This window comes from Abramis brama (genome assembly GCF_963993115.1).
Source record: "Abramis brama genome assembly, chromosome: 11".
Classification (NCBI taxonomy): Eukaryota; Metazoa; Chordata; class Actinopteri; order Cypriniformes; family Leuciscidae; genus Abramis; species Abramis brama.
The window spans coordinates 7,195,492-7,267,580 of record NC_139973.1 but is presented as its reverse complement, the minus strand read 5'-3'; the positions used below and the strand labels follow the sequence as shown (position 1 = coordinate 7,267,580).

Sequence of the window (72,089 nt, the reverse complement as noted above, 5' to 3'; positions counted from 1 at the left end):
TATATTATATTATATTATATTATATTATATTATATTATATAGAGGAGATCAGTTACAGCAAACATTCTCTTTATATTATATTATATTATATAGAGGAGAGCAGTTACTGCAAACATTCTCTTTATATTATATTATATTATATTATATTATATTATATTATATTATATTATATTATATTATATTATATTATATTTATTGTATTATATAGAGGAGAGCAGTTACAGCAAACATTCTCTTTACATTATATTATATTATATTATATTATATTATATTATATTATATTATATTATATTATATTATATTATATTATATTATATAGAGGAGAGCAGTTACTGCAAACATTCTCTTTATATTATATTATATTATATTATATTGTATTATATAGAGGAGATCAGTTACTGCAAACATTCTCTTTATATTATATTATATTATATTATATTATATAGAGGAGAGCAGTTACTGCAAACATTCTCATATTATATTATATTATATTATATAGAGGAGAGCAGTTACTGCAAACATTCTCATATTATATTATATTATATTATATTATATTATATTATATTATATTATATTATATTATATTATATTATATTATATTATATTATATTATATTATATTATATAGAGGAGAGCAGTTACTGCAAACATTCTCATATTATATTATATTATATTATATTATATTATATTATATTATATTATATTATATTATATTATATTATATTATATAGAGGAGAGCAGTTACTGCAAACATTCTCATATTATATTATATTATATTATATTATATTATATTATATTATATTATATTATATTATATTATATTATATTATATTATATAGAGGAGAGCAATTACTGCAAACATTCTCTTTATATTAACGTATATTATATTATATTATATAGAGGAGATCAGCTACAGCAAACATTCTCTTTATATTGTATTATATTATATTATATTATTATATTATATAGAGGAGATCAGTTACTGCAAACATTCTCTTTATATTATATTATATAAAGGAGAGCAGTTACAGCAACAATTCTAATGATACTATATTATTATATTAATTATATTACAGTTTTTCTCAGTTGCTTTGGTGCATTTCTCAGATCACAACTAAAATTCTTACTTGTTCAATCTCCACATTATCTACTTGTGCACCTCATAAAAGCAATTTCTCATTCTTTTGAACAAATTGCAGTACATTCATGCAGTTGATTATGTGCAAATGTATGCTGTTTCTTACATTATTAATTGCTTATGTCATGTTTATAAAAATGTATTATACTGGTTCTCTGTTGAATAGTCTTACCCCACAAAACATATAGGCATTAGTTCCATAAGTCATTAAATGCAGAATTGGTTGAACTAGTTGTCATAAACTGTCAAACATATTTTCTATACAATTCTATTAGACTTTTTTTGTCCTGAATTGTTGAATTGCAGAGGTGAGTTCTGAATTTCACTAATGAAGGGGAATGTAAAGCATTAGATCAATCAATGATCAACCAGTTCTCTATAATAGCTCAGAGTGCATCTCATGAAGCTTCATCTGGGATGCATACAGAGCACAACACGTTACACACTCTGAGAGAGGAAGAACAACAGGGTGAACAGCCGAGAAGAAGAAGAGGAGCAAGGATGTGTGGTGGAAGGGTAAGGAGGTAAAACAGAGGAACAGGCTAAGATTGTGTGTTTCAGAAGAAATAAGTGCCATTATTGTAGATCATGTTCTCATTCATGACCTTATGGCCGAGGCTGGATGAAGGGTGCAGCCGAATGTTGGGAGAACAACCGTGTGTCTTCAATCATTCAAGCGTTTGTAGACAGAACAGGTGTGTAATCAGACAGTGTTCACTCTACTGCACTGTACTGTTCACCATAAACTGTAGACTTACTGTAATGCTATAGGCTATTACAGAAGTCTACTTGCATTATACATTATACAGTAAATATACTTGATAGAGACACGTACATACAGTATATGTGTGATAGTCTTGTTTTTTATATCACAGTGCCACTGTACTGTAATCTTTTGTCAGACCAACAGTAAAAGTGCATATGTGAATCCTGTCCAGTCTCCTCTAGAGTAATGCGTATATGTGTGCTGTTTAAATTTATATGTCATTCAGATACAGTGCAGTATTTTGTATTTTCAATCATTGTCATCAAAATCGTAGCCATAGTTTACATCTGAAACTAAGCATTTTGACATTCTTGTTTGTGAACAATGACACAAGGATATGTTCTTTGATATTGTACTAAGGATTTTGAGCAAGTTACAGGAGTTTGATGGTAGGCTAATCTATTGTGTTCTGCTGTTTGTACGAAATGCACTTAGGTACTGGTGTGCAAATCTTAAGGATGATTCAATAAATGTACTAAAGTGACTGATAATAACTGTTAATAGAGCAGTTACAGCAAACATTATGTAACTGCTGTCTCTCTCTCTCTCTCTCTCTCTATATATATATAGAGAGTCTCTCTCTCTCTCTCTCTCTATATATATATATATAGAGAGAGAGAGAGAGAGAGAGAGAGAGAGAAAGAGAGAGAGAGAGAGAGAGAGAGAGATAGAGACAGCAGTTACATATAGTCATAATACAAAAGAAAAAAAGTGTTTAAAAGAATCATGAATCAAGCTGACACGTTTAAATGTTTGTTTACAGATGTATTTTGTTCTTACTTTGATTTTAAAAGCCATTGGATCTACACTAACCCTAACCCTAACCCTAACCCTAACCCTAGCTCTGTCTCTGCCTGTCAGACTGACTGAGATCTGCTCATACTGTGATCAGCCGCCCTTCCCCCACAGCACTGACTCTGATCGCGCGCGCGCCCTTCCCCCACAGCACTGAGACTGATCGCGTGCGCGCCCTTCACCCACAGCACTGAGACTGATCGCGTGCGCGCCCTTCCCCCACAGCACTGAGACTGACTGCAGAGTGAAAGAGATGAGATGAATGAACTAACAGACTGACCAGTGACAGAGAGATAGGTAATCAGCAGTGCTGCTCAAAAGATGACAATCTGTTGTGGCTATGCGTTTTTAAAGCACTTTTACATTGTCTAACAGCTTCTCCGCCCTTTAATGTAAATACCATTCATTTATTAAATACATAAAAAGATAATGCTGTTAAATTACACGTTAAAGTTTAATTTTGAGCCTCGAAATAATCCACACTCCTTCCCCCTTCTTAACTCAAATAAATTCTGAAGTAGTTGTGGGACACTGATGAAATGACAACAACACAGACAAGTGCAGAACTGGAGATATACCAGCTCATATCAGCCCTGCTGTATATTTGCAGACATCAATTTACTATTTTGATTAATGATATTAGTAGAAAATAATATGCCTGTTCAAGAGATCTAGGTTGCTCATTTAGGCATTTTTTGCTCTTTTAAACCTGTGTTTGTACGCACATGCGCAGTGGTTCCTAGTTCGAGGCGGGTGGATTCGTTTAAAAGTGATCATGTGCTCTGTCCACTAGAAAAGACCGGAAAAGACACTCTGGAAAGACTCACTTCACCACAGGTTTTTTTGTTTTGTTTTTTTTTAGTTTGAAGAAAGAGTACTGTGATTAAAACTGTGGAAAAAAAGATTCTTGCCATCAGATAATGTTCTATTAGGTTAAATAAATGTAGTCACAATTTCAACGTGAAATCCAAATACGTAATTACGTCATTTACGCAAGTCTGCGACCGTGGATGTGTTTTCCCGGGAAATGCAGACACGTGACAATGGGACGCGAAACAGACGACGACAACCCCCACCACGCACGCATTAAAGGCTAAAGGTGAGATCTAGACTTGTCCTCAAAATGCATGATAACTAAATACATTGTGAAATATGAAAGTTAGTAAGATGTGTTTATTTTAGTTGTTTAATTATTTTTTCCTTAGGGTTTTATTTACTTCTCGACTGTATTTGAGTTTGCTTCTAATATGATGATTTGCTGCAATAAAGAAAAAGTTTATTGCCAACTTGTAGGCAATGGCCAGTAAATAGAATTTTGTTATTTTTTATATAATAGTACTTTAGATTCTGCAAATTAATCTAAACAACTGAGTCAGTGATAGTCTACTAGCCTATATCATTGTTTTTTTTTTTAATCAAAAGTGTTGTCAACTATCAACAGTAATTTGTATAAATAATGAAATAATGAATTCCATTTTTTTATATCATTATTATTTGATAATTTTTATTTTATATAATATTTTTTATTACATTATATGCCTGTTCTTATTATTATTTATCTTTATAGAGCTTTTTTGCCCAATGCCAGTACATAGACACTTTATAGTATTTTTATTGTGTGTGTCAAATCCAAAGCAGACCAAAAGCACATTAAAAATAGCCCCTATGAATCTAGCTGGTTACTGACTGAAAATCTCCCATACGCTCTTAAATCAAATATGAATATACAGTAGATTGATGTCAATTGTGGTCACAAGGCACACAAGAACTAATGGTTTTTGGCATCATTGACATTGCCTTTTTTATCTAAATGCCTGTTGTTGACTGGTCACATGTGCTGTCATTGAATAGAGCTCTGTTGATATAATATAAAGATATACTTTAGTGTTTAACAGAAAAAAACACAACACAGGTTTGGAACAACATGAGGTTCAATTGAAACAACAATTAATATAATTGTATGTTAATTATGTATGTTTTTGGGTGAACAATTCCAGTAAGATCAACAAGATTTTTTTAAATATGCTTATTTATTTCATTCACCTTATATTTATTTTATTTATTTTTTTCAGTCATTTCAAGAAAGAAATTCAGCATGCTGGGAAATAAAAGGCGTAAAAAACCTCTGCAGGATGCTGAGCATCACATTACCTGTGAAACCGACAAGCCTGGGCTTCGAGAGCAGTTCATCAGCAAATATAAAGGCAAGTATAAATTACTAAGCAGTTTAGTAATAACGTTAATCTACAAAACTGAGAATTTAATGTGAGGTGAGTCATATGGTTGTTAGGCCAACTAATATCCATGTTTCACAAGTTAAACAAAACCAGTTACATTTTTGCATTTCTGGTTCCATCAACCCAAAGTCAATGTTTATTTGCACATTCTGAACCCAGTTATGCATAATAAGCCGACAGTGCATGTGGTCATGTAAACGCAGACTAAGGTCACCATAAACAGCATAAGCATAAACCAATCGACACAGATAGATTTTTGCCCCTTATTTGCAGATTTGCCCGGCATGTAAACACATTAACCTCTGTGTTCTGTGGCTTATTGAAGGGAGCATGTGTGATGTGTGACAGGAAAGTGTCCTTATTTTGGATTAAAGCACATCCAGACAGAGCGAGTGTTTTCTTGACCCAAGAACCTCTTAAAAGTATTCTCATCTCGTTCAGAAGTGGTACAGTCAAAATCCTGCACCCGATACTGCATGAGAGGAGAATATGAGTCTGGAAGTTTTCCTCTGAAATTCTGGAATACTCTTGGGCTTTATTTAACATCACAACTGACATGACATATGAAATACACAGTCAGATAAACGAATGGTTAGGTTTTGACGTCATTAACCTGATTTACTTATAAAGTAGTGGTTTACGTGGTTATTGGTTTGCATGTAAACCTGGATAATGGATTATTTCAAGAAGGTGATTTTATTTTGTTATCAGCGTATCGGTGTGCATGTAAACATGATCAATGGGTTTTGGTTAAATTCCTGAAATAAGATCCATGGTTAGCACAAGATCAAGATATTTTCACGCTTTACTCCACAACATAAAATAGTAATACTCTCTTGTGTGTTTTTTTTAAAAGCCTTTACTTGTCTGGTAAAAGGCAGTTGTTAACAAGTGTCTAAATGGGAGACGGGTTGTCTGGGACATTAAACGTCATCAGCTGAACAGATTAACTCATCTAGTCACTTTCACAGCCTCGTTGTGTTTATAATCGCACTCTTGCAAACTATTCTAGGTAGATGTAGGGATGGGGATGTATACATCACACAATCAGTCAAACATGCATTATAATAATGCAGAAACATTATAAATATTACACAGGGAGATGGATTTTAAAGCTTTAGAGTTCCTGGAGGCACATTTATCAACAAAAAAAAAAAAAAACTCTATACTTTTATCTAAACTATAGAAGCCACATAAAACATCCATATACCACAAAGAAAAACTACCTGAAAGAGATGCAAATAATAAACAAACAGAATTGTCTTTTAAAATAATGCAACACAGTTGTTGAAGCTTCATCGTAAGGAAGTTGAAGTTGGTCAACCGTGGTGTAGTTTATAGATTAACTTTAGCTTATTTTCTGCAAATCCCAGTGGGTTTTTGTGGAGGAAACCAGGGGATGTTCAACTACTACCGGGTTGGCCTGCAAAAATAGGTTTGTGTAAGAAAATGTATGTAATTTTAACTGTATAATTTTAAGACTTAAAAGTATAATGTAAAGTATAAAAAGCAAATCATGCTTTGAGATTAGCCTGACTTTTGACTATTTTCCTTAAGTAATTTCCCTTTCACATCGTATAATGTACGTCATATGGTAGAGAACTTTTAGTAATAAAATAATAGTTGACATTAAAGAAACTGCAGCTAATGTATTTCTCCTCTTTAGAGCTTTCTTCCGACCGAACTGAACACTACACTGAAGCTGAGAACACGTTCCTGTTTGATTTTCAGTGGCATGGCAAAAATTGGTGGTGAGTACAGAACTGTTGGATTGATGTAGTAAGGATGCTAAAATATCTGGAACTGTAAAATACTTAGGATGTGTTCATACCTGGAGTTCTGTTCGCTTGGTTCGTTTGGTCCGGGTCCGCTTAGTGTTCAGATTGGCATTTCTATTGTCAAACCTGTTATGCTTGACCAGTCTGTCCTTTTTAGGGTCACATCTTCCTGTTTTTGGTTCGTTTACATGTCTCTGGGTCCATGTTACATTCTTTTTTCATTCGAACCGCACCAGAGTTCGTTTGGAAGCCAACTGAGACCTATTTATTCAGCATCTGGATCCTCTTGTTTGGTGGCACCAGGTTTCAGATGGCAGTGTTCACACTTATTCAAATTAACCACACTAACAGTCTAAACAAACATGCCAGGTGTGAACACACCCTAATAATTAAAATTCAACATGAACTGACATTAAGAGTACTGAGTGCAGTTTCCTTGAGTCATCTAAATTGGCTTTCCCTGTATTCCCTAAAGAGAACAAAATGATTAATTTTAGATGCCTTTATCTGAGAGCTGAGAGGATGTTGCAGTGCGCCATTTAATCTCATATATCATATAGATCAGTGGTTCTCAGACCCTCCTCTCTGCAGATTCTGTATGTCTCCTTCACCTGACACACTCAGATGAGTTCATAGAGCTGTGTTCTGATGATGAACTCCTCATCTGAATCAGGTGGATTAAAACACCAGACATACAGCATATGCAGAGTGGTGGGTTCCCAGGACTGGGGTTCAGAACCACTTATAATAACTGTACATGTCTAGCTAGTACTGAGTGGTCATTTTATGTCTTTATAGCATGGATGCATCTAAAGAAGACTCGTCCTTGGGAAGACTTATGTAAATGATGAGACCAGAAATACTTGCAAAATGAGAACCGTTGAAGTGAGCAGAAAACCTCACCTGTGTCTCTTTGCTGTACGAGACATTCTACCAGGGGAGGAAATCACTTACAATTATGGCGACTCAGATTGGCCATGGCGAGTCAAGGTACTATCAAGAAAATGCTAAAGAGATTAATCAGTAATTCTCACAAATCTCATAATCTTAACTCTCATTCTGATTAGTTACCATGTGATTGTGGTCTCATATTTCTCAAGCCTTTGAATAAAGCATCAGCAGAATCCACTGATAAAAAGCCAGCCAGCAGTTTGGGTCTGCAGAAATCGGTAAGTCCACTTTAAAACATCTGTATCATTATATTATTGACTCTTTCAGCGTAGAGTTGTGTGTGAAAGAAATGATAGATAACGTGTAGGACAGCTAGAGGAATGAACATGAACAAGTTTTTCTGTCCTTTACAAATATTCTGATTTTGATATTCACTGGTTTCTTTTCTGACATCCAGCCCCATTGTTCAGCTTCTGTTTCTTCTCCTGAATTGGACAAGGTGAACAGCAATGGTCCATATAAGCAGTCAGGCAAAGCAATAACATCAATGAATAAAACGGTAACCATCTCATACATGCAGCAACTATCTACTGATGTTTACTGCCAGCTAGTTGAAAGTGCAGTGAGTGATTTCTGAGAAACACTATTGATATTTGAAATCGACACCCAAACAGACACACCCCTCCCTTCATTGCTCGGCCCCCAAAATAATGAACACGCAACACAGGCAACCACTAACAGCTGGCGCTCAGGTGTTCAACTCGAAAAGATCTTTATCGCTGGCAAACCATAGGATGCTTTTTAAAGGTTTGGTTTTAGTTGATTGTAGGTGCATATCCACTTCATCCAGCACACGTGTGTAATAGTAGTGGGAAGTTCGGATCATTTTACTGACTCAGATCTTTAAATCTCGTTCATCAAAATGAACAAATCTTTTTTCAAGTTATTTCGTTCATTTCAGCAGAATGTATTTAAAATGTTACATGTTAGCCAAATTCCCCAAACACATCAAATGTTGATCGCATTTAGAATAAGAAAAAAATTGCAATGCAAGAAAAAGGCCATATTATGAGAAACAGTTAATTTATTTATTTGGGTCTTCAGGCTATGCATTCTGTTAGTTTACCTCACCTCCCGATCTAAGCCGTTCGATCATCCCGTGATCCTCATAAACTGAGCTTTGCAGTCTGTAGTACCAGATACAGTATTGATTAGTTCACGTTTCGAGTCTATCGACTTTGGGTTCAAGTCATTCGTGCATCACGTGACAGCCCCATATAGGCTGAGCTATGCAGTCGCTACCGGATACAGAATTGATTAGTTCATCTTTTGAGTTTTCGTGGACTTGATAGGTGAACTAATCATTTATCTTTCCGGTACTGACAGCATAGCCTCTGTGGGACTGACCGGAAGAACGAAAGACTTGGACCCGAAGTCTCGAGAGATGAACTAATCATTTCTGTTTCCAGTACAGAACCCATGGGATGTTGGGCATGTGCGGTCAGCGCAAAATGAACGAATCACTCTCTGAGACAACTCGGTAGTCCCGAGTCATATTAAAGATTCGTTCATGACGACCCGTCACTAGTGTATAAACGCTTCAAATGATACAAAATTGTATTGCCATTAGAAATGTACTTATGTACCCACACTTATGTAAAATGTACCCACAATTAAAACAAACAAACTAAAAATGACTTGGATGGTATGGAGTAAATGTAGCGCCTTACTACCAACCTCTGCTAGTTAAGTATAGTTATTGGTTCAGAGTTTAAATGTCTGACTCTGAACCAATGTAACTATTAATGTGACTATTGTCACAATTTGTATGTAAAGTTTGTATAAATGTTTGTTTAGAGTTTTTATTTTATTAATGATCTTTGCTTTGAAATGTGCAAAACATTTTTTGTTCACTCCTACAGTGTGTTTGTTCTTGTCTGAAATGGGTGCCACAGTTTTCAATATTGCTAATGTACATTTTATTCTTGTTTAAGCTAAATACCTCTTTATATATCTGCAGAAGCGGTTTCAATCAAGATTGGCAAAATTAAGACAACATCATGAAGATTGCTATGAACGTTTTAACAGAGCAGAAATTGAAAAGGAACACAAGATTGCTAAACAGCAATCACAAAAAGTTTGTTTGGTGAGTAATATGTGAACATAATCACACTATTCTGTGATCAACGCCTCAGTCAATTAACGGTTAATTATTTTATTATTCATTTATTTTATTAATTAACAGTTTGCTTAGTCCTTTTGCTTTTAGACCTTATATTTTTATTCAAATTATATTTCAAGCTGTCACAGTCATCCTCAGTCGCATCCACATCTGATGCACCCTCTTCATCGGCACCCTGTGCTTTGTCCACCTCTATAATGGCCTCATCAACCTCATGCTCTCCTGCCCTGTCCTCATCACCGTCACCAGCTCCTGCGCCACCCATGCCACCTTCATCCTCGCCTGGGCAGCCTTCATCATCATCATCTTCGCCTGGGCAGCCTTCATCATCCTCGCCTGGGCAGCCTTCATCATCCTCATCCTCGCCTGGGCAGCCTTCATCATCCTCATCCTCGCCTGGGCAGCCTTCATCATCCTCATCCTCGCCTGGGCAGCCTTCATCATCCTCATCCTCGCCTGGGCAGCCTTCATCAGCTTCGCCTGGGCAGCCTTCATCATCCTCGCCTGGGCAGCCTTCATCATCTTCGCCTGGGCAGCCTTCATCATCCTCGCCTGGGCAGCCTTCATCATCTTTGCCTGGGCAGCCTTCATCATCCTCGCCTAGTAGGCAGCCTTCATCATCCTCATCCTCGCCTGGGCAGCCTTCATCATCCTCATCCTCGCCTAGGCAGCCTTCATCATCCTCGCCTGGGCAGCCTTCATCATCCTCATCCTCGCCTAGGCAGCCTTCATCTTCATCATCCTCATCCTCGCCTGGGCAGCCTTCATCATCCTCATCCTCGCCTGGGCAGCCTTCATCATCATCATCCTCGCCTGGGCAGCCTTCATCATCCTCATCCTCGCCTGGGCAGCCTTCATCATCATCATCCTCGTCTGGGCAGCCTTCATCATCATCATCATCCTCGCCTGGGCAGCCTTCATCATCCTCGCCTGGGCAGCCTTCGTCATCCTCGCCTGGGCAGCCTTCATCATCCTCGCCTGGGCAGCCTTCATCATCCTCATCCTCGCCTAGGCAGCCTTCATCATCCTCGCCTGGGCAGCCTTCATCATCCTCATCCTCGCCTAGGCAGCCTTCATCTTCATCATCCTCATCCTCGCCTAGGCAGCCTTCATCATCCTCATCCTCGCCTGGGCAGCCTTCATCATCCTCGCCTGGGCAGCCTTCATCATCCTCATCCTCGCCTAGGCAGCCTTCATCATCCTCGCCTGGGCAGCCTTCATCTTCATCATCCTCGCCTAGGCAGCCTTCCTCTTCATCATCCTCATCCTCGCCTGGGCAGCCTTCATCATCCTCGCCTGGGCAGGCTTCATCTTCATCATCCTCGCGTGGGCAGCCTTCATCTTCATCATCCTCATCTTTGCCTAGGCAGCCTTCATCATCCTCATCCTCGCCTAGGCAGCCTTCATCATCCTCGCCTAGGCAGCCTTTATCATCCTCGCCTGGGCAGCCTTCATCTTCATCATCCTCGCCTAGGCAGCCTTCATCATCCTCATCCTCGCCTGGGCAGCCTTCATCATCCTCGCCTGGGCAGCCTTCATCATCCTCATCCTCGCCTAGGCAGCCTTCATCATCCTCGCCTGGGCAGCCTTCATCTTCATCATCCTCGCCTAGGCAGCCTTCCTCTTCATCATCCTCATCCTCGCCTGGGCAGCCTTCATCATCCTCGCCTGGGCAGGCTTCATCTTCATCATCCTCGCGTGGGCAGCCTTCATCTTCATCATCCTCATCTTTGCCTAGGCAGCCTTCATCATCCTCATCCTCGCCTAGGCAGCCTTCATCATCCTCGCCTGGGCAGCCTTCATCTTCATCATCCTCATCCTCGCCTGGGCAGCCTTCATCTTCATCATCCTCGCCTGGGCAGCCTTCCTCTTCATCATCCTCATCCTCGCCTGGGCAGCCTTCATCATCCTCGCCTGGGCAGGCTTCATCTTCATCATTCTTGCCTGAGCAGCCTTCATCTTCATCATCCTCATCCTCGCCTGGGCAGCCTTCCTCTTCATCATCCTCATCCTCGCCTGGGCAGCCTTCATCTTCATCATCCTCGCCTGGGCAGCCTTCATCTTCATCATCCTCGCCTGGGCAGCCTTCATCTTCATCATCCTCGCCTGGGCAGCCTTCATTGCCTTCCTATGCGCAGCCTTCATCATCATCATCATCATCTTCTCTTGCTCCACCCTTATCTTCACTCTTATCAGTGATTCAAAATCGCAGATGTCTGAGACACTCTCATTAAGGGAGGTGGGTAGATTAATTTGCTTAATTATTGGGATGGTCTGGCTGTATTGCACTTGTAGAACTAACAATAGATTATATGAAATTATATATTATTTATATTTGTTTGTATTTCTCCTCTTCCAGATATCCTCTTTAAGGCCATCAAGAAAAAGACAGGTATGTGACTTGCCATGTGATACTTTATATGCTCAATTTTTTTGGCATAATTATGACTTTGCTTGCCAGTATCCACAATGCGATGAAACATAATGTTACAGGAACCACTGCCTTGAGTAAGTGTTATATTCTCTCATTCAGTATTCAGGAAGTACCGTCTGTGACACAGACTACAGCGATGTCACAGACTACAGCGATGTTGACCAAACATACCAAAAATCAGCTCAGATGAATCGGATGGTAGTTCTTCTGGACATGACATGGTCAAAAATGGCCAGACACCTTGAGTTTGTCCATCGCAGAGGGAACACTGCAGCTGGCAAAAATGAGTAAAGTCCTAATGGCCATGGAGAAAGGAACACTGTCTGACTACAAAGGAAAGATGCATCTGTCAGTATGAACTACACGCGAAACTTCATCATAGTTCATAAAGGACACTATTTTCTTGAAACCTTTGCTCACTTCTAAGCCGACTGGTGTGTTTAGAGCACACAGAGGTCGAACTCTTTTCCTGCCCTGGGCATCATCATCTTTAGGTTTCAGAGGACAGTTTTTGATATGTTTCCAAAGGCTACGCTTGTTATAAGGCCCTTGGCAGTAAATGCAGTGAATAAATTCTTTGGCTCTTTGTCTATTTTTTGAACGGTAGTAGGCAATCATCTCCCCATGTCCTTGTCTCACCACATCTGTGTTGTGGGCAAAGTTGCCCCTTTTTCAAAGGAGGTTCAACTGTACTCGTCTTTCTTTGGAATGTTTTGGAAATGCTATTGCCTTTACAACCCCCACTTCGTTGCGATGGACAAATTCAAGGTGTCTTGCCATTTTTGAATATGGCTTAGAGCAATTAAGGCAATACTGCTTCTTGTACGCCTTGCGGAGTTCCGTCTTTGGTGATGGCATTGACTGAATAAAAGTCTTATCACCAGACAAGGTGTTTGTCTCTTTAGATTGGCATTTCATCTTTTTTGGTGATGGTACAGTCATAAATTGATCAGATGAACTACCTGCCTCGTTGGGAGATGTTGGATGTATCAAAGCACTTTTGACAATGTCATGTCCAGAAGAACTACCATCCGATTCATCTGAGCTGATTTTTGGTATGTTTGGTCACATCAGACCCCATCCTGTTGAACAAGTGCTCTCCCAGCTGCTAATGGCCATGGAGAAAGGAACACTGTCTGACTACAAAGGAAAGAAACTTGATGACATTGAAATTGACCCAAATGGTACGAGTATACTTGGACTGTCTGTGTGTATCTGTTCTTTACATATTTGCAAAACAATGTATATGTTACCGGCAAAGTGTGTAATCCGGAATTCTATAGAATGCCCTAGGTAATGTAGGTAGGTAACTTAGGTAACCATCAGGCATTCTATACAATAACGGGATTTCACACTTTGCCGGTAACATATATAATCATGTCACAGATGGTAAGTATAAGCAATAAAGTGTAAATTTTTTTGTCAGTGAATTATTTAGAGCAACTTGAGGCCCAAGGTGATTCCATGTCAAGTGATGAGGAGGATTACAGTGACCTATCTCAGAAAACAGCACCAGCAGAGACTGATCAACTTGTTCAATCTGATCAATCTGTTTCATGGGAGGATCAAGGTAAGAAAAATCTCTAAACTACACAAACAACAATAATCAAATAAACATGAATCAGCTCCATGCAGCAATATCCAGCCAAATGAAAAAAATATACACATTAGGACACATTAGTCTTGATTTGGTCTTTACTCACCAATTTAGTTGTAATGAGAATGTGTAATGAGTATTTACTTGTTTTTAACTATTTCATAGGTTCTTCAAACGCTCCAAAAAAGAAATGGGAGGACAGTGAGGTAAAAGCAGTAGAGAGACACATGATGAAGTTCATCAAGACATACAAAGTTCCTGGTAAGCAAGACTGTGAAAGATGCATTCACGCAGAGCCAGAAGCTTTGAAGCAGCGAACATGGACTGGTGTGAAAAATTATGTGCGGAACAGGATCACGACTCTTAAAGAAAAGGTGGTTTGTAGGGTGGCACAAACACTTTAACACTTTGCACATTATGCTCTTTTTGTAAGAAATGGAGCTAAATTAAAAGAAATGAGGATATAGGTGTAGAAATATTTTGAGGATGGAATGAAACAGAATATAAAGTGCAAAGTTAGAGTATAAGAAGGCTAATGAAGAAGTAGAGGATATTAAGATAGTCAATTTTCATTATTCAGTTTTCTTTGTTCAGTTGCAATGAAGTTGGATGGAATGTCATGTTAAACTTTTTGATATTTCTGTCATAGAGGGAGGAGAGAATGTTAAGAGGATAAAAAGGGAAGAGTGAATAGGTGTGTTGGACATGGGCCGTGGCTGGATGTAACCGATCGGTGAGAGTTGCAGTGTGCAGGCGGGAGGAGCTGAAAACAGACACGTGAGTCGGACACTTTCTGCTTCCCGTAGTGACGCAGAGCCAGAAGCTTTGAAGCAGCGAACATGGACTGGTGTGAGAAATTATGTGCGGAACAGGATCACGACTCTTAAAGAAAGGGTGGTTTGTAGGGAGGCACAAACACTTTAACACTTTGCACATTATACTCTTTTTGTAAGAAATGGAGCTAAATTAAAAGAAATAAGGATAAAGGTATAGAAATTAAAATTGAGAGACGCTCACGCTGTGTTTGCATACTTTACCACAGCTGAAGTGAAATAAATGCATTATTTGCCAAATACACAGATATTTCAGAGACATTTTCATGCAATACATGTACTGCTTAATACAGCATCTGTTTGTACAAGAATAAAGTTCAACATAAGCCTAAATACCGATGAAGTGGGGTCTACATTGTATCAGTTTTATTTGGATAAACATGACAATATAACAGCGTGACTACATGAAAGGGGATTTCACTGTTATAAAAACAGATTTGTGAGCATTAGTGGAACTAAAGGTGTGAGAATTAACTCTTAATCATTGTGTTGCAGTGGATTCGGCCAATCGTGGATCAGTTGTGTCGTCATCAGAGCTCATGAGTCGCTCTGGAGAAGCTGCGCTGGCTGAGTCCTCCTGCTCTCCAATCGCTCTCGCCGTACTCTGATACCATACGTCACAGTCACGGGGCTTCGCTGTCTGAAGTCGGACACAAGTTCTAACCGGCATGCACTGCTCAAGTCAGCTGCTGATCGGTCTGCGCAGCGCTGCATGAAGTCCAACAAGCCTAATGCTCTCCTCCCTCTTTACATCCCTTTACATTCTCCTCCCTCTTTACATCCCTTTACATTCTCTCCTCCCTCTTTTCATCCCCTTTACATTTTCTCCTCCCTCTTTACGTCCCCTTTACATTCTCCTCCCTCTTTACATCCCTTTACATTCTCTCCTCCCTCTTTACGTCCCCTTTACATTTTCTCCTCCCTCTTTACGTCCCCTTTACATTCTCTCCTCCCTCTTAACATCCCCTTTACATTCTCTCCTCCCTCTTTACGTCCCCTTTACATTCTCTCCTCCCTCTTTACGTCCCCTTTACATTCTCTCCTCCCTCTTTACATCCCCTTTAAATTCTCTCCTCTCTCTTAACATCCCCTTTACATTCTCTCCTCCCTCTTTACATCCCCTTTACATTCTCTCCTCCCCTTTTACATTATCTCCTCCCCTTTACATCCTCTTTACATTCTCCCCTCCCTCTTTACATTCTCTCCTCCCTCTTTACATTCCCCTTTACATTTTCTCCTCCCTCTTTACGTCCCCTTTACATTCTCTCCTCCCTCTTTACGTCCCCTTTACATTCTCTCCTCCCTCTTTACATCCCCTTTATATTCTCTCCTCCCTCTTTATGTCCCCTTTATATTCTCTCCTCCCTCTTTACGTCCCCTTAACATTCTCTCCTCCCTCTTTACGTCCCCTTTACATTCTCTCCTCCATCTTTACGTCCCCTTTACATTAGGCTTGTTGGACTTCATGCAGCGCTGCACAGAACGATCAGCGGCTAACTTGAGCAGTGCTTGATGGTTAGAACTTGTGTCCGACTTCAGACAGCGACGCCCGTGACTGTGCCATAAGGCATCAGAGTACAATGAGAGTGATTGGAGAGCAGGAGGACTCAGCCAGAGCAGATTCTCTAGAGCGACTCACGAGCTCTGATGATGACACAGCTAATCCACGATTGGCAGAGTACACCGCTTGACAACGATCACGTGCGTTTCATGTTTCTTCTCACACCTTCAGTTCCACTAAGGATCACAAATCTGTTCTTTATAACAGTAAAAGCTCTTTTCATGTAGTTGCGATAAATGTTTATCAAAATAAAACAATGTAGACCCCACTTCACTGGTATTTAGGCTTATTTTGAACTTTATTCTTGTACAAACAGTAGTGCATGTATTGAATGAAAATGTCTCTGAAATATCTGTATCTGGAAAATAATGCGTTTATTCCACTTCAGCTGTGGTAAAGTATGCAAACTTAGCCTGAGCGTCACTACGGGAAGCAGAAAGTGTCTGACATCACATTCTCTCGTCTGCACACGGCAACTCTCACCAATCGGTTACATCCAGCCACAGCCCATGTCCAGCACACCTAATATAAGGGATGAATAGAGGGAGTAAATGTAAAGAGGATGAAAAGAGGGAGGAGTAAAGCGGGTAAAAAGAGTGAGGAGTAGAGTTAGAGGATGAAGAGGAGGAGTAAAGAGGATGAAAAGAGGGAGTAGTAAAGAGGGTAAAAAGATGGAGGAGTAGAGTTAAAGAGGATAAAGAGAGGGAGGAGTAAAGCGGGTAAAAAGAGTGAGGAGTAGTTAGAGGATGAAGAGGAGGAGTAAAGAGGGTAAAAAGAGGGAGGAGTAGAGTTAAAGAGGATGAAAAGAGGGAGGAGTAAAGGGTAAAAAGAGGGAGGAGTAGAGTTAAAGAGGTGAAGAGGAGGAGTAGAATTAAAGAGGATAAAGAGGGAGGAGTAAAGCGGGTAAAAAGAGTGAGGAGTAGAGTTAAAGAGGATGAAGAGAAGTAGAGTTAAAGAGGATGAAAAGGAGTAAAGTGGGTAAAAAGAGGGAGGAGTAGAGTTAAAGAGGGAGGAGTAGAGTTAAAGAGGGAGGAGTAGAGTTAAAGAGGGAGGAGTAGAGTTAAAGAGGATGAAAAGGAGTAAAGCGGGTAAAAAGAGGGATGAGTAGAGTTAAAGAGGGATGAGTAGAGTTAAAGAGGGAGGAGTAGAGTTAAAGAGGGAGGAGAGAATGTAAAGGAGGAAGTAGAGAGATTTTGAAGAAGGGTGGATGGAGGAAGTACAGAGGATAGTTGGGCACTGAGAATCATTCCCACCTCCAAGTTAATTGATTTTTCATTGTTGTTCTTTTAAAAAAAAGAATAATTTGAAGTTCTGTCATTAACTGCAATGTGCACTTTCAACACAATGTGTCCAAGACTGTTAATATTAAAGAGTCATTTAATCGGAGTGTGTGTCACTAGAGTCCCCAAAGAGTCGTTCAATTGGAGTGTGTGTGTGTGTCACTTGAGTCCCCAAAGAGTCATTTAATCGGAGTTTGTGTGTGTCTCGAGTCCCCAAAGAGTCATTTAATCGGAGTGTGTGTGTGTGTCACTAGAGTCCCCAAAGAGTCATTTAATCAGAGTGTGTGTCACTAGAGTCCCCAAAGAGTCATTTAATCGGAGTGTGTGTGTCTCTCTAGTCCCCAAAGAGTCGTTTAATATGAGTGTGTGTGTGTCACTAGAGTCCCCAAAGGGTCATTTAATCGGAGTGTGTGTGTGTCACTAGAGTCCCCAAAGGGTCGTTTAATCGGAGTGTGTGTGTCACTTAAGTCCCCAAAGAGTCATTTAATCGGAGTGTGTGTGTCACTTAAGTCCCCAAAGAGTCATTTAATCGGAGTGTGTGTGTCACTCGAGTCCCCAAAGGGTCATTTAATCGGAGTGTGTGTGTGTCACTAGAGTCCCCAAAGAGTCATTTAATCGGAGTGTGCGTGTCACTCGAGTCCCCAAAGGGTCATTTAATCGGAGTGTGTGTGTCACTAGAGTCCCCAAAGGGTAATTTAATCGGAGTGTGTGTGTCACTCGAGTCCCCAAAGGGTCATTTAATCGGAGTGTGTGTGTGTCACTAGAGTCCCCAAAGAGTCATTTAATCGGAGTGTGTGTGTCACTTCGAGTCCCCAAAGGGTCATTTAATCGGAGTGTGTGTGTGTCACTAGAGTCCCCAAAGGGTCATTTAATCGGAGTGTGTGTGTCACTAGAGTCCCCAAAGAGTCATTTAATCGGAGTGTGTGTGTCACTCGAGTCCCCAAAGAGTCATTTAATCGGAGAGTGTGTATCACTATTTTTATTTGTATAGAGTTTTTTTTGACAATTACTACACTTTACAGAAGAACATGCCTAATGTCTTAACCCCAGTGTGTAGCCAAAGATGACTCTGATGAGGAAAACTCCTTAAGATGTTTTTGTGATAATGATTAGTTTACAGTCGATGCTAAATTAACTAGAGGGATGCAGCCGGTGGTCAGTGAAAGGTTCTCTGCCATGAAGTGAAGTCCGTTTTATTTCTATAGCGCATGATACAATACAGATGGTTTCAAAGGAGCTTCACAGACATAAAATAACTTGCAAATGTCAACAATTATGAAATGAATAATGTAGAGCTGTTTTACAGTTGAAATTAAAGACAATAGTGTTATTATTCAGCTCAATTCTGTTCATCTTTTGCTTCTGATAGTCATTCAGTCAAATCAATAATATTTCTGAATGTTAATTGTCATTCCCCAACTGAGCAGCCAAAGGCACTTGATCTCAAGCTACAAATCAGACAAAAAATGTAGGCTACCCATTTACAGTGATCTTGCAGAAAAGAAGAAACCCAGTTTACTCTCTCACACCTGTATCTCTGCACTAGCTTGATTTCACTGTCCAGTATTGGAACTTTGAATTGTAATATTCTACTTCTGTCTTCTTAGGATAAATAATATATAACATCTCAACAATGTCCTGAAAGTATACCTTAACCAGAGTATGTGTATCACCATGGTCCTCAAAGTATGACTTCATCAGAGTTTGTGTTTAATGTCCCCAAAATGGACATAAAAAATACTGTCCCTAAAGTGAAGGCAAAATGTCAGGTCTTTAAGGAAGGCTTTTATTGATAAAATCAAGTGATAATTGTGATGACAGCTTCTCCAGAAGTGCAGTCATATCTTTCTTTTGTCTCTAGACCCTTCAGAAAGGGGTGTCCCTAAAGGTAGGGTTCCCAGTCATACGTCCTCACATTGTGGTTAAGTAGGTATGTGTGTGTGTGTGTGTGTGTGTGTGTGCGCGTGTGTGTGTGTGTGTGTGTGTGTGTGTGTGTTGAGAGAGTGAGAAAGAGAGAGTAAGAGAGAGAGATGTACACACACACACAATCTGACAACATTGGGGATCACCTTACTATAGTTATTACAATGTCTCACAGGAGAGTATAGTTCTGACTATATTCTGTGAAGGAGAACATCTGTCTTTCATAGTGCGTCAGTGGAATGACAGACCGGGCGTGTCGACCCGTCCCTGCCTGATCATTACAGCTTCACCAATTAGGTCCTTAGAACATTCAATATTGATGAATTCATTCTTCAGTTTTTCACATTTCACCACAGAGCAGTTATATCATAATCATAGCCTACCTTTGCAGATCTGTTCTGCACAAGTTCAGCAAAGTCATATTCACAAGAATCTAAAGCACGAGTACATAATACACTTTTGCTTACACCACACTAGCACTATAATTGCTGCAGTGTCCCTGAGTTATAACTGCAAAGTGCAGATAAGCAACTGAATCGAGCTGCCGGTTCTATAACAATCACTCTCAAAGCAAGCAATATGTTCCTCTGACATTTTCTCCATTTGGGCTAATACAAGACTCTTAGACAACTCTTAACAGCAATTTCCTTGTTGTTACGTTTCCTATGGAAGTGCCATTAAGGCAGTCGAAGTACATGGTGCCTTGGATGTGAACTAGAGAGTAGTGAATTGCTACAGAATGTTCATGAATATCCCAAGATTTCCTCTCATTCGGAAGGACTAATTTATGTAAGGTAAAGCTGATATGTATCTTTAATTTTGTATTAACAAATTATTTCCCTCAGCCCTCACTGAAGGTACATGCGAGTAATCAGCAAGCATAATGAGTAAGTAGTTGCTACATTTACTTAATTTACTAGGGCTGGCCGATATACAGGTGCTGGTCATAAAATTAGAATATCATCAAAAAGTTTATTTATTTCAAGAATTCAACTAAACAGGTGAAACTAATATATTATATAGACTCATTACATGCAAAGTGAGATATTTCAAGCCTTTATTTGTTATAATTTTGATGATTATGGCTTACAGCTTATGAAACCCACGAAATCAAAATCCCAGAAAATTAGAATATTACATTAAATCACATGAAATCACACAGTAATTACACAGTGATACCATGGTCATTGAACCAGGTGTTGGTTCTTTTGGCAGTGTGGGCAGGTGCAAATCCTGCTGGAAAATGAAGGAAGCATGAAGTGCTTTGAACATGTCCTGGTAGACGGCTGCGTTGAGTGGACAGCACAGTGGACCAACACCAGCCGATGACATGGCTCCCCAAACCAACACAGACTGTGGAAACTTCACGCTGGACTTCAAGCATCTTGGATTGTGTGCCTCTCCATTCTTCCTCCAGACTCTGGGACCTTGGTTTCCAAATGAGATGCAAAATTTGCTCTCATCAGAAAAGAGGACTTTGGTCCACTGTGCTTTATTAAATCCAGAGTCAACACAGCCGTCTACCAGGACATTTTCAGAGCACTTCATGCTTCCTTCATTTTCCAGCAGGATTTGCACCTGCCCACACTGCCAAAATAACTAACACCTGGTTCAATGACCATGGTATCACTGTGTAATTACTGTGTGATTTCATGTAGTATTCTAATTTTCTGGGATTTTGATTTTGTGGGTTTCATAAGCTGTAAGACATAATCATCAAAATTATAACAAATAAAGGCTTGAGATATCTCACTTTGCATGTAATGAGTCTATATAATATATTAGTTTCACCTGTTAAGTTGAATTCTTGAAATAAATCAACTTTTTGATGATATTCTAATTTTATGACCAGCACCTGTATATATTTTATCTAACCAGAATTTATTGGATTGTCAAAAATGGGCGTTAAAAAGCTAGGTTGGTGGAGGAGAGAGGTTGAAAAATAAGAGTGATTGGTGACAAAAAGAAAAATCGTTTTTTACAAAAAGGTGGAGCAAGTTATTACACTTTGAAAGATTAGAAAGAAAAACATTGTATCCTCTTGAATATCATGCACTGATGAATTATTCACAAAATAAAAAAAATTAAAAAACGGTGAAATTTACGGTAAAAAAGCTGTGATTGCCAATATTTTACCGTAAAAAATATGGTGGCAATCTTTTATGTTTTACGGGACTTAAATTTAAGGGCAAAAAAAAAACACAATGTAAAAAAATTCCAGTATTTTACCATAAAAAATATGGTAGCAACCTTACTTTGGACTTAAATTTACTGCAAAAAAAAAAAACCATCAGCAGGACTTAAATGTGTGGTAAAAAAAAAAAAACATCAGCTGTGGTTCCCAGTACTTTACCATAAAAAATACAGAAGTAACCTTTTAGTTTTTACGGGACAACCCTTATATTTCATTAACCAATAAACTTTATAATTCAATTTCACTAAAGTATTAAAATCTGCTTTATACCTCTGTAATATACTGATAACCACCATAATAACACAGGTGGTAAAAAAGAAAATCACATGATGATTCAAAGTTTACCACCATTAGTTTTCCACAAACTGAGGCACCTATTAACATAAAGAAGGTGCACAGTGTCATACACACAAATACAAAACTCCATCATGGTGACACACAAGGCTCCAAATAATGCCATACACATTCATTAAACAATATATGATGTAATATAAACCCCAAATATACATAACTGATAACAAAAACTAAGAAGAAACATACTTTTTTAAATGAAATAACATCAAATATGAAGTGTCACGCAGGGAATTCTGGGAATGTCAATTTAGAGAAACAACAAGAACAGAAAAAGAGAAGAGATGAGCAGAAACACAAGAACTACAACTGACTTCAGCCACAGCCTTAGATCAACTGAAGATAAAAAAAAATTAAAAAAACATTAAATCTCTCAAGATCTCATCAGAGGATTAAACAACTCCACAAACAGCATTACCAGCTTCACTTATCACTAACCAGATAGACTTTATTTCTGTCATACATCTACAGTTCTGTTTGAGAATTAACAGAGGTTTAGATGTTGATGATTTATTGTTTCATTTGAAGTTACCATGATGGTGATCAGTGTTTTCTTTTACTTTCTATCATTAGTTTTCCTTTGACTGCCGTAACTCTGTGTTTATAAGACATGTTGGTTATGGCAAGAAAATCAGAGAAAAAATGAATCAGGTGATGTTGGTTAAGTATTTGTAATTGATGATGACATAATCATCATGTAGTGGCCTCATATAGAGTCTTACCTTTGATTATATGGTTCATTACATTTACATTATTGGTTGTAGTAGCTCAGTAGTATGATTCTACAACATGTGATCCATCAGTGTTGTGATAATCTGAAGAATTTTTAAAACATTGTGCACAATAAAGGTTTGAACTACTGTGTCTCTCAGACACACACAGACATCAAGATTCAGCATATGACTCTCAACAACGGTGATGATAAAAGTGCAGTGCATGATGGGAGCTATCAATCAAAACGCATCAATATCTCCCAGCATGAATAAATTATGCTGAATTGGCTTAGTATTTTCTTTTATTATTATTATCTGCTTTTATTTTTGCTGTTGTTTTTGTTGCAACTTTTTAGTAGCTTGTTTTGTGATGTTCAGAGTTTTATCTGATTATTTTGTTGATTGTCACCGTTGTTGAGATTCATACGCTGATTCTTGATGTCTGTGTTGGTCTAAATCACTCAGTAGTTCAAAACCTTTTTTGTACACCATGTGTTTTTAAAGTTCTTCAGATTATCTGTTTGTCACTGCAGGTTCGCATGCGGTAGGGTCACAGAGCTATTATACTCAAAAACGTGAAATATATTAGTATTAAAAATGTCTTCATACAATGAAAGATAAGACTCTTTATGAGATCAGTGAATCAGGCCACTACATGTCATCCTCAATAAATAGCCAGCAACACCTGATCACATTTTCTCTCTCATTTTCATGCCATAACGAAGGTGTTTTATAATCACACTTAAAGCAGCCAGAGAAAATCTAACGTTAGAAAGGCAAGGGTCAAGAGCCCAACTAAAGCAAACACTAATCTCCACAATGGTGACTTCAAACTTTATTATTTTCAATAAAACGTCAACGTCTAAACCTCTGGTAATTCTCAATAATAACTTTTATGACAAATTGGTTTGTAATACAATATTTTTAAATTACAGGCAACCACAGCTGGCAGGGTTTTTTTAATTTATTTTTTATTTTTATTTGACCATAAACTGAAGTTCAATGCCATAAAACCTAAAATATTACAACCGTATTTTAACAGTAAAGCACTTGCAACCAGCTGCCAGTTTTTTACCGTAAACTTTAGTTCAGTGGCATAAAAACTAAAATACTGTATTTCTACTGTATTTTCAACAGTAAATTACAGGCAACCACAGCAGGCAGGGGTTTTTTTGTTGTTGTTATTGTTGTTTTTTGACCATAAATTGAGGTTCAATGCCATAAAACCTAAAATATTACTACCATATTTTAACAGTAAAGCACCTGCAACCAGCTGCCAGTTTTTTACCGTAAACTTTAGTTCAGTGGCGTTAAAAACTAAAATATTTCCACCGTATTTTCAACGGTAAAGTACTGGCAACCACAGCTACCAGTTTTTTACCGTAATCTTTAAATCACTGCCATAAAACCTAAAATATTACTACCATATTTTTTATGGTAAATCGCTTGCAACAAGCTGCAAACTTTAGTTCAATGCAACAAGCTGTAAACTTTAGTTCAATGGCGTAAAACTGGCAACCACAGCTGCCAGTTTTTTACCGTAAATTTCAGTTTATTGTTCACGGAAAGCTACGGTAAATGCAACGGTAAGGTTTTTTTACAGTGTACTTCCAAAATCCGTACATTTAACAGTATTTTACTGTAAAAATACATGAAATGTCCTGTGAGACCTATTACAGTTTTTCACTGTATATACAGTAAGGGTACATACTGTTAAGGAATTAACATGTCTATTCCGTTGCTTTTTTACAGTTTTTTTTATAGTTAAATTTATTTTTTTTTTTTAACAGTGTAATCACAGACTGAGAGTATTTCTCTGGGGTTCTGGCCTCCACATTGCACTGTAACTGTAAATATTTTGGTAACAGTGCTTACAAACTCACAATCTGTGCTTCACATCACACATTTTGCTATGCCTCGGGGTAAGACAGCTAATAGTGGCTAACCTCACTCTCTTCAGAAGTTCCCATGGTGAATGAATGCCTATGGGCTGTAATGCATGAAATCCATTATAGTCTCTTTATTTTCATAAGCAGAAATGCAGAAGGCTGATGTATGCTCTCACATCCCCTGCTGTATTTCCTCTAATAATGTTATGCCACATACTGAGGTAACATTCAAAGATGTCCAAAATAAAAAATCTTCATTAAGTCTCGTTAAGATGATCGAGTCTCTTCAGAAAATTTGGGCTAAACTGCTCAATTCATATGGATTAGTTTTACGAACTCTTTATGAACTTTTTGAAGCGTCAGAGTGGTAGTTGTGTAGCTGTCAATGGAGGAACAGAAAACACAGATTTCATCAAAAAGATCTTCATTTGTGTTCGGAAGATGAACGAAAGTCTTACGCATTTAGAACGACATGAGGATGAGTAATTAATGACAGAATTTTCATTTTTGGATGAACTATCCCTTTAATAGCTTTCATTTTAGTTTTCTTTATGGTTATCATTCTTGAACAGGCCTTAAATCTTCATTTCTAAACCACAGTCCGTGCTCTCCATCTAGCCTACTTTCATTGAAAGAAAAGTTTCAGTTTATTCTGAAAAATATCTTATTTTGTGTTCCACAGAAGAAAGTTGTACTAAATTGAAACAACAGGAGAATGAGTAAATGATTACAGTTTTTACGTTTTGGGAAAAATAAATAAAAATCTCGGCAAAGTCTTCCCACTACACATCTCAGATTAAGCAAGAACAATCAATAGGTCATAGACACCTCAAATGGAACAGGCTACTTTCTCCAAAAGAAATCACTTGAAGCTCTTTAAAATTCCATCCAATCTAAGATTCTTGACATCTGCACAATTTATGACATACCTCGTCCTCACGCCGATTTGGTTTTGATTAGATGACTTTGCTGTACCAGTATTTGAACTAGCAAGAGTATTGATAACAAGCAAGAAAACAGGCACAATAATTTCACACCATCCCTTAGAGATATGAACTCCCTGAACACAGCATTCCAGAACCACACTGTCATTCTTCTCTTCTGATTAAACCCTGCGAACATCTAATTAAATCCAGCCTCAATAGTCTCAGATGGAATCTACAATATGAAGTATGTCCAAAAGGAAGAATCATAATAGCATGATGATGACTATGCAGTATGGCACTTTCCATTCAGTAGGTCTATACACTTTAATGAGTTTCTTTTGTGAGCAATATTAGATATTATGTGTCCCACATTTCATGCACAGCTCAGTAACTGCATGACGTTCCACCTGAATATAGTAAATATCGGTAACACTTTACTTTACAGTATCCTTGTTACATATGTTACATGTACTTACCATAGTAATAAAAGTAAATGATGCATAATTACATGCAACTAACCCTCAACCAAACCCTAACCCTATAGTAAGTACATGTAGTTAATTAATATTACTCAGTACTTAAATATATAATTACACTGTAACAATGTCACCTTAAAATAAAGTGTATCTCAAATATCTCACATTGCAGCATTTCAAAATGTATCGAAATTTGGTTTGACCTCGGGTTGATGGTTAATTTCTTGAAAAATAACTTCTTTTTTAAAAAATGTAAGATTCCAGGGTTTGTTTTGTCCCTTTGTGCCATATACAATACGTTGTTCCATGTTAAATAAATATATTTCTAGGTGATCATGTTTCTATTTGTGCAAATTTAGGTTGTTTTCAGTGCTGCAGTCTGATAAATAAAAGGTCCTTTTAAAAAAAAAAAAATAATAATGTAAACAGCAGGGGGCAGCACTATGTCCTAGTTTTATTGTAGCCAATGAAAACAGCCCATAAAACAATGACAACAAATGCTTGCTTAAAATGTAGCTACAGATACTTGCATAGACAATAAAATCCTAAAACACAGATATGAACTTCCTAAACTCGCTAATTGTTAGTTAAGTCCCTTTAGTCTTTGCTATTACTTGAGTAACTTTGTTGAGTCTGGAAAGTAGGCTATGCATTAACATAAAACTAGAAATCGCAAAACACATTTGATTCTGTGGACCTACTGTTGGAATTACTGCCTAAAAACACCATTATTATTTGAAATGATGCCATTTCTCATCCACTTTCAGATGTAGGTTTAGGGATTATAAAAGAACAAATGTTTACTGTCTGTGCTTTACAGATTTACATACATTTAAAATGCTCAAACACATATAACATAACAAAATATCTACACAAAACTATTGAAAACAATGTTTTTTTTCCCCCCTAGTGTTATAGAATAACTAAAGAGATAATACATGCTTTTTACAATGTGAGTTCTCAGAATGGCATCATCACAGCAAATTGATGTATAAATGTGCATTGATGTGGTCTCTATTTTGTCTCAATCTACATTTCAAAAGACTTAGAAACATACAATTTGATCTACTCTGAATAAAGACACTATACTCCATAATTACAACACAGCTCATGGGATTGAAGAAAAGAACAGAATAGAGTGAAAGAGAGAGGGGGGAAGGGCCACACTTGAATCTATAAGAGCACAGGCATTGGCTTTATCCCTGGTGTGACACTCTCAGTGAAACAAACCTAAACCTCACACACAGTCACACCAAACGCTGCAGGACCGCTCGCTCAGGATGGCGACACAGAGAAAATGCCATAAATCCTCAGATGTGGCTTTCTTAGTCTGTATTTTTGCTGTATTTTTTCAAGGTGAGTACAATTTACTTTTGTTCTACTGCAGATGTTTGGATCTAACTTTGCACCACTCAAGATGTTGTGCAGCTTTAAGGGAGGAGTGTGCGATATATTATCATTTTGTTATTAAAAAGATTTGATCTACTCTTAGAACTAACTATTAGAAAGTAACTATAGTGTAAACGTTTGTGTGCCATCATGCATGCATTTCTTTTTTTCTTCCTGCGAATCTACCACACCCCTTTGCATCACAGCAATACGCTTTAAATAAAGTTGTTGAGTTTCCTCTCAAGTTAATGGCTTGATATCAATTGAATCGCTCTCTTCCACTTCCAGTGTATCTGTGCATATATTATATCACCAGGTGGCCATGTGTGCGTCTGTATGGGAAATAAAAAGTCCATCTGTTGTTATTCCATTAGGCATAAAGAGGATTTTGTTCATTTGGTGGACTATGAAGCATCCAGGTGTTTCGAAGACCCTGGGCAACAAAAGTTGCGGGCCATATGATGTAATACACATTTCATATTCACTCAAGAGACAGAAATAAACACTGATGTTTACATTACCAAACCTGCACAGCAGATGCAGTGGTGCAAAGTTATTTTCTGAATCTATATTTATTCATTATTAATACATCTTGTTTGATATCTAAACTTATTTGAAAAGCACATTTGCTTTCAGATAATATATCTTTTAGGTTAGAATTAAGATTATTTCTTTTAATTCACTTTAAATTCATTGTATTTCTAGTTTTGAGCCAATATCTAACTAAAATGTACTTGATATTTATATCTTAAAATATGAAGAAAGAAAGAAAAAATAAGTATTTTTTTTTTTATTAATTCAAGATATTATCATTGTACTTCTCAATTTAATGTATCTTGTTTTAGGAATATAGTTTTTATTACTGGAAAACAAGACTAAATACCAATAAAGAAAATGTTTTGAGCACTGTGTTGGCAATACATCCTGCTAAATTACAGATATTACCCAATAGTTGTTGATGAAATATTCTATAAATATTGAGTATATATATATATATATATATATATATATATATATATATATATATATATATATATATATATATATATAAATTCAAGTAAACCATTTTAGGTAAAGAAAATTAGTAAAATAATTATACTAATTATTATAAGTCGATGCATAAAATGATATTAAAAATGTATTTAAAAAATACTCTTAACCATGTATTAATATGAAGAAACATGCATTTTTAAATTTCAAATCAATTTAACATCAAAATAATACAGTGAGCAAGTTTCTGTTTGTTTCAGTCCTCGTATCATTCTAGTCATTCAGTATCGTGTTAATTTTCCATTTGCATGCATTCCCTTACTCACGACAACCAAGAACAGATTTTATTCTCATTGGCATAGGTCCCATAACTCAGTTATTGTAGCTTAAAGGGGGAGAGAGCTCTGCTGATAATGATGCTTTGGCAGAGAGAGAAGGGGTTGGGCTGCTCAAGAAGTGTCTGATTAGAAACATAAGAGTCTCTTTCCTGTTTGGGTGGAGACAGTGTGGGCCCCACACTCCTTTACTGAGAGAGGAAGAGAGAGACTGAGGGGTCAGAGGTCAGAGGGGCATGCTGTGAGAGAGAGAGAGAGAGAGAGAGAGAGAGAGAGAGAGAGAGAGAGAGTAACACTGCTCCTTCCCTTTAAATGGATTGTTTGAGTCTCAAATTCCAGCATCCCTAAGGGAACACTCTGTGTTGCAGCAGACGACCAGGCATCTTTTAGTCGAGCAGTGCAGAACTGAACAAAATGTCTTATATTGTTATATTGCATCAGAGAGAGAGAGAGATGATGAATTACAGTATGAATTACAATAAGGTTCCATTTTTAAAAATAAAAACATTAGTTAACGCATTAGCTATTATGAATTAACAATGAACAATAGTTTTACAGAATTTATGGTAACACTTTACAATAAGGTTCATTTGTTAACATTAGTTAATGTATTATCTAACTAACCATGATTAATCCATTTGTTACTGTATTTATTAATCTTTGTTAACGTTAGTTAATAAAAATACAGCTGTTCATTGTTAGTTCATGTTAGTTCACAGTGCATTAACTAATGTCAACAAGATTTTAATAACAAAGATTAATAAATGCTGTATATGTGCAGTTCATTATTAGTTCATGTTAACTAATGTAGTTAACTAATGTTAAGTAACGAACCTTATTGTAAAGTGTTACCGAATTTATTTTACATACACATGCACGTTCAAAAGTTGGTCAGTAAGATTTTTAACTTTAATTTTTTTTTTTTTTACTTTTGTTCATTTAAAAAGTGATTGTAAATACATTTAGGGGCCGTTTACATGACACTGTTTAGGGCGTACTGTTTCTTTACAAAGTGAGATCGCCAACTACTGGCCTGGCAGCATAATACAACGTTTTTAGTCGTTTTCGCAGATCCGTGTGAACAGGATCATTTTAAGTACATCTTTGTCAGTTAAACAAAGTGAAAAACAAGCTTTTAATGTTGTTTATATATCTATGTGGTGTTTTTAATATGCTTTCAGACAAATAATGTTAAAATTCATCAGTCAAAGTATTTTCTCCTTAAAACTGCAGTCACAAAATGACAGTTTTTACTGTATTTTTAATATAAAAATCTTGCCAACTCCAAATGTTTAAATGGTGTATATGTATACGTTTAACATTTCAAGTTGTCTAACAGATAAAGTATCATTATTTTTTTTTATTTTATTTTTTTTTACAATTTAGAAATGAACATTAATCTAGATGAATAAATAATGTTTTAGTTCATGATACCTGAAAGATTTTTAAACTAGATTCAAACATTTACTGAATAAAATGTGATGTTTGCCTGTGTAAACTTGGCTAATGCTAGGTGTTGTTGATTGTAGGGTGTTCTGGACAGTTGCTAGGGTGTTCTAAGTGGTTGCTAGGGCATTCTGGATGATTGTTTATTCTCCTAAGTCGAAAGAGCCAATCCACAAGCCTCTGACATTCTGGTCCTCCTTCAATGCAAGTCTATGGAATTTCTGTTTTCCCACCAGGAAAAAAAATATATTGTTAGTCACTTAAAAAAGTTAATTTATGAATGATATTTGAGGACAATTTCTTTGCCTTCGATAGGCACAAGTGACAGATGTACTTGAGATGGGGATTGGAGGCATATGCTCATACATCTGCTGTAGTGAAGCTGATCTCTCATAGCAGCTGACAAACTGTCAGTGTTATCAAGTGTGAAGCAGGGCATGATGTATCGAGCGTGCTGTCGACTCACAGAGAAGCTGCGACATGGGACATCGCCAAGTAGCGTGAGCAGCCTTGAGGATCACAGTCCAGATGTATAACAAATACATAGCGCTTTATTGACACCCCCACCCCTTCTGCCTTTCTTTCCTCGCATGATAGCTTCCTTTATAATTCCTTCTTGCATACGGCTTAAAAGGAATCCATCCGATCCTGTTATTCAAGCATTCCTGGGGTTGGAATGTCGAAACATTCCCTGACTGGGAATTCCCAGAGGCTTTGAGGGAATGGAAGAGACAGTAAACGAATGAGGGATGTAACTTCCTGTTATGTGATGAGAAAAGTAGAGGGAATGGGGTGAAGATGAGTTGAGGAATAAGGGGGATGGGGGTGAATAGATATAACATCTGTGTGGAAGGGGGTTGTAGGAATGTTCCCTGTGGTTGAACACACCATAAGGGGTTCACTTGTAACGCTGAAGGGACTAGTGCATGTGTACTAGTGCAATTGGTCTATATGGCTGCGTCCTCCAGAGGTCATATTTGTTGGACACATGGCTGTCACATTTCAGTTAAGTAACCATCACATTCCAAAGTCATAAGGAAATTACAACAATTCGGTCCACACCCCTTTAACGGTCCATTTTATAATTGTTACTTTTCTGAAATAAAACATCCCTGATGACGTATGTTTGGGGCCGACAAATGCGACCTCCGGAGGACACAGCCTTCGAAATGAGACACAACATGTTTGTTTATGTTCGTCTGGACAACGTTTCACCTTCATCAGTCCTTTCTAAAAGAACAGTACTTTCTGTCCAAGAGCAGTTGTACAGAAAGAAAAAGGGAAGTGCAATTAGTATTATGCAAAATGTCACTGAAATTTTCAACAACAAAAAAATACAAAATCGTTAAAGGAGCTGTATGTAAGAAATGTATTTCAATTAATCATAAAATGGCCCTGATATGTCACTAGACATTAAGAAATCATGTTAATTTCAAATACTTATATCACTGACAACAGTAGTCTGGCCAGGATATTGTCATTTAAAAAGTGAAGATGCAGCCCTCAACTGATGTTGATGTTGTCATGTTGTGTTTTGGCCTGATGCTCCACCCTCCACCTATCTACCAATCACGAAGTCAGTTGTGTTTCGGCATCCGGGTTGCCAGCTCAGCTCTAGTTACCACAGCTGCAGCTACAAACGTTCCTGCTGGATCCTGCAGCCTATCTGGCAACCTCGAGTCAGGGGGGAGGGGGAGGGGATACACCGCTCTACAGTAATTTGAAAGTGATTGCAGTACCAGTTTTGGCCACAATCTTACATACGGCTCCTTTAAAATAAATAACTAAAATACATACATACATTTTTCTTAAAGGGACAGTTTATCCAAAAATAACAATTCTGTCAACTCTTTCATTCTTCTATGGAAGCTTGTTTCCAATTGATAATTGCAACCTTTTTATCTCTATTTTTCCTCGCAATTGCGAGTTTATATCCCGCAATTCTGACTTCTTTTCTCAGAATTGTGAGATATACAGTAACTCGCAATTGACTGACTTTTTTTCCTCAGAATTGAGAGTTTCTATCTCACAATTCAGCCTTTATAACTTGCGATTGCGACTTTTTAACATGCAGCTTTGAGAAAAAGTCAGAACTGTGTGATAAAAAGTCACAATTACCTTTTTAAAAGATTTCTTCAGTGGCGGAAACAAGCTTCCATATTCCTCTGTGGAACACTAAAAGTTTTATATATACAGTATATTTTGGGGTCCAAATAACACTGACTGGACCCCACTGACTTTCAATGTATGGCCAAAATGTCTTCTTTGAGTTGCATTTGTGCATTTGTTTAACTTTTTTAAATGCATTTCCCATCTATACTTCTCTCTATTTTAGCCAGATATGCATTCCCTGCTGAATGAATTGCAGGGACCCTGCTGTTAATTCTCTCTCACTCACTATGGTGCGTTTTGAGATGTGTTAGATTTGTACCACTAATTCACCATAACAAAATTTAGTAAAACCGAGTAAAAACTGGGTCACTAATGTACCTTCTGCCAAACTAAAGCCATGCTTTCATATGATTGTTTAAGTAATGCGCTTTATTGTGCCTCAAGCCAATGCTTTAATTTACTATCAGCTACTAAACTATGTAGAGCTTAAACTATGAAAGTCTCAATGTGTTTGTGCTGAAACTTTTCATGCTTTCAAAGTAGTTTATACATGATTCAATCATTCAAGATATTCTCTAAACAACCATTACCAGACAAAAGTCATATGGCAGATAGACAGTAGTGTTGAAAACAAGACCAAAGAGTGACAGTATAGATCTCCTATGAGTGTACACAGGAAAACACTATCTTGCATTTAAGTCCAAAAGTCACTGGTGCAAAGTGTAGCCTACTACATATCAAGTTGCTGTCACCTTCAGATATGCTTTCTATAGCACAAGACAACAGCTGTGACGGGCAAGTGTGTCACAGAGAAAACCAGTGTTAGCATGCAAATCTCAATTTTATCCTCTAGGTTGTCCAATGGTTCAAGAACCCTCTTTTATTAAGAAAATGTCACTGTATGCTAGTGTACAGTTGGCTATACAGAGACAAAAGTTACTGATGTTACATTATAAGTTCTTTAGATCAACAATTTGGTTTCTGGTCTCAATAAAGCACCAGTAAATAGATGGTTTAGAAGGTTCTCTAAAATGATCTTATAAATGGTGTCCATTGACACAAGACCGTAAAACCCTATTTTACATTTAAAGAAATTAATACTTTTATTCAGCAAGGATGCATTTTGATCAAACGTGACAGTACATTCTATTTCAAATAAATACTGTTCTTTTGAACTTTCTATTCATCAAGAATCCTTAAAAAGAAGTTTCACATTTTTCACAAAAGAAATATTACAGAGCACAACTGATTTCAACATTGATAATAATAATAAATGTTTCTTGAGCAGCAAATCTGCATATTAGAATGATTTCTGAAGGACCATGTGACACTGAAGACTGGAGTAATGATGCTGAAAATTCAGCTTTGCATTACAAGAATAAATAACATTTTGAAATATATTTTTTTTTTAAACAGTTATTTTAAATTGTAACAATATTTCCCAATATTACTGTTTTTATTGTATTTCATATGATCAAATGAACAGGTGAGCATAAGAAATTAACAAATTTTACTGACCCCAAACTTTTGAAGAGTAGTGAATGTTAAACATTATGACTATATAATGTGGCCAATTCACTAAACAAATTTTTTTTCATGAACAAAAACCGATTGTACTGTAGCAGAACTACTGAAAGTTATTAAGATCATTAAAACCAATCTGTCTGTCATATTACAGGAAGGGAGGAAGGAAGTGAAGCAGAGTAAGTGATTCCAGCCAAGGGTCAATTAAGGGTTACCTCTATGTTTTCTTTGCATACCTAATATAATATTTTAGTTCAGCAAGTCTACTACTGTGAAAAGCAAACTAAACACTAACAAACAAGAACATAAGCATCATTACATCTGTGTTGGTTAAGGCGTTTACACAGTTGCTCTGTTTGCAAGTGCCTCTAAATTAAATTAAACGATCAAAACAATACGCCTCTGAATACCAGACACACAAAAACACACATGCCTGATACCACACACACATTTGTCTCCATTTAACCTATTCATGAGGGAAATAAAGAAAGCCGTATCAGGCTGGTAGGAGCCCGGGGGGAGCGAGTGAATGAGTGAATACCGATGGTGTGAGGTCATGTTAGCAACAAAGGCTCAGAGAAGCAGGAGGAGGAGAAAACAAGATCTGAATTTGGATTCGGATGATTCAGCTCATGTAATGAAAATAAACCCCTTGGTGGAAATTAATCTGTAATGAAAATGTCAGAACCCACAGGAACATTTACAACTCAGGTTGTCCTTTCATAGCTGAAGGTTGTGGTTGGTTGTCAGATTTGGGGGGAAATGTATGTTTTTGACCAACGTTCTCTACTTCTGATGTCATTTCTAGCTAGAAATGACTATTGTAGTAATTAAAGATTTGTTTAGTTCTCACCAAAGCTCGCTCTATTTTGCTGTAGATCACACTGCCTCAGAAGTCTGTCTGAAATCAGTTTTGTGAGGTACCTTCACGCGCAAACGCGCTGCCTAAGTTTTCGGACACAGCCGAGCTGGAGCAGCACTGCAGGACAGTGGCCAAGTCTCCATTGATCTCTATTTAATCTCATTGCTGGCAAGGAGACACATTTGAGAAATTAAAGATATCACAATTGTGCTTGGGAATATGCAAAAAGCTATGGAAGCTTGTTTGGAATAAAACCATTTAAAAGATAATTGCAACTTTTTATCTTTTATATTTCTTCTCGTTATTGTGAGTTTATGTCTCACAATTCTGACTTATTTTCTCAGAATTGCAAGATATAAACTCGCAATTGTAAATAAAGTCCAACTCTGTGGGGGGAAAAAGACTGACCTTTTTTCTCAGAATTGCAAGTTCAGTTTATATAACGCAGTTGAGAAAAACAGTCAGAATTGATTAGCTGGTTCAGGTGTGTTTGATTGGTGTTGGAGCTGAACTCTGCAGGACAGTGGCCCTCCAGTAGCAGGATTGGACACCCCTGCTGTAGGCTATATCTAAATCAAATCCTAGTTAGTTTTCCTAGTCCAGTTTCACACTGTACATTTCCTGGTTAAAAAAAAACCTAACATATAACAAAATTGGAAAGTGTTTACAAAGAGGTGGAATGTATTATTCTTGGGGATCTACTTAATCCTGCTTATAAATCAAACTTACAAAACACTGAGGGTCAAATTCACTAAACAGTGCCTCCACAAAGTAACACTCAAAACCAGTTTAAAAGATGGGGAATTGCATTGCGCAAATTGCATTCAGTGATCATTTTTGGCCGCGCCTTCGCCATTACCTAAATTGCATAACTCTTTTAGTCAAAACAAACCAGACAGAAGGCAAATAAACTCAATTTATGCTTGGTGAATTTCCCCTTGAAACATTAGCATGGAAAAATCTAGAGGCTAGCATCAGGAAGATCAAAGAGAGAAAACAATACTCAAATAGTGCTATAACAGAGGCCAGTTCTTTACACTACCATTTTCACTTCTCATAGCTATTATTATTTAAAGACAAACATGGGAAATCTTGTTTATTGACTAGCAAAACTTTGAAAAAGGCCAACATTTAGTGGGTAACCAATCAAAAGATTGATTCGAAATAATTCACCCATTTTGAACTTGCTCAAAAGAATTATGTAAATAATGCTAAACATTCAGTTTCATTATAATGGATGGAACGGATGTCTTAAAGCGCACTAAATCATCCTGACACCGATCTGAATTTCTCACTTTAGGTTTCACGAGTATCGCGCTGAGCATTGAGCACATGACCAAAGACAAAAACAAAAAGATCTCTCTTTTAAAATAGAATCACTCTTTTATTCAAAACATCTCTAGCAGAAATTGTGTGCAAATTAGAAATGGCTCCAGAAGGATCTCTGAGACATAAGAGTCTCTTTTATTTCCTCTATCCATCTCCCTACCTCCTTTTCTTTCACTATTCTTTTCTTTTTAACCTCTGACTGGCTCTCGCTGCGGAGTGCAGAGGGGAGTGTGTTGAGTCAGGGTCGGGGTCAGAGGTCAGGACCTCTTGTTGCACGGGGGAGGGGAAAGGTTAAGGTTTTATTAGCTCAGTCTGTGCCGATGTATTCACACTCAATCAGGCTAATAATTACATACAGCACGTTCAGCTCAGAAATTCATACCAGCGCAACCCTTTCGAGCCAAAAAAATTATGTCAGTATTCATTCCTCTAAAAAACGTTTTGCAATTTAATTGACTTGAAACCAGAGTTAAGCATGTTAAGAAAATGCCAAGCATACTGTAGATCTTCAAAGATTCGCTTTTGTAAAGTGCCACTCAATTTAATTAGTTTGTATGTGGTCAACTGAACACAGTCAGTTTCGTTTTCATTCAGCTTTCTAGTCAACCAGGACCAGCAGAACCAACTTCAGCGCTAGCAACAGTTCAAAAGAAGCATAAGAGGACAGAATAAGTGTGAAACAAGCCTGATTCAAACTCACATCACCCACATGAGCACCGTGGCTCAATGTGTCGGCTCTAACACAAGTGAGTTTTTTTTTTCTCATGCACTACGGTGCTTGTGGGCGATAAAGACAGAAAATAACTAAATTAAACAGGGAAAAAAACGTACGCCCCCTGAAATGCTAATTGGGTTTGAGTCTGTGGAAGTCTGCCAAGGCCACAATACTGTGACAAGAGATTTGAAATAACACATCAACATTCAGCTCAGTTTAAACCAATTCATTTTAATCTAATTATCTATTATACATTTGAGAATAAAATGTGAGTGGTGCTTACCCATGCAAAAGTCACAAAAGTGATGCTAGGCTATTAGGCTAGTACTGTACTACCGGTTTGGGGTCAGATTTATTCATGTTTTTGAAAGAAGTCTCTTATGCCCACCAAGACTGCATTTATTATTTATTAAAATACAAAAAAAACGTAATATTGTGAATTATTATTGCAATTTAAAATAACTGTTTTCTATTTTAATATCTTTTAAAATGTAATTTATTCCTGTGATGGCAAGGCTGAATTACTCCAGTTTTCACATGATCCTTCAGAAATCATTATAATATGCTGAGATGCTGATCAAGAAACATTTATTATTATTATCAGTGTTGAAAACAGTTGTGTAGATTAATATTTTTGTGTACACTTAACCCATTTTGTTCAGGATTGTTTGATGAACATATAGAAAGTTCAAAACAATACCATTTATTTAAAATAGTTTTTTTTTTTTTTTTTTTGTCTTACTGTTACTTTTAATTAATTGAATGTGTCCTTGCTGAATAAAAGTATTAATTTCTTTTTAAAAAAAGGATAAACCTTTGAATGCTGGTGTAATATGATATTCAGAGGTCTAAGATCCCTCATTTAATGTACTGTATAAGTCTATGGTTGTTGTTGTTTTTTTTGCTCGTTCCATCATCCGCCAAGTAAGAAACATTATTATATCATGACACTTTGGATGCAGTTCATGGATGCAGACGCTCTGACAACATTTACCTTATATTTCAGCTGTGATTTGTGAAGACGTTTCGGACAGAATCATCCGTGGAGATGGTGATCCAGTCCCTCCAACCGAAAAGGTGCACGGTAAAGGTAAATAATAATAATATTAATAATAATAATTACATATTAAATTCAACAAATAAACAAATGAATGAATAAATGAATGCATTAATAAAGGTGCACTTTCTTCATATTACCCTTATGTGCATTCTTTGTAATTAAAGATATGAATCTTTATATTTTGCTCCTTTTCTTTTCCCTTCTTTTTTTTTTTTGGGAGCTGATTAACTTATATATCATTAGCCAGCAAACAAGAAACTAACTAGGTATTTATGACCAAAACTGTTGATGACATTGCTTTAAATTAAATTACCATCCAAGTTTGGATTAGATGCAATGTAAATACATGCTAATGATATACTCTCATTAACTTGCACACCTCGCTCCATTAACTTTTAATTTCTAATCCATTCGTACAAATGTGTGTGATCTAATCTTTGTAGACTGACTGGTATAACATATGTTATACCAGCTGAAAGTCTAAAAAGTAGAATGTACCCTACCTCCCTAAACTATGACCATGTTCTCACCATTTAAAGTTAAACTGTGTGAGAAAAACTGCTTTTTTATGACAATGATTACAACAATAGGGCAAGTAATCCATTTCCCTCACAGGAGATTCTCAGATCCAGATTGTCATTTTCCCCTCCATATCACCTGATGCAGGGACATCAGAGACACCAGGAGCAGACAGTGAGACCACTCAAACTCACACACAGACCCCAGATCAGACCCACTCAAACCCACCTGAAAAAAACAGTGTTACTTCAAAGGTGGGGATACCAGATATTGTACCTCATTATTTATGTCAAAACATTTAAAATATATATATATTTTCCAAAGGCTGACGACTTCTGGTCTTATATTTTTTGTTTATTTTTGTAGGGCAATGTGGTCTGTGTGGATAAAATACCAGAGCGCTACAAACATGGTGTGCTGCTGAAACTAAAGGCCTCCTCCACGTGTGTAAGTTCTGGTCTGCGTTTATCCTGTGATAACTAGGTAGAATCTGGGGAAATAATATGATATAGTGGGAGAGCTGATTGTATATCAGTGGCTAGTTTAAAAAGGTTGCAAATTAAGTATAGAGTTTGAGAACTCTTTAGTTAAATACAGTGCTGTGTGTTGATTTATACATATAGAGACTAAAACAGTTGAACAGTGTAGACTAGTTATTAAAGGGATAGTTCACCCAAAAATGAAAATTCTGTCATTAATTACTCATCCTCATGTCATTCCAAACCCGTAAGACTTTCATTCATCTTAGGAATGCAAATGAAGATCTTTTTGATGAAATCTGAGAGTTTTCTGTTCCTCCATTGACAGCTACGCAACTACCACTTTGACGCTTCAAAAAGTTCATAAAGAGATCATAAAACGAATCCATATGAATTGAGCGGTTTAGTCCAAATTTTCTGAAGAGACTCGATAGCTTTATATGATGAAGAGATTGAATGTAGGCTTTTATTCCTATAAAAGTTTTCATCCAATTAGCAAATAGTTGCGGGTAGCCTATTTGCACCCGCATTGCCGAGGTAGAATATTTACCAGAGGCATTACGGTAAAGAGAATTATGTAGTGTAATGTGACCCGGCCGTGTTTTTGTGAGAATGACCCTTTAGCATAAACAGCAATCACTCAGACATACCCACATGCCTTTAAAATGCTAGGAAACCCACAACAAAGAGTGATCTGCATAATCTAGAATAAAAACACATCATTGCTGAGCCTTTAGCTTGCCACACATTATAGACAGACTGCCAGATGCGACTTCTTTTTGCCAACTATGACATTATATAAGATGTTGAAGCCTTTTTAAAGGTCAGCCTTTAGAGACCCTAATAAGTGTGTTATGCCATGTGCTCAAGTCTCATTGGGTGGACCATCATAGAGGCCTTGCGGCCTGCACATCAATGGCATTCCATTACACGCTATGGGCGGCGGCAGCTCGGAATTCACGCCAGAAACTCTGCCAAGATACATAGAAGGGCCTCTAGGTTAAGTTTCAGAGCAAGTAGAGTACCAAACTCCCAATAGAATGAAGTATATACAGTAAAATAGAAGAAAATACATCATGAGAGTAAATGACATGGATTCATATTTTGTATGTGACTAAAACAGACGTATTCATGACGTAATTGACACTTTTTTAAGGAAAGTTAGATATAGATCGTAGTCAAAAAGCCTCTGTCCCCAGCAAATATGGCTTATTTATTGTTAATTTTTGAAAGTTTGCTCGGTTTATTAGCAATATATTTATCTTTTTCAGTATTTTGATATATATTTTGGTGTTCAAAATGCCATATTCTTATAAAGCTCCTATGGGAACTCTTCTATTCACCAATGTTCCCTTGGAGAGCTGTGATTCAGCGGAAGGGGAGGCTGTTGCTATGAGAGAAAACCTGAACATACAGGTTTCATATTACACCACATTCCAGGAAAGAAAGAAATATGAAAGATGGAGAGAGAGAGAGAGAGAGAGAGAGAGAGAGAGAGAGAGAAGGGAGAGAAAGGCTTGTTGCATCACTCTGTAAATATACATGACTTTTTAACACAGACACTTATTTATTACAAACACTTTTTAAAACAGAACCCTTTCATCCAATAGGAAGAGACTAAAGCCAGGATACAGAGTGTTCTAGAACATCTCTGTGGTGAAGATTGCAAACTTGAAATCTATCAGAAAGACAACACAGATGAGGTCATGGTTTATGGAGACAGCATTGATGGTTTGTATTGTCTTCTTGTCATTTATTTGCTTGTTTTATATAATTACAAAATATTCCACAAACACACTATCAATCCTATGGAATCACCAAATATCAGTGAATTAATATTAATCCAAATTCAGTTTAATTGACCTTCATTAGTGTGAACTGAAATGTCCCCACCCCATAAAATAACAAAAGTGTTAAGTGTATATAAATCTATCTATCGATCTATCTATCTGGCTTTTTAAAGCCAAAGTTTATCTTTTATTACAAGTTTAAAATGACAGTAGAATTTCTTTGAATTAATTCTTACAGCTACAAAACTTCTGCTTACTGTTTGCTTCCTCAATTCAAATTCAGGAATTGAACTGGAATTATAAATTCTTATTTAAATTCTGAATAGTGCACAACTGTTCTCTATCTGAACAATCAGACTAAACTCTCGTCATTTTTTTGTTTCATGAAGCTGATCCTGAAGAAATGGCTGGAAAGTTCAACAATGACAACATTACCGATAAGGTCAGCGACACTGAAAACTTTGTCATGTAATGAAATATACAAGATGAAAATGAGAGAACGCACATACACATCCAAAAGAAATATGAAAAAAGATAGAGTATACATGTAGCCTGGTACATTTGCTATTGGGATTTTGCATAGCAGTGGTTTAATAAAGCGTTACTCCCAGATTCCAGGACCCTGTTAGGCCTCTGAAACAGAAACACTGCATGTTGCCATGTGGTTTAGTTTAGGGTTAAGTTTGGGTGAGATAAGGCTGTAACTCATTATGAGGTAAACAGCTGTGCTGACAAATCAGATAAACACACTCTATAATACACATAAACTTAATTCACACAATATTGGAACGCAATGCTATAAAAACTATACAACACAATGTGTTGGTAACGGTTTGTGTCAACAGGTGGAAGTCGATGAGGCGGTGTCTCGCGTGCGTCAGCGCTCGAAAATTGTCCTGATCTCTCTTCTGGTTGCGGGTTTGCTTCTTGCTGCTTTGCTAATAGCTGGATACATTCTAAAGACTCATCGAGAACAATCCAAAGGGCTACGACTGGTGAGTGTGACCGTCTAATCACATACCAAATGAATCAAAATTAGGCTTGGGGTAGCGCCAATGCTCAGTGTATGTATAACTAACGTCTCGTCTCCATCAAGGCTGAGGACTCCTTCCAGGTGGATCAAGATAACCAAGGCAACACACTTCTGTCTGTGGCTCCTCTGCCTCAACAGGAGCCTTTGGACAAGCCCATCATTAACGGAGAGTCTCCAGACTCACCCCCCACCAATGGACACTCCGCCACCCAGACACAGGTGGCCGACACTCCGATGTAAGAGGCTCGGAGTAAACATCAATCCAATGACCAACAAGAGTGAACAGACTTCATGGGTTATCATACACAACAACATTAGGAGTGATGAAAACTACAACTGAGATGATGCCGAGAGAAACAATGCTGAAAGTATGAAAAAAAAAGAAAAGAAAAAACGTAACATGAGAAGAGCCTTTTGTGTCTGCTCCAGTTGAGCCTGAAAATGTCAGCAGCATATGAATAACCCTTCAGAAACCACATCTTTTATATACAAACATTTACACTTTCAAATGTTTAAAACTCCAAAACCCCAACAAATGCCAAAGCTACTCTAAAAGGAATTCATAAACGGTACAATGCTACACAGGATTTGTATTATACGTTTAGATGAGCCAAAATCTCAAGTATGCATTTTCAGTATGAAAAACATTCTCAAGTCTACAAGCGCTGCTCTACATACAGTAGTAATGGTTAACAATCAAGTATGTTTGTTTACATTATGCATTAGGTTTTATGAAATAACTTGGTTAAACTTGGTTACACTTTATTTTAAGGTGTCAGTGTTACCGTGTAATTATACATTAAGTACTGAGTAATATTAATTAACGTACTTACTGTAGGGTAAGGAATAGTAACGTACTGTGTAGCAAAGACACTGTAAAATAAAGTGTTACTAAAAACTTTTACAGAATTTATGAATCTAGGTTGATGCTAATTTCTACATATACTATATTATAAATATTTTAACATATCAAGTTGTATAAATGAACATTGAAGTATTATGAATAAAGAAGAATTAACAATGAACAATAGTATATTTATGAATTACCATCAACTTAAATGCTTTAAAATGTAAAAGTTGTTCATGATACTAAATTCATGAATGTTAATGAATTGAGCCTCATTCTGAAGTGCTATTTCAGAACAGTTTACTGTTGTCTGCATTCAACGTTTTTAAAAATTAGTATACGCTCAATGGGCTTTTGCCTTCTAGCATGCAGTTATCAACCCTGGCCTTTCTTTGACATAAATGCAGTCAATGGCCTATGTTAGGGTTTTCCTCTTGCTACTTTTATTTGATTTATTTCAGTAATGTTTGGGATTTTTATGCATTTCAGACATTTATGTATTTGGCAGATGCTTTTATTCAAAGCAGCTCGTACATTCAAAATACATTTATTCAGTATGTGTGTTTTCTGGAAACTAAACTCAGGACCTTGCCATTTCTAGCATTATGCTCTACAAGTTGAACTATGGGAAAATTGTGTAATAAGTGGCAGAGTGGTAACTCATTACACAAGTACTGCTAAAAATCCTTGAGTGAGAGATGTCACTAAACACACATTTGCATGTAGATCCTGATGGTAATGACTGATGAATCACTGTCAGCATCACTGACCAGATAGGCCACAGAACAAATGACATTTACCTTTACGGTTTTTGTAATTGCCTCTATTTTTATACAAAGTCTATTTTGTTTTATACCTTTTTGGATTGGTGTGTAATCTAGACATTCAGTTACTCATGGGGAGGGAGGGGGGGGGGGAGGGGGAGGGGGGGGGCATGAATATGTAGGATTGATGTTTTGTGCATGTGGAAGTATTTGTGTATGAGTGAATAGTTGTATTGTTTGTCTCATTTCATTTACTGTGGAGAACTCAAAGCTCTAAACTGCTAAAGAATAAACACAATTTTCATCATGTTTGACCACATATCAATAATTTAGAGTGATTAGTATAGTATGTTTATTTGCTGTAATTATTTTGACATTCTGAGAAATCCTGAAAAATTGAATAAAGTTCTGTTTACATCACATTTTACTATATTTAAATCAGTTCCACTTCAGTGTCCCAAGTCAGCGCACAAAATGTGGAAAAAATCCACAGAAAACTCAATAAATATACAACATCTATATTAAAATATACAACATTTTACAGTTCATTAACAATCAACATACATTATGAATCAGCACATAAATAATATAAATCTTTGGCTTTGAATGGTTGTCTAAGTAAACGAGTAAGCATAGTGAGGCTAGAACAAGGAAAACACTAGTATGGCAGTAATAATGTCCCCAGGGCCACATCAAACTTGCTATATGCATTAAAATTTCAGTGGATTCACATGGTCATGGGATCAAGTGAAGTGTGTTAAACTCTCTGTGGAGCCCCACAGTGGAACATTTTTTACTATGGTATTGTATCTCTCTCTCTCTCTCTCTCTTTCTCTATCTGTGTGTGTGTGTGTGTGTGTGTGTGTGTGTGTGTGTGTGTGTGTGTGTGTGTGTGTGTGTGTGTGTGTTATGAACTCAGCAACAGCAGGAAAAAAGACCTACATTGCCATGGCAAACTGAAGGCTGAACGGATATTTCCCTCCAACTACTGTATGAACCAGTTAATGGGTGTCAAGAAGGGGGAATACAGAAATCATTAACATTCCAAATCAATTTACCCAATGAAAATAGCCAAATTAACAACAGCGAGAAAATAATACCAATTTTATTGTGGACATTAAGCAAAAACCATATATATATATATATATATTTGTTATTAAATCCCAGCCCAGGTGAGAAAAAGGTAACGTAAAAGTATATGTAATGCATTACTTTCCATAAAAAGTAACCAAGTAATGCAATTAGTTACTTTTTTAGAGAGTAAAAAAGTATTACAATATTGTAATGCATTACTTTTAAAAGTAACTTTCTCCAACGCTGGATTCAATAAACAGCATACTACTTCGCCCATTTTACCTTCATATGGAGGATGGCATAAAGTTATGCTAAAATTTGCATGAGTTTTCTATCCATTAAATTCATAATATTTCAAATTACTGTACAGATGAATGTAATAATTTAGATGCATATTTGTTTATTTATAGATCCTTTACAGACACTCCAGCAAATAGTCGTAATACCACAGAGCTAAATATAGACCTTTAGTAAGAGCCAGTTGCAAGCCTCAGATGTACGGCGTAAGAGTTTGGATAGCAATGGCACACTCACTGACACACCAGATCTAGTTCTGCAACGAACAAAGGGCTTAATGAATAAACTAAATAATCAGAGACAACTTCAAGTGTGTCACTCATAGGCTGATTTCTATGAATGTAAACACGGGTGCTATCAAAACATTATAATATTAACTCAACACAGCAACACTACTTGGGTATAGATGGTCCGCCACCTGAAAAAGTTTGAGAAAAACTTGTATCGAGTAATATTTAATTACCAAGACGGCTATCTTTGTTCTGCAGAAGAATGCATCAACCTCCCTAACCAGGCATAAGGATACACCGATTCACACGCACACACACAGATAAACCTGTCAGCTATGTAATCCCTATGAGAATGAACATGAGGGGTGGTTTCACCCAGATGTCATGCCCTCCCCTAATGCTCAGTTTTACGACCAACACATGTACACTTCATGCTCTATTCCCAGACACTTCCCTCCACCTCTTTTTCACATATGTGCACTACTGTATACTATAAATCACTATGCCTGTCTCTGCTGGGGTCTTTATTAGACTGCATTGAGAATGACAATGAATCGGTATAAGATGTTGATTATGTCTTTGTTTAAAATATGGCTTTTTGAATAAAACGACCATGCTGACCTATTATTTTTTATTATTAAATATAACATTACATATTAGATTAGTGGGCAACCTAGGAAATAGTCCACTTTGTAAGAGTGACAACAACTTCAGCAATGGCTTTAGTGGTATTTTAAGTAAATATTGCCCCCTAGTGTGTATAAAGAGCTCTTGCATGGCAAGGATGTTACTGGACAATAATAATCTGCTTTAAAACAATGACAAAAGGAAGAGGTAAAACAATACACTTTTTTTATTGTCACAAACACTTTCTCAGCATGAGCTTAGTAATGTTTTCTCTCTATCAAGAACAAGAAATGTGAGAAGAAGAAAAAAAATTGGTGTATAAGAGTGATTTTTTATTTATTTTTTATTTTTTTGGACCAGTAGCTATTTTCTTATTGTTGTCTAAAATTCTGATGCAAAAAGTATATTAAAAAATGACTATTATTATTATTATTGGTATGTATCATTGGTATGTATAATGAACATGAAATTATTTAACTGAAACTGTTCTTTCCTTATTGGTTGGTAAAAATATTTTATAATGATATTGACAATATATAAACAATAGTCTAATGTGGATTTCATTTAGACTTTTAAACATATTATTTGAACAGCTAAAATAATTAGTAATGCAAAAACTTCTGTAAAATGACAAAAATGAATGCAATAATATTACTATGGAGTAACGTAGTTCATCTCATTAAACATCTTCCACTAACGTTTGACAAGCAGAAAGTGATCAAATAATTTGTCATATGCATGTGCTCTTGATATTTAGTTAGTTAATGTGATTACTAAATTTGATAATATGATGTAATTAATCTAAACATGTTTTCTATGCTAAAACATCGAGGAAAGATTTGTGAGTTATTATGACAGAAAATGTTATTGCCAATTTTCCTTACTAGATCACATAAACGAGATAAGTAGTGCTTTTTAAACACGATGGAATAGCCTACTACAACAGATGGTTTCACGTAAACATGGGTTCCGGACCTTTTGTTCTCTTCTATGAGACGTTGCGACAGTGTCCAGCGATGCGCATTAAATGGTGGCCTGTAGCATGTGACCTGTACAATGTTTGTAAACATGCGTCAAGCACATGTGATCCAGAAGTGTTTTGGAACGTGTAACGCGCTGCAGCCAATCAGACGCCGGGGGAGTGTCGGGGAGGGGGCGGGGCTTGAGAATTTCGCACTGGAAAAATCGAGGGATATTGTAATGATGCGAGGAGACTATGTCTCAAGAAAGGAAACTGAGGAGTTGGGTCGGACTGAAACAAGTGAAGAGTGCAGGCATCCATGCAGATAACTAAGAAAAAGATTTCATTGGAAGTCAATCGTTTGAATGTAGGGTATCCATGTAAGTATAAGAATTCTTTTTGATGTGTATGATTCATTTATTTGTTTGTAAACCAGGATAATAATAGTTCGTTCCTTTTAAAAAACCTTAATATTTTAGTTAAACACAGTTAATAAATATTATCTGACAAATAATGTTTGAAGAATTCGTGTCATCACTTGAAATCTGAGAGCGAAGTGTACTGATAATTATTCCAAAAGGCATTAGTTAAGATATATTACTGCGTCATAGCTATTGCGACAATATGGAGATTCGTTATGGAATTTCGTCTGCGTATAGATTTCGTGGAGCGCTCCTTATTTATATTAACGCGTAGCGGCTGATCATGACATAATCATAAGTGGGTGTTCCACAGTCTCATCCAACTGGATGCGTCGCATTCAAGACAACGGCTGGACTGGGATGCTGCGCGAGCAAGAGATGCGTTGCGTACGTCAATAGTAGGCTATAGAAGTGCGCACTTTTTATCGATTCAGATTAATCCGTTTTAAAGAGGGACCGTAAAGACCGTAAAGTGTTATTGTCAAGAAATAGTAGTGGATCACACATTAAAAGGTTCTTAACATACCTTTGGTTGCCTGTTTTAACACCAAAACTTTTAAAGGATAGACACTTAATTTCAATAAATTAATGCGTATGACGTCAAACTGCGACATCGTCGGTCTTATTCAGCGAGTTTAACAATAAACTTGCAGTAGTTATTTGCTAGTGCGCACTTGACGAGGTAAACAAATCATTAGCGCAGTGCTCACTTTTCCCTCTAGGTGGCGCAGTCAGACCGCAGATACAGTTGTTGAATATACCGAAACAGGTAGGCATGTCATCATACTAATAATCTTTTGTCCATATTTTATTTATTAACAGAAATGCAATTTTACTAATAAAAAAGACGGTTAGACGTTATATTTGTGTTTTTTAAATCCCCCTAGCTTATCATTATGTTATATAAGAGTTAAGAGAACAGAGATAAAGAGAAGGAGAGATAATGTAATTAGTAATTCAGAGATCACTTCAAAACAAAGTGTTATATTTAGTATCCTGTCTGGCCTGATTGTTGTCCAAGAACAATATATTGGCCTCTTTCATATCCTTTGCTATAAAAAAAGTAATTCTAGACCCAACAATACAATTAGTGATACACCATAAGTCAACAAGTCCCTGAAGACATCTTTACAGTCGCCTCAAGAATTATGAAATGATATTGGGAATAATGCCTGTTCAATGCCGAGGTTAAATTGTATTTTCAGATTCTAGGCTTCAATAAAGACGCCTTTCCCTTTAAGAGCTGGATCAGCATTACACAATCGGTCAGGTGCGCAGTTGCAGCAAACCAAGAATAAACTGATGTACATGAGTGAAAATTAAACTTGTAAACAAATGCTCTCCCTCCCTCTAGGTCACTCCCTTTACTTTTCTATTGTACTTATTCTATTGACTCAAGGTCTAAAGTGATTCAAACATAACACCTCTACTCTCAGGTATGGGTATAGGTGCACAAAATCTCACTCTTACTTTCAAGGTAAAGTATAGGAAAAAGGTTTACCATAGTTGCACAGCAATAAATATCAAAAGCATGTATGGTTCAGAACAAACTATTCTCTTCAAAACTATATTTACAGAATGAGGTCTAAAAGCTCCAGTATGTGTAGTATAGCATCTTTAGCATTTGGCTATTCTGTATTTTGTTTTGCAGTGCCATCTCCTCTATATGCTGCTCCTGGAAGCTGGATTCAAATGGTGCAATAGAGTACTTTATGGCATCTAGCACCATTTGAAATCAGTGTTCTTGGGTCGGTCCTGACATCACATGGGACGAGAGGCCTAAATGCTGTGGACTACTGACATTCTACTGCAACATTTGTGATCCATGTGTTTGATTTGCACAAGCTTTAGAAATTGAATAAAAATAATGTTTCTTAAGTGCTACAAGTTTGTGTAATTCCTCTACAATACTGCAGTATCAATATATCATAGGATCTCTGTTATAATAACATACCCAGTATTAAATAGTTTGTCATTGTGTTCTAACTAAGCATCTGCAGTGGGTCAGATATTTGCAGTTTGCACTATAGTTTTTAAAATACCATGTATAAAATATCAACTATTTGTAATAAATATCACATAAATATGATGATATCCATGTTAAATAATAGTTTCCTAGTTAAAATATTGGACATGAACACCCTCTCGAGTCTAAATTTGAATGCGATGAGCTCGTAATCACGACTTCAGAAGTGGGAAGTAGGAAATTTCCGATAGCACGTTAAGGCAGCATAAATCAATGATGTGAGCTTGGGAAGTACTTGTTCGAAAAGTGATGGAAGGGGGATGGGGGATTATGGAAGGGACGGGGTGGAAACTGTCTATGGGTGGAAAGGGGGAGAGGGAGGGGGAGGGAGAGAGGGTGAGGGGGGGAGGGAGAGAGGGTGAGGGTGGGAGGGAGAGAGGGAGAGAGGGTGGGGGTGAGGGTGGGGGTGAGGGTGGGGGTGAGGGTGGGGGGGAGGGGGGGGGTTATGGAAAGGGGAGTTCATATCATACAGGTTTACGAACAGTTCAAAAAGATCTGATTCTAAAGAAAGACGGAAATCGCTATTTAAAACGCCTGTTTGGAATCTTTTTTTATTCTTCGTGCCAAAAATGCATTACAGCAGCTGTAACTTGTTAAATATATTTACATTATTACCTGATACATTCATCTTGTTCACCCTGGACCTCCACTGCAACACCAGAACCGTCTCAGAACCTCGCAAATAAGAATATATTATACGCATCTCCGTTTAATAAAATAAAAAGGTCAACAACACGTAAGTGCAAAAATGACAACTGAATATGTTTTTTTCCACCGTGGCACATGTGTGTATCTTAAATGACATTACTACAGGTGGCGAAATTTGCCATATATCGACTCAAAATATAAATCTGAGAGATAATCATAGAAAGGTAAATCTGTTTGTGGAACTGGTGACGTCATCAACAAGCGCCTGACGCTCACTCTCTACGTAACTCATTCATAGTTTCAATTCTTCACCACTGGATGGCACTGCGTGACCTCAAAAGTGCATTATTATAGCCTGCCTATCTACAGACAGACCGATCCAAAACATCAGACGAACACAAAAGCTTATCTTCAAACGAGTTACTCCACTCTGATCTAGCAATACCCTTTTTTTCACCAGGCCTACTCCCGATTCCTCAGACCTAATAATTTTCGATGTAATGAGAGAACGCTCAACAACTGGCTTTCAAGACCGACACACATTTCACTTTTGAACTTGGGATCACTTTCCCAGCGTCTGTAACTGATGCAGGTTGATTGCATTTAATGGTCTAACGCATGGTTATGTTAAAACCGGATGTATCCAGAGAGCATGACACAGCTGATTGAACAACTGAGATCCCAGCAATTGTGAGAACCCTAGCATGTGCTATTTTTAGCTGCTGTTAAGTGAGCACCAATACCAAATTTCACTTTAAACAGACAGTCTTTTAGATCTTTTATAAGTATCGTGTTAAAATTGCTGTCCACAATATGAGGGACATTGTGCTAAATGTGTTCTCGTTGTATGTTTGAGGCACAGGAAATGTGGTGCATCCATCAATGTAAAATGCTAGAAGCTCTTTCCTTCTTCAACAAGATAACGTTACTTAAAATAAATGAATAAAAAGGATGAGCATTTCCTTTCTGCCAGGAAGAGATCTTTTACATTGCCATACAATTTTAAGAGCAACACTATAGAACAAACAACAAATAGCCTAACTCCTGAATCCCGTAAAACCTGTGGCTTGTGAACAAAATGTCGACCAAGCTTATTAAATGTCTTGTTTTTAGATGACCCTATAAATAAAACAGCCTACTGGCTTGAGTGGTCTGGTAAGAGCTGACGTATCCTTGTGGTTTTGTTTACCACAGCATGAGTAAATACAACTCCATTCAATATCCCTTCATTAATCTACAGCTAAGCATAGCCTACACCCTAAACAATGAATCATCTGCAGTACTGCTGCATGTGGCCTTTCAGGAAGATGACATTATATCCTACATTGATTTAATGGTTAAAGGTTTCTCTGTAATTCTTCACTTTGCAGTCTCCTTACAGATGACCAACTGTAACTGGAAGTTGTGAACCCTCGACTGCAGTGTGAAATGATCCACTGTAAATGAGGAGGCTTACTCAAACATGTAACGAAAGACCCGGGTTACTATGAGATAGAAAACCCCACTGAGAAGTTTTAACACTGATAATGGGTTCATTCTTCCAAGTAAGACTGAGAATAAACCTACTATGTGATCAGCAATACATTTTACAAATTCAATTTGCCCCATTTCTTTCAGTGACACAAGAACTCAAGAAACCATTCTTTGCAGTTTGTGAAGACACGTTGTCCTGCTAACTGCTCTTAATGCAGTTAGCGTGTTAGAAATTTGTGTGTTTTATTAGATTTAGATTAGAGTTACAGAACTCTTTAAAGGAATAGTTTACCCAAAAACAAAAAATTCTGTCATCATTTACTCACCCTCAAGTTGTTCCAAACCTGTATGAATTTCTTTCTTCTGCTAAACACAAAATAAGATATTTTAAAGAATGTTGGTAACCAAACAGTTGATGGTCCCTATTGACTACTATGGAAGTCAATGGGGCCCATCAACTGTTTGGTTACCAATATTCTTCAAAATATCTTTTTGTTGTTGTTCATACAGGTTTGGAACAACTTGAGGGTGAGTATATGATGACAGGACTTTCATTTTTGGGTGAATTTTCATTTTTGGGTGAATGTCCCCTTTAAGCTTCTATATGTAACCTTTTTTTAGGAGTTACCATCACTATTATTATTGAACAAACTAAGGTTAGGGATTTCAAAAAATGACTAAGCCTATAGTTTTACACTTTAGCGTGTACTTCGACCAAATGTTTGTGCTAAGCACAGCTTGAAGCGAGAAGCTTTTCTAAGCGATCTGACTTACGATTTAAAACCAGGAAACAATCAAATGGGTGGAAACAATTAGCTACCACATAACATCTTGTCCACCCAGTTTTCCACACTTGCCAAGCAGCAAGGTTTGCTCTTCAACAATTAAAACATAAATGAATAAATAACATTTTGTACATTTTTGAGAAAATAAAAAAGCTGTCAGAAATCTTCTTACAGCTTTTTGAGAGTTTCTCTTTGCTTTCATGGGATTGGCCAAGGTCTTTGTATAGCACATTGTCCAAATGACTCTACAGTTGATGAAGTATTTGACTTGAATAGCAGCAACTATCTCTGCCATTGTCCTGGTAACCACATTGTTGTTTGGTCTACTGCTGACGTAAAAGGAATACTTTTGAAAGGGGAGTGAAACAACTATTATTACAACTCGCATCAAGAACGTCTGCTCATTCGGGATCAGGTTTCCTCACCATATGGTCACAGAAAACCTGATCCAGGCTGTGGTGCACTATCAATATCTCACTTTACAATGTCTGACTAAAACTGCGCTTTTAAAAAGTGAATAGACATGAGTGGAAACATGTGCCTTTTGGGAGATCCTTTTGGGTGGGTTCTTGATTATGAGATGGGGAAATTCTGAGGTCAGGATTTAGTCATACTGAGAGGGAGAACACAATCGAGTATTTCAAACATCTTTATTAAAATATACAAAAATACCATCTTGTGTTTTCATCAATAACTGGAAGCAAAACATTACATAGCAATTATAAATAAATAAAATATCTAGTTTATAAAATACAACACTGAAGTTTAAAACTTAAATTTCAAGCAGTCCACTTGCAGGAACAGCGCTAGATCAAAGGAGCCGTCCGATTATTTGCCCTGTAGTGGAGAGTCCAGAGAAAACACATTGAGGAAAATGAAACATTGCTGTTATTCAACACAAGAATACATTAAGAATAATTAATGGAGACTATTTTGCAACTAATGCCAGAAAAAACTCTCTAACTATGAGTGTATTAGTATGAGATGAAGGCATTTGATTGTGACTGTACAACAAAAGAAACCTCATATTAAGCTTATGAAGATTTTGACGGGTAAATACCTTGGGTTTCCAGACTTTGATATTGTTTTAAGACTTGGTTTTCCCACTTGTCTTCTCCAGTATCGTATGAACTATGCACCATTATCAAATGAGGAGATAGAGTCATTATAATACATTATTTATTGGACACATTCATTTTTTGTTAATATTCAATTAGCCATTCGTTCTGCGTGCTGTTTGGATGTAATTAGTATCTGGTCAGACATTAGCTCTGCATAGTTATTTTTGTCATTTTGTTAGCAGCACCAGGCCAATCTTTCCTTTGTGACAGCAGACCTTTTAATTAAAATGTGTTTTTTTTGTTTTTACATTCTGCAGATCATTATGTGCCCAGACATACTGTAATGTTTTTTCACATGGTACATCAGCAATAATTTCTTCTTGAGATTGAGGTTACTTGCCAATAGTTAACAACCTGATGAGCATGCTGGGGAATTCCAAAACATTTAAGGGTGGACAGTTTAATAGACTTCCTTGAAACCTTGACCTTCTGTCAATGTACAACAGACACTAATTAATAATTGAGAATTTAAAGTGCCCCTATTATGCTATTTTAAAGGCCCTAATTTTTTAAAGGAACTTTTCTCTCAGTCTCTGAAATGGTATGATAAAGGATTCAGTCTCTCTAAAAACTTTTTTTGCAGAGAGCCTACAATTCTCTGATTGGTCAGATGGCCCAAGTCTGTTGTGATTGGTCAACTGCTTACAGCTCATCAGAAACAAACAGCCAATTACCATAATGTGAATTCCCGCACAGTGAAATAGGCTCTATGCACGATCGCTTCCGCGTTTTGTCTCAGCCGTTTTTGCATTCGGTGGAGATAATGGTAAATTACACTCGCCGTTTACAAGAACTTCCAGCGGTTAACGTGAATGATGTTAACAATATACTCTTTCCTAAGAGTAAGAAAGAGAAGGGCTTTAAATTATATATTTCGAGCTACATCGACAACTTTGAGGGTGAGTATTCTCTCATATCATGCGAAATCTGACTAGCGAATCGTTTCTAAGAAAACGAATTTTAAGAAAGTTTTGGCGCTAGTAAACTTCGCTATAGAACGCGCTATGTGGAAGTAAAGACGCTGGCTGAGATTCTACCGGAAATATGTCAGCAGCGTTCGTGCATAGAGCATATTAACTGCATTGCTGTCGAGCAAATATCAATTCGAGCCCGAGTCCTCATCTTTTGAAAGTGCGTGCAAAGTGGATTTTCATCAACATGTCAACGGCACATACCAAACTCTTCCAGGCCTCAGCTTACAGAGTTTGAGGGCGGGTCAAAGTAGACGTTGTTCATGGGCGGCCAATGAAGACTATGGCTGGCAGTATGCAAATTTGTTACAAATCCCTCAATAGTACCCCCTCTCTGACCAAGGCTATTAGAATTGTCCGACTCTCCCCCACCATCAAACAACCCCCCTCCCCCCGTGTGAGACAATAACTCCATTTATCCTGCACTTTGATCTTTGAAACATTGCAGCCCTTTTACATTCACAAACAGCTATATCACACACTACATGAAAGGTAATATCCAAAACCAAAAAAAAACATAAAAGGGGCAATTTAAAAGTGAGCTGCAAATCAACTACAATTCAAGCACAAGGACAGCTAGCTTCTGGATTAATAGTGAAAACATGCATCTAAGTTAAGCATTTTTTGTCCCCCCTTATCATAAACGGAGAGCATATGAAAAGATAGGATTCATGCAAGAGACAGCAAAAGAAAGCATCAAGTCAATGCATGTCTAAAGCAGCATGCAGTTGATGTCTGCCATGCTTGCGTCAGCTGAGCTAGAATGACTAAAGCATTCGACAGATTAAAAGATATACTCACCCTCTCTGTTTATAGTTATAATATATAACTACAATTATGATTATAACACAGCCTGTGAACACGAAGAAAATATAAAAATATTATATTAAAAAATATTAAACAGTGCAGTAAACAGTAAAAGGTGTATACACACTTTCGCTCAAAAGTATGGGGTCAGTTATATTTTTTAATGTTGTTGAAAGAAGTCTTTTATGCACACAAAGGCTGCATTTATTTGATCAAAAATGCAGTAAAAACTTTAATATTGTGAAATAATATTACAATTTAAAAATAACTGTTTTCAATATTTTAATATTTTCAAATATAATTTATTCTTGTGATGGTAAAGCTAAATTTTCTGCACCATTTCTCCAGTCTTTAGTCTCACATGATCCTTCAGAAGTCATTCTGATTGTGCTGCTTCATATTTTTCTAGAAACCATGATAAACCGTTTTTTCAGGATTATAAATAGAATGTTCAAAATTACAGCATTTTGAAACAGAAATCTTTTGTAACATCAAAAATGTCTTTACTGCACTTTTGATCAATTTAATGTGTCCTTGTTGAATAAAAGCATTCATTTCTCTCAACAGCAAAAAAAAAAAAAATGCAATGACCCCAAACTTTTGAACAGTATATATATCACTAAACATAATTTTATATAAAAGTCTATAGTTTAATCCAAATCATTCAGATGCTTACCGACAACAAACACGATCCAAAGACAAATTCCTGAAAGATCAACCGTTGTGTTATTAGAAATACATGAACAAAAGGAAATAAACATTTAATTGATATGTGGCCCTCGGTCACAGTAGTGATCACCCCTCTTACTTTAAACTTAAAATATACAAACTTATTATCATCATTGACCGTTAGATTATATGGTGACATTATGCTGCACATCAAACACAGCTCTGACTTCAGTAACCGCATTTCTTTCCCTGTGGGTGATGCAGTCACGACATTTAATTCAGTAGCAGATGTATCATTGGGTTTAAAGGATGACTCACTCAGTGGTTCAGAATTGGACTGTTTTTCAGGTCTTCCTGCAATAAAATACACAATAACAATCACAATAACCATTACAGCATAACCATAACAAATAATCAGGAATCACAATAAAGAATGCTATATGGGCTGGACTTCCTACCCTGTGAATGGGTGGTGGCTCTGGCTGTGGCTGTGACTGTGGCTGTGACTGTTGCTGTTGTTGTGGCTGTGACTGTTTCTGTTGTTGTGGCTGTGACTGTTTCTGTGGCTGTGACTGTTGCTGTTGTTGTGGCTGTGACTGTTTCTGTGGCTGTGACTCTTGCTGTTGTGGTTTTGTTTGTGATAGTGGTTGCTGTATTCTGTTTTATGAGGACTGAAAGAAAATATTAGCATGTCATCATCTACTTTTGCCACCTTTTTCAATACAACATTCCACATGTTGTAAACTCGGCAGTTCAGTTGATGGCAACATAACCTTTACAAAAAAAAGTATACTTCTGATTCATTTTATTAAGTATACTTCAGTAAAGTTCAAGTATATTTTTAAGTATGCTTTATGTAGTAAGCATACAGTACTAATATCAATGTATTTCAGCCACCTCAACAAGAGTTTCCCTTGGAATCAGCGCAGGAAACGCTGCAGATTCTGTACGGGTCTACTTATCACTCATATCCACACCTTGGGGAAAAAAAATCCATCCATTTTAGCACTCAGAAGGTTAAGCTTACCTTCAACACAGGCAGGAAGGGCAGACCAGCCACTCTCTTCACACACTGACGTAGCAAAACCTTTCATCCTGTAACCTGGCCAGCATTTAAACGTGGCTTTACTTTTATAAGAGTATGGAGGATTTCCTTCAGTCTGGTTGCCGAAACTAATTTCAGGAACTTGACATTCAATTTCTGAGAATAGAAAGGAAACTGGATTTAAGTTGATAAAAATGTTTTTCTGTAAAGCAGTAAATACTGGCAGAACGTAATATGCAAAATATAGTAATGAAACCACATAAGGACATCTGGAACACTGCAGCATTGCATGGAATTTCAGTAATGTGAAGTAGAGCCCAATCAAATGTCAAAACAAGGTTCCAAATCGTTTTATAAACCAAGACTAAATGTTTCTCTGGAAAGAAACATTTACAGAGATTTCTGTTTTAAACATTACTGAAATGTTTATTAGTTCTTCAATATCAGATGTGCCAATAAATGGCTCAATTTGGTGGAACGCTTAAAAAAAAAAAAAAAAAAAATCACACCCATTAAACCACAACAGTGGAAACAACAGTGTCAACTGGTGACTACTTACTTTTCTACTTTTAATTTTACTTTTTAAATTTTAACAACCATTTATTCTCAGGACAGAAACAGTAGCATTTCAAGTTTAATGGGTAGATATAACCCAAAATTTCTGCTATTTAGATCTCAAAACAATATTTCATAGATATATTTGCATTTTAATGATTAATAATAATTCATGTTTTAGTTAATATTAATATATTGACATATTGTAATAATAAATATGTACAAACATACAGTTTTATTGTTAATCTCATTCAATGAGCCAAAATAAATCTAGTAAAATTAATATAAAAAAATTGATTCTGCATATTGGTTAGTGAACCTTAAACAAAAATGCTTGGTATTGTTCGTAAAAAAACAAAACAATTTTCCTCTTCTCACTATTACAACTCCCACTCTTTTTTTCTTTTTCTTTTACTGCATACTCCATAGCACTGCTACACACAGCCACCTACTACCCCCAATACATATACAACTAACATAAAAAAAACAACTAAAAAACAAAAACGAAAATCCATAAATCATAAAAGGCCTGAAGGAACTGCTGAACAAGAAAAAGATGACCTTCAGGTATAGGTTACCTAGAGATGCAAGCTTAGGCAAACATAAATAAACAGGTCAGTAAGGGAACCAAACAATAAAATGCAATAGAGAAAGGACAATGAAACTGTGTTGTGCAAGAAAAGCAAGATGAGTTCTGCAGGCTTCTAGAAATGTTCCACCAGTTCTAACTTGCTCTTGATGCTTCATGCTCATGATGCTTCTGCAACACCACAATGCACCACCGCAAGCGAGTCCAAATACATGCTCAGACTACTTAAGGTTTAGACTGGGGATGGTTTTCGCGGGAAATTGCATACATACGTCACGTTTTTATTACTCAACAGATAAGTTGCCATATTTCACTCTCTAACAGAGTTCATTGTAAAGCGTTACCTATTGTGAAGGGTCTTTTCATTATGGGTTGTTGTAGCGCTGTGCTGGAAGTTCCATGTCTATTAATGCTTATAACTACAGTAAAGTCTTCAGCTAGTCAGCTTTATGGCCTTTTCATCTGAACTGGTTATATCTCTTAAGCCTTTTTTAAACGCTAGAGAGCCATAGAGTGTTTCTCAAACGGAAGGCTGCATCCTACCTTTTTTTAGTCTAGTCCTTCTGAGGCTTGCAGGCTAGAGTCCTCATTATTTTTGTCTTACATTTCATAACAAGCTCAGTACCGACTGCTTTTATTTTCCGTCCGTTTATTTTCGTGAATTTAAATGTGTGCAAAGGATTCTGGGTGATTAAAGGCCACGAAGGATACATCTGATGCATCCTTCAAAACAGCTCATGCATTCCCTAGGAATTGAAGCCATGACCTCAGCGTCGCTAGCGCCATGCTCTACTGCTTGAGCGACAGGAATGCAGCAGTGTTGAGCATTTGATGATTGTGTGTGATTTTATGCTTGGAATATACTGGAGTAAAAACTTTAATTCCAAAAACTAACCTTTGCATTCTGGAGGTGGTGAATTATATACCCAATTTTCCCCACATGTAATGAATCTGTTTCCAGAGAGGGTGTAGTTTTCATGGCAGGAATATTCAATGACATCATCAACCTCTGGAATATTCCTGGGCTTGACGAACTTTCCATGCTCAATTGAAGCTGGCTCGTCACACGTTATCACTATGAAAGACATGAAGACAGAGGCTGTTACAACATCTCTGACTTTTTGTAAAGTTGTTCTCGACAACATTGATGTTAATATTGAATGTGCATAAGGATTATTATAGTTTTTAGTTTTAGTTTTAGTTTTTAACTGAAATAAAATCAAATAAAAAATAATAATAAAATAAATGCAAAGATGAGGACTCACATATACATTCAGACTTTCCGCCCCAGCCAGATACAAGACATTGCCTGAAACTTGATCCTTCCAGGTCATATCTGGTTTCAAGAAAAAAGAAATAAGTCATTTGCTAAATTTTGAGTGCAATGGATGGACAGCAGGGGCCGCAGCAGTTCTTACCTCCTCTCACATTTAGGTTGAATGAAGGCACCAAACAATGTTCCATCTGGCATGGAGTAGTTCATATGTGGTGAAACTTCAGGTAATCCACAGTCTATCTCTGAAATGAGTGCAAACAGAGAAGTTTACAACATATACCTTTCTGGACACCATTTTGTTCAGAGGGAACGGCCCAATTCAAAAATCAAAAATCAATTACTTTTACAGATTAATTCCACGGCACTCCAAGTCCCATTCTTGCAGATGATTGAATCTGAACCTTCCTCTCTCTCCTGTCCTTTAGGACACTCCACAAATGCTTTGGAATCCTCTGGGAAATTATTCTTCTTTATGGATTCCTCAGATAAGATAAATTTGCCATTCAAAAAAGGAAACTGACAATCTGCTAAATAAACCACAGACACAAGATAGATTATCAACCAAAATACTTGAATTTAGTCATACGTTCAAAAGTTTAGGGTCAATAAGACTTATTGAAAAAAAAACATATCATGGTTTACACAAAACATTAGGCAGCACAACTGTTTTGAACATTGATAATAATAAGAAATGTATTTCTGAGCACTAAATCAGCATATTAGAATGATTTCTGAAGGATTTCACGTGACACTGAAAACTGGAGTAATGATGCTGAAAATTCAACTTTACTATCTCAGGAAGAAATAGCAATTTAATGATTTTAAATTGCAATAGGACTAGTATTTCACAATGTTACTGTATGACAAAAACATAAACAATCTTACCAACCCCAAATTTAGGGCAGTAATGTTCCTTTGTAATTGTATTTTAATTGCATTACAAAGCCTGAAAGCAGTCAAATGTATGCACTTGACAAATGTATTGTGGCTCCACCTACAGGAAAGTTCCAAAAAATACATAGTTTTATACCCTATTATCTTTTTTCCACTTTATTCATTTTAGAGATTCTGTCAAAAAAAAAAAAAAAAAAAAAAAAACCATTTCAATCAATAAAAAAAAAAAAAAAAAGGTTGATTTGGACCAAACCAAACCAAATTATCTCGTGGTTTTGCAGTAGCCGGTTTATCCAAACAATGTTTTTTTTCCACATAACATCTTAATGTTGAAAACGCAGAAAAAAATTACTTTAAATACTTTAGAAACACAAGTCTAACTACCTCAGAAACATCTCTTTAATAAATTGCTCAGGCTATTTAAATGCATTGAAAAGCGTATGTAGTTTAAACTTACATGGGTTTAAAAACTATACTCTAGACGTCTAATTTCAGTCACCGGTGAGGAAAATCATCTTACCTTTCACCACAGAGAACAGTGAGAACAGCAGAAGAAGCAGCGGCCAAGTCTTTACACATGTCATCGTCTCTTAAATAGATTTGTCTTTTTAAACAGTTAGCCTAACACTTGTCGTGAATATACAACAACTGAAAGAAAATTTAGCGGGCTGAAGGCATAAAGATTAAACAACAGGAAAGCTCTACACGGACAAAGATATTCCCCATGATAAGTTCACTGGTCACTTTCCCGGAGAATGAAATAAAAAAGTTGACATATAAGTGTCAACATATAAGCTAAAAGGAGGCGCTTCATGGATTCGCATGTACGACTAAACATTAGAAGGCAACCATAGAAACACGCCCATTCTATGACGTCTAAGTCCCCCTCCTAAATCTCCTCCCCAGAGATTAAAATATCACTCAATTATATTAGCTGTGTTTCTCGCTATGAATAACTGCGTGCTTACTGTGCAGCTCACTATACACTTTTAAACATGTATTTTTGACAGTATAATGGTTTTATTTGGCAACTATATGTAGTTCTATAGGCTACACAACTGTTCAAAAGTTTGGGCCAGTAAGATTTTTTTATTTTTTTATTTTAAAAGAAATGAATAATACTTTTATTCAGCAAGGACGCATTAAATTGATCAAAAACATTTATATTTTTATATAAATTATAAATATATATATTTCAAATAAATGCTGTTTGTATGAACTTTATATTTATCAAAGAACATTAAAAAGTAAACTTTTACATGTTTTGGTAGGCCTATGTATCTGGTATTCCATACAAACAGAAAATATGCATACAGTACAGCCTACCACGTACTGGAGAAATATGCACGTTTTACATTGTGGATGACTTTGAGGTGTAAAACATGGCAAAAACATCTCCAACAGCTGTGCATGATTAAGAGTGTTTATTGTATAGCCCAAATGAATGACTGCTGTTGCTATTGAATGCACGTATACGCCTATTTGAATAACAAAAGTGTGAAAAAATGAAATGAATCCAGTCTGGTAAGGTCTTGAAGGCAGTCTCCAATTTCCATACAGATTTAGGCTAAATGGAATGTGTGAGTCAGTGTAAGGGTGTTCCCCAGCAAGAGTAGGCTATCCCACCTCACACTTTAATGTGAAAACACTGCCTAGTTACAGTGATGTTTTCCTCCTCTGTCCTCTGATGTTAAATTGTTAACATCATCATTATGATTTATTTTGTACTTTTTTTATGTATGTTTTGGGGATACATGGCTAACTTCAGTGTTTGTATTTCCATAGCAATCAAAACCATGGTTTCTGTGTGTATTCAACCACAAAAAAAAGTTGAATGATTCAAACAGGGAACCTTGAAGCACTGCTCTGCTGACCCTTCAGAAAAAAACTCTGATCATATCTTTCCAGAAAGTCAAAGTCAAATAAATACCAAGGAAACTGTAATGCACACCCATCCAATGTATTGCGCAGTATTTTCTTCCTCTTTTATCAGAGAATCTGAATGTCCTCCTTTACCTCAACTATTTGAAACGGTCAGAAAATGGGTTAGACATTTATAACAGACTCCAAATGTGCTCTCTGCTGCTCTTATCTCAAAAACACGTACTCCACCCATTTTCTCCTCATCTGAGTAGGGAGATAAAAGCTCATTCTGCCTTTCCTTATTTATAGCAGAACCTGCTCTGTTTTTCATCAGCTTGTCTACAGCCATTAAGGTTCAAAGTGAGTGAAGTTCAAAAATGGCAAGTGGTTAGTTCTTCTTTCCATCGTTTCCTGAACACTGTACTGAAAATATTGTAATTTTAACTGTAAAAAATCTACAGTAAAAGATTGGTTAACAGTAAGGAAAAACTGCTAGATAAAACTATACATGTAATTGTACAGTACTGTTAAATGTACTGTTTTGGGGACTAAAAAGAACAAATCATCTTATAATTTACAGTGAAAAGCCGTAAACTGACATTCCCAGAATTCCCTTTGTGACACTTCACATTGGATGGGTTTTCATTTTAATTCTTTATAATTCTTCTCAGTTTTTTTTTTGTTATCAGTTATGTAGGCCTGTTTTTTTTTTTTTTTTGTAATTCAAGTTTTTATTCTTTTCATCCAGTACATGACAATAAATGTATCAATACTGCTTGCAAGGCCAGAATATTACAGTGGTTGAACTTAACAGAAGTAGATGTATTAACAAATGGTCAGAGAAAATAAATAAATGAAAATTACATTGGTAATAATAATAATGAAAAAAAAAATATATATATATATATATAAAAAATAAAAAAATAAAAAATAAAAAAAAATAAAAATTATTGTTTCACATGTAAAGACAGCGTCACAAAGGACCAAAAATCTTCCCAAACTGGAATATCCACCGGGACCCCTGCTTTGTTCTTATTATGTAGTTTGCAAAGCAAACGTTCGTATGAAGCTGTCTTGGTCATTATGTTGACCCATTCTTTTAACTCTGGGGTTTCTGGAGTTTTCCAGTGTTTCAGGATGACTCTAGCCGTTACAGAGACCCCCACCATAATTACTGCAAACTCTCCCTTTGAAGTATTTGGCATCTGTTCCCTGTCTCCTAATAGGCACAACCTTGGTAATAACGGTATTGTTGTTCCAAGTCATTTGCTCAAAATATTTAAGGTTTGTTGCCATAAAGGTTGAATAATTGGACATTCCCAGATACAATGAATAAAAGTACCTCTATCCTTTTGACATTTCCAACAAACATCATTATTTGTCAGACCCATTCTATTGAGTCTAAAGGCCCGTTCACACCAAGGACGATAACTATAAAGATAACGATAAAGATATAATTCTAAAAATCGTTCTCCATATTAAAGAATAACAGAGTTCACACCACAACTATAACGATAAAGATATGAGGAACGATATCGTTGGGATCACTTTCAGAACGATTTTTTTTCAGCTGTCAAACGATAAAACACTGACAGTCAATCAGAATCCATTCTAATTTAAAGGTCTCGCGCATTTAAAATGGGGCGCGCGCGCGCGTGCTTAGAATAAAAAGACCGTTATCGTTCGTTGGTGTGGACGCATATATAGTTATCTTTGTCGTTATCTTTATAGTTATCGTGCTTGGTGTGAACGGGCCTTAAGAGGTGTCAAATAATACCTTTTCTAAACGTAACGCAAGAATTTTGCTCAGGATCTTGCAGTCTACATTAATCAAACTTATTGGACGAAGATTTGAGGGTTCAGTTGGATCCAGGGGCGTAGTTTGTGGGGGGGTTAGGGGGGAGATAACCCCCCCAATATTTAAATCTATGCATTACAACCCCCCCAATATTTATACCATGATCACATGAAAAATATGCTGAATAATTTTTCAACCCCCCCAATGTTCAAACCAAATCTACGCCCTTGGTTGGATCCCTATCTTTCTTAAGAATCACTGATATTAGAGCATCGTTAAAAGAAGAGGGAAGAAATCCAGTAGCATATGCCTCATTATATACTTCTGTTAAGGTGGGTGCAAGTAAGTCTATATACTGTTTATAATATTCTACCGGGAGCCCATCTAACCCTGCTGACTTTCCATTCCTCATAATAGATACAGCTTTTTTGACTTCAAGTTCTGTTATTGGGCCTTCTAGCATATTCATCTCCTCTGAGGACAATTTAGGCAGTTTGAGTTTGGAGAAAAAACTATTCAATTCTTCTTGTTTAGGACTAATATCAGCTGTATATAAATCTTTGTAAAACTTCTGTAAAACATCATTTATCTCCTTAGTTGACGTTACTACTCTGTTTCCTTTCTTAATAGCTGATATCAAATTACATGTATTTTTTTGCTTCAGCTGTCTAGCGAGCAATTTACCAGTTTTCTCCCCTTCCTCATAGAAAGTCGTTCCCAATCTGAATAAGGCATATTCCACCTTTTTATTATAAATTTCCTGGAGTTCAAATTTAAGTTTACAAATATCTTGATATAATTGATTTGAGAAACATTGGGATAATTGTTTTTCATGATTCTTAATTTTGTTGTCTAATTCCTGTATTCTGTCCCGATCCTCCCTTTTCCTTTTAGAAGCATAACCTTTTATCTTCCCTCTAACATATGCCTTAGATGCTTCCCATTCAGTTGCTCTTCTATCAGTACTACCAGTATTAATTTCTAAGAAAGACTGTAAATCTTCTTTTAACGATGAACTAAAGGCCTCATGAGACAACAGTGAGGTGTTTAATCTGCCATTTCGCTCTTTGTCACAATTAATATCAATGCCTAACGTCACGGCAGCATGATCTGATAAGGCAATAGCATTTATTTTACAGTGTGTTACATGCTTTGTCATTGTATTTGAGATCAAGAACATATCAATTCTGGAGTGGGATTTATGACAATGTGAATAAAAGGTGTATTCCCTCTCGCGTGGATTCACAAGACGCCAAATATCCACTAATCCATTATCCTCACTCATCATATGAATTGCTGTTCTGTCTTTAGGATATGTTTGGTCACTACATTTACTTTTATCTATAAAAGCATCCCACACTTGGTTAAAATCTTCGGCTAGTATTATTTGGCCATCCATTTCCCCTAAATTCTTATTTAATTCATAGAAAAAATGAGGATCCCCTATATTTGGAGCGTAGATGTTACATAACACCACAGCAGTACCATTTATCGTGGCCTGTATACACACCATTCTCCCTTCACCATCCCTGACCTCACCAGTCAGAACAAAATTTAGCTTCTTATTCACTAGTATGGCGACCCCATTCCGCTTACTGGAAAAGGAGCTATGAAATACATGTCCAACCCACCCATACTTCAGTTTTAGAGCCTCCTCCCCTTTAAAGTGTGTTTCCTGAATAAATGCAATATCCACCTTATTATGTTTCAAATATGTCATAACTTTGCCTCTTTTCATAGGACTCCCACAGCCTTTTATGTTCCAAGACACACATATTATATGATTCCCCACCATAGTGCACTATGAAGTATCGACATCAGGAGAAAGGGTAAAGTAAAACTAGATAAAAAAGTTCGTCGAGACAAACTTTAAGTTGGCTTGAGAAAGCCGGACCAGAAAGTTTGAAGAAGTTTGAAGTTTAAAGTAGTTTGAAGTTTAAATTAGTTTAAAGTTTAAATTAGTTTAAAGTTTAAATTAGTTATAAGTTGAAAGTAGTTTGAAGTTTAAATTAGTTTAAAGTTTAAAGTAGTTTGAAGTTTAAATTAGTTTAAAGTTTAAAGTAGTTTAAAGTTTAAAGTAGTTTAAAGGTTAAAGTAGTTTGAAGTTTAAAGTAGTTTGAAGTTTAAATTAGTTTAAAGTTTAAATTAGTTTAAAGTTTAAATTAGTTATAAGTTGAAAGTAGTTTGAAGTTTAAATTAGTTTAAAGTTTAAAGTAGTTTGAAGTTTAAATTAGTTTAAAGTTTAAAGTAGTTTAAAGTTTAAAGTAGTTTAAAGGTTAAAGTAGTTTAAAGTTTAAAGTAGTTTAAAGGTTAAAGTAGTTTAAAGTTTAAAGTAGTTTGAAGTTTAAATTAGTTTAAAGTTTAAAGTAGTTTAAAGGTTAAAGTAGTTTAAAGTTTAAAGTAGTTTAAAGTTTGAAGTAGTTTAAAGTTAAAAAGTTGCCAGGGTGTTTCTAGTGGGTTGCTAAAGTGTCCTGCACTGTAAAAACTAAAGGAGCCTCAAATATCCTGTCGGATACTCAAGGAACTTAAAAATGTAATTTAAGTGCCTCAAAGCTCTTTCTCCTATAGTAGGGTTACTGGAGGAGCATTGACAATCTTTGAGGTTCTTGCTGGAACTTATGGGATCCTTTAAGCACTTTGTATTTAGTTCAGAGGTTCTGGAGTCATGCACCTTTTCATTACTATGAGACCTCGAAGTGCTTTGGGGGAAAATAGAGGAACTTGAATGTGATAAAAGGGTTATTGGAAGATCTTTTAACATTTAAGTGGTTCCTGGAGGATCTCTTATGTTAAAGCCAGCATCTGGAGGAACCCAATGGTTCAGTGAGGCCAGAATGATATTATTATTATCCTATTATTACTTAAGTTTGATTCAGTATATATACCCAGGTGAAAAATACGTAGGCTACTATTAAAAATGTACTTGAGTGTGTTTTTAGTAGGCCTTCAATACAAATATAACCTACTTTAATGCATTTTAATACATTTAACAGTAGCCTACGTCTTTTTCACCTGGGTAGCTTACATTTATTTAGTATAGGCCTATTTTATTGATTAATTTAAACCTTAAACAACAACACTAAATAATAATAATATTAATTTAAAAAAATCATTAATTATTATTGAATAAATAATAGTAATAAAATAATATTTTTTACTTCTTCATAAATTATTATTTGAAGAAGAAGAACCAGGAGGATAAAGGTTTTATTCAGTCACGAAACTGCTGCTATTCCTCTGCTGTCGTCGCTTCAGTGATGTTAGCGCTGCTCGCGCGCAACAAAGCTCAGCTGATCGTCATCGAGTTAGAAAGTAACGGCTCTCCTCATCAAAGCCTGCCGCATCTTCCGCCGTTTGTTCGGCTCTCCGTTACAAGGTTTGTAAACTCGCCAAATAAATATAAATACTCACTATATATTCAAACACACATTTATATAAACTAAATGTATTATACATTACTACGTTTTTACAGTGTTTACCACTCGTTTATTGTAGGCAGTATCTGGTATTCAGGTTTTAGCCGCGATGCTAACTACGTTGATCTAATGAACAAATGGAAATTATTGACTTATTGTCTTAGATTGATTTAAAGTTAGTCATTCTATTCAACATATTCTGTACAACTGTGTCTTCAAATTGCTGATATACAGCCTAACCAATTTAGCTGATTCCTGCTGTCATTGGCGTTTGTTATGAATAACAAAAGCAGGTTAATATAGTTTGGTCTGTTTTTGTTTAGCCTAACTTTACTTACTACAGGTGCCCTCATTCTCTCAAATACCATTTTGAATCCATTTAGTGGTCAATAAATATTATGTTGTGAATAATCATCTTTGTTATTTTGTTTCCCCAGAACAACCAATACAATGTTTCAGTGGCAACATTGAATTGCAGTAAGTTACCTGCACCACATGCAAGTACTTTATTACTATGAACTTTCTCTGTGTGCAATTGTATTGTTTGACTGTGTACTTGTGTTTTTTAATCAGTTATTCTCTGAAAATCTTCTTCCCTCATGCTCTCAAATCTCATTCATGTAATATCACAGGTTTGGAGCCAATAATGCTATGCATTTTTTATAGGCTATACCTTAATCATATGCATTTGAATATAAGACATTTGAACCCTGAATTATAACTTCAAGTTTGGTCTTTTTCGACAAAAAAAGGAAAAATCTATTAAATGGCTTCATAAGACTTACAACACAAACCATAACACATGAGTTGTGAATTCATTGATTATTTTTAGGATCTTTTCTGGGACATTTTTGGAGCTTAACCATTTTTACATAAATTGTTGCGTTGCATTGAATTGAACTAGACAAGTGTGCATAAGAATGGTTTCATGAATGATTTACACAATTTTTTTCTGCTTGTGTTTCATGCAATGAAATTGAATGGTGACAGGGGTTGCATTATGCCTGAGATGTGCTTTTGGGGTCCACAGACAGAAAGTCAAACAGGTTTGGAACGTCACAAGGCTGAGGAAATTATTTAAATTTCACAACTATCACTTTAATAACCTTACTAACAGTAAATTTTGTACTTTGGAGGGATCTCGGTGAGAAGAAATACAAGTTTGAACAAGAATAAAAATCCTCCTGTAGACCTGAAAATCATTGAAGTGCCTGGACCATCCACCAGAAAAGAGGAAAAACAAACATAAAATGAAGCTGATGCACCTTTTCATTTTTTTAACTCGTTAAGTACCTCACTTGTCCCTTGTGAAGATTTTATAATTGATTGCATTTTATGTTGCAGTGAGTAAAGGTGCGTCACATTTGTGAATTTAGTGAAATTACACAGGCAAAAAGGTCCATTGACCATTGTCAGCAGTGTAGCAATGTAATGTATGAAGCACCACACAAAATTGCTGATCGTGTGGATTCTTATTGAAATGACTGGAATTCACCAGTGAACATTCACAGAACGACAGATAATTTTACTGCACCTTAACTCTGTTCAAATGGAAAATGTTTTCTGCTTGTTGTGACATAAGGAATACTGTTTCCGGGTCGAAGCCTCTGCTTCTACTTCCTTTATCTTGTTTCTAGATATTGAGAATACTCAACCATTTATGGGAACTGTTGATTCAAGTCACACATTTAAGCTTTTCAAAAGCCATAGTGTACATTACAGTCTCCAGTCTCACGGCATCCCAGACTTCAACATTTTATGATTCAAAATAGCTGAATAACTAACCATCTGAGATTTCGGAATATAGATAAAGGTTAGGATCATAATTTTCAGGAATATTACAGCACTATGAGTGTATATTAGCACTGTTTGTTGTTTGTTTTTGGCATCTGAGAGAGCTTTTGGACTTGGAAACAGTTGCGTCAGACATAAGCGAACTGAAACACGTTTTAAAATTAAGTGAAGATGGTCATTTTTAATTAGCCAATTTTAATTTTTTACATTGATTTATTACATGGAACGTGTTTTCTATGCATTTTGTTGAGATGTCTTTTCTTGTGTAGCCTATTGTATACACATGGTTGATTATTCATGTTACGTATGTATTATACAATTTTTTTTGTGTGTATTCATTGATATTAATCTATTACTAGCTTTTTTCCCCAAGTGCATTTAAGTGTATGTATTAAAATGGATCTAAAATATGTAATAAACAATTCTTATTTTGTATTTGGTTCAGTTTGTTTATTATAATAGAAGTTTATGGTAACCGTAGTAACAACATGAAATTAATTTAATACAAATAAAACATTTTTTTTACATTTGGTTCCTGGAGGCACCCACAGTTGTTCCACACAGTGCTTCATATAAGAGTTCCTCAGGAAACCTGTGTGGTTCCTCAGAGAACCACCCCTTTTTAAAGGGTGCCTAGAGGATCTACAGACGGTTCCGCCGGTGTGGCAAAGTGAAGAACCCCAAAAGGTTCCTCCAGGCACCTTTAATTTTTACAGTGTGGGTGATTGCTAGGTGGTTGCTAGGGTATTCTGGGTGGTTGCTAGGCAGTTGCTAGGGTGTTCTTGGTGGTTGCTATGGTGTTATGGACTGCATTTGGAATGGACTGCATTTATATAGCGCTTTCACAGACCTATGGCCACCAAAGCGCTTTACATAGCCTCACATTCACCCATTCATTCATACACCGACGGCGGTGTCAGCCATGCAAGGCGCCATCCAGCTCGTCGGGGAGCAGCTGGGGTTAGGTGTCTTGCTCATGGACACCTCGACACCAACCTTTCGGTTTGTAGACAACCTACATGAACCACTGAGCCACTGCCACCCCGGCGGCATTATGGGCGGTTGCTAGGGTGTTGCTGGGCAGTTGCTAGGGTGTTGCTATGGTATTCTGGATAGTTGCTATGGTGTTACTAGGCGGTTGCTATGGTGTTCTGGGCGGTTGCTAAGGTATTTTTGGTGATTGCTAGGGTGTTCTGGGTGGTTGCTAGGCAGTTGCTAGGGTGTTTTGGGTGGTTGCTAGGATGTTGCTAGGCGGTTGCTAAGGTATTTTGGGTGGTTGCTAGGTGGTTGCTAGGGTGTTCTGGGTGGTTGCTATGCTGTTGCTAGGGTGTTCTGGGTGGTTGCTATGCTGTTGCTAGGTGGTTGCTAGGGTATTCAAGTTGGTTGCTAGGGTGTTCTGGGTGGTTGCTAGGCAGTTGCTAGGGTGTTCTGGGTGGTTGCTATGGTGTTGCTAGGCGGTTGCTAGGGTATACTGGGTGGTTGCTAGGCGGTTGCTAGGGTGTTCTGGGTGGTTGCTAGGCGGTTGCTAGGGTGTTCTGGGTGGTTGCTATGCTGTTGCTAGGGTATTCTGGGTGGTTGCTATGCTGTTGCTAGGCGGTTGCTAGGGTATTCTGGGTGGTTGCTAGGCGGTTGCTAGGGTGTTTTGGGTGGTTGCTAGGCAGTTGCTAGGGTGTTCTGGGTGGTTGCTATGGTGTTGCTAGGCGGTTGCTAGGGTATTCTGGGTGGTTGCTAGGGTGTTGCTAGGCGGTTGCTAGGGTATTCTAGGTGGTTACTAGGATGTTGCTAGGGTGTTTTGGTGGTTGCTAGGATGTTGTTAGGCGGTTGCCAGGTTGTTCTGGGTGGTTGCTATGCTGTTGCTAGGTGGTTGCTAGGGTGTTTTGGTGGTTGCTATGGTGTTGCTAGGCGGTTGCTAGGGTGTTCTGGGTGGTTGCTATGATGTTGCTAGGTGGTTGCTAGGGTGTTTTGGTGGTTGCTATGGTGTTGCTAGGGTATTCTGGGTGGTTGCTAGGGTGTTGCTAGGTGGTTCCTAGGGTATTCTGGGTGGTTGCTATGGTGTTACTAGGTGGTTGGTAGTTGTCACAGATGGTTACTATGGAGTTTTTATAGAGTTCTTAGCATGATCTTGGCATGATTTAGCACTTAACTAATCGCTATTTGCATGTAGCTATTCACTGCTAGCATGTGTAGCATGTTGGAAGTGCTGTTTGCTAGCATGAGTCAAAAGAGCCAAACCTCATCTCTATACGATGTTCTGATGCAGAGATATAGGTCTTGTAAAACGGTTGCTAGGGTACTCAAGTTTGGTTACTATGGAGTTTTTATAGAGTTCTTAAAATCTTTAAAGAGCATCTTGCAGGTTAGAAGACCCAACAAGTCAATGTATAGAAAAATAATGTAGGAACTAGATTTTCTTTTTAAAAAAATTATAAATGCGCTACAGTGGCTTCTGGAGTCGTTTTTGTGAGAAAATTTTACTTCCGCATCTGAAAATGGGCGTGACGTAGCACGAGGGAGAGCGGTCGATTCAAACAACAGGGAAAAGTGGATCGCAATGACATTTCGGACGCTGAGGAAATTGTTGACGGACCACAGCCATACAATTATGAGCCTGCTAGGCTGCCAAGAGAGCAGGGACAGGCCAGGATTAATGTTAGACAGAACATATTACAATAACAGAAACTAAGCTTTGATCAGGCGTTTGTCATGCTCATTAATATCCGCCCAGACTAACGTTGCGTGATATAACTTAAGGCGGGCATACACTGTGCGATGTCTGTGCGATTTCAGCAAGGAACCTACTCACACTGAACGAGTAGATCGCATGCGATGTAAAGCCAAAGCTCAGGATTTATGTACTCACACTGTACGGTCCGAACGTCGAGCTGCGACTTGACTGCTCACACTATGCGTGTGAAATATGCGCGAATCAGCGCGATAAATCCTCGTGCCGGGTTGTGCCTATGGATGATATCATATGTAGCCTATCCAGAGATATTGTCGAAACAAGCATCAGCTATCAATATCAAGAAGATTTAGCATTTCCAATTTATATATTAAATTATTAGTAGGCTAGTATTGTTGTATTATTATTATTATTATTATTAGGGAAGGCCTAGGCTATTAGAGTGATAGGCTATAATTAAATTGCCACGCAACAATTTCATAGCGCATCACCGCATAACCAACGCGCTGTGAGGATAATAAAATATTACATAGGCTAGAAGCTTACTTCTCATTAAAAATTGTCTAAAACATTTAGGTCGATTACAATTAATTATATACATATAATTAATTATTAACAGTCTATAATATGTCCGAACACTGCAATAATTCATCAATGAAAATTAAAAACAGCTTTATTTCAAAAACATTTTTTAACAATAAAAGAGGCAAGTGGCTTGGAAGAAGTGGGTAATGGTTAATCCATTTTGCAACACGAACTGGAGGTAAGCAACAGTAATTTGTAGCTTTGAACTACAGAACTTAAAGATGTCCCTTTTTTCGTTTTTTTCGGGTTTTTTTTTTTTTTTGCTGCAATGAAATGTTTTCGCGCAGGCGCAGTGAGGGAAAAACACAGAGTTTAGAGCAATC

The 72,089-nt window shown here is 36.8% G+C and overlaps 3 protein-coding genes across 8 annotated transcripts in view; 2 read left to right on the top strand and 1 right to left on the bottom strand.

The window, feature by feature from the left end:
• Positions 1-12,662: 12,662 nt before the first annotated feature.
• Positions 12,663-14,785, top strand: LOC311091712 (uncharacterized protein). Of its 2 annotated transcripts, XM_084127745.1 has the most exons (4): positions 12,663-13,404; positions 13,647-13,790; positions 13,983-14,191; positions 14,467-14,631. In XM_084127745.1, exons 1-4 carry the CDS (start codon positions 13,227-13,229, stop codon positions 14,491-14,493), a joined length of 558 nt encoding a protein of 185 aa, XP_083983871.1. In that variant the 5' UTR covers positions 12,663-13,226; the 3' UTR covers positions 14,494-14,631. The 2 variants fall into 2 exon arrangements, with proteins under 2 accessions (XP_083983871.1, XP_083983870.1); XM_084127744.1 differs by having other exon boundaries at positions 13,983-14,785.
• A 12,313-nt stretch (positions 14,786-27,098) lies between these two features.
• Positions 27,099-42,931, top strand: LOC311091711 (uncharacterized protein). 2 transcript variants are annotated; one of them, XM_084127742.1, is made up of 8 exons: positions 27,099-27,319; positions 37,672-37,755; positions 38,341-38,498; positions 38,611-38,691; positions 40,334-40,454; positions 40,903-40,955; positions 41,359-41,508; positions 41,610-42,931. In XM_084127742.1, exons 1-8 carry the CDS (start codon positions 27,244-27,246, stop codon positions 41,784-41,786), a joined length of 900 nt encoding a protein of 299 aa, XP_083983868.1. In that variant the 5' UTR covers positions 27,099-27,243; the 3' UTR covers positions 41,787-42,931. The 2 variants fall into 2 exon arrangements, with proteins under 2 accessions (XP_083983868.1, XP_083983869.1); XM_084127743.1 differs by having other exon boundaries at positions 27,127-27,319; positions 38,392-38,498.
• Positions 42,932-52,331: 9,400 nt separating this feature from the next.
• LOC311091710 (membrane cofactor protein) overlaps positions 52,332-72,089 on the bottom strand; it is a 23,095-nt gene continuing 3,337 nt past the window's right edge. Inside the window, exons 1-12 of one of the 4 annotated variants that reach the window (XM_084127738.1) lie at positions 60,148-60,505; positions 59,075-59,260; positions 58,876-58,975; positions 58,723-58,793; positions 58,353-58,532; positions 56,296-56,469; positions 55,727-55,939; positions 55,587-55,622; positions 55,276-55,305; positions 54,594-54,645; positions 52,761-52,831; positions 52,332-52,537 (exon numbers count right to left, since the gene is read on the bottom strand). In XM_084127738.1, the coding sequence (XP_083983864.1) occupies positions 52,512-52,537; positions 52,761-52,831; positions 54,594-54,645; positions 55,276-55,305; positions 55,587-55,622; positions 55,727-55,939; positions 56,296-56,469; positions 58,353-58,532; positions 58,723-58,793; positions 58,876-58,975; positions 59,075-59,260; positions 60,148-60,211 (1,203 nt within the window). In that variant the 5' untranslated portion in view covers positions 60,212-60,505 and the 3' untranslated portion in view covers positions 52,332-52,511. Of the gene's footprint in view, positions 52,538-52,760; positions 52,832-54,593; positions 54,646-55,275; positions 55,306-55,586; positions 55,623-55,726; positions 55,940-56,295; positions 56,470-58,352; positions 58,533-58,722; positions 58,794-58,875; positions 58,976-59,074; positions 59,261-60,147; positions 60,506-72,089 lie in introns of those variants that run through there. The other 3 variants (XM_084127739.1, XM_084127741.1, XM_084127740.1) reach the window with 3 other exon arrangements.

Coding starts and splice junctions, on each gene's coding strand:
- LOC311091711 (XM_084127742.1), top strand. CDS start 27,244: ATGGCGACACAGAGAAAATGCCATAAATCCTCAGATGTGGCTTTCTTA. Junction 37,756..38,340: donor CGAAAAGGTGCACGGTAAAG/GTAAATAATAAT, acceptor TTTCCCTCACAG/GAGATTCTCAGATCCAGATT. Junction 40,455..40,902: donor TTATGGAGACAGCATTGATG/GTTTGTATTGTC, acceptor TGTTTCATGAAG/CTGATCCTGAAGAAATGGCT.
- LOC311091712 (XM_084127744.1), top strand. CDS start 13,227: ATGTCATGTCCAGAAGAACTACCATCCGATTCATCTGAGCTGATTTTT. Junction 13,405..13,646: donor CATTGAAATTGACCCAAATG/GTACGAGTATAC, acceptor TTTTTTTGTCAG/TGAATTATTTAGAGCAACTT. Junction 13,791..13,982: donor TGTTTCATGGGAGGATCAAG/GTAAGAAAAATC, acceptor ACTATTTCATAG/GTTCTTCAAACGCTCCAAAA.